A 72,089-nucleotide genomic window follows, 5' to 3' on the forward strand; every position below is an offset into this window, starting at 1 on the left:
TGTCTGCCACTCTCTTTCTCACCCTGAGAGAATACAGAGCAAGTTTATTATCCTACCAATTCATTGGCATCATCATCTTTTATTGCTCTAGAGTACAGCAATAAAAGAAGTTGAGGTTGATCAACTGATAAGATCATTTACTTACTTTGTATTCTCTCTGTGAGAAAGAGACAGAGAAAGAGAGACACACAGAGAGAGAAGCACTTACATCGACACTCACATGGTTTTATTATTCATATTTTATTCAGTTCTATAGTTTTCTTATTATAAAGATTTTAATTTTTGAATAACACCCTCCCCAAAAAATCTCTAAGTATATGTTGATCTAAATTTGTCTTCATTTAACAAACTTTTAAGCTATGACAAAATTTTCTAAAACAAAACAAATGTCCGTTTGGTATTTGCAAAGATAAATTACTTTAAAAGCTATTGTTTAGTATTATTTTCCTATGTCAAGCAAAAAAATGGTTTTCACTGAAAAGCTTTTGTTAGGGAGTTATATAAACCAGTCTCTTTTTAAATCAAAACTCAAACCCAATGAATCATGATTAATGAACAAGATCTCGACCAGATTTTGGTGAACTGCCTGAGAAAAAAGGATAAATCAAATGTTTTTCTGGAAAATAATGGGCAGGGCTGAGAAGATAAAGAGAGAACATCTATTTATTGCTGAAGAGTTGAATTTCTTTTTTGTTTTGCAACCTATATAGGTTGTTCTTGACTTACAGCCACAACTAAATCCAAAATATCTGTTGCTAAGTGAGATATGTGTTAAGTGAGTTTTGACCCATTTTACAACTTTTTTGTTACAGTTGTTATGTGAATCATTGTGGTAACATAGTAGTTAAGTGAATCTGGCTTCTCCATTGACTTTGCTTGTCGGAAGTTTACAAAAGGTGATCACTTGACCCCAGGTCATGTAACTTTCATAAATATGACACAATTGCCAAGGACCTCAATTTTGATCACACGATCATGGAGATGCTGCAATGGTCATAAATGTAAAAAACGGTCATGAATTACTTTTTTTCAGTGCTGTCGTAATTTTGAATGGTCACTAAATGAGCTAAATCGAAGGCTATCCATAGTCTGCCACGCGTAATAATAATAATAACAGAGTTGGAAGGGACCTTGGAGGTCTTCTAGTCCAACCCTCTGTTTAGGCAGGAAGCCCTACACTTCTTCAGACAAATGGTTGTCCAACATCTTCTTGTAAACTTCGAGTGTTGAACAATTCACAACTTCTGGAGGCAAGCTGTCCCACTATTTAATTGCTCTAACTGTCAGGAATTTTCTCCTTAGTTCTAAGTTACTTCTCTTCTTGTTTAGTTTCCACCCATTGCTTCTTGTTCTACCCTCAGGTGCTTTATTTATTTATTTATTTATTTATTTTATTATTTAGATTTGTATGCCGCCTCTCTCCAGGGACTCGGGGCGGCTCACAACAAGGCATAACAAATCGTAACAAATCCAAATAAATTTAAATATTTAAAAAAGTTTAAAAAGAACCCCAATATACTAACAAGCACACATACAAACATACCATACATAAATTGTGCATGCCCGGTGGAGGTGTTTCAGTTCCCCCATGCCTGACGGCAAAGGTGGGTTTTAAGGAGTTTATGGAAGGCAGGGAGAGTAGGGGCAGTTCTAATCTCTGAGGGGAGTTGGTTCCAGAGATTCGGGGCCTCCACAGAGAAGGCTCTTCCCCTGGGGCCCGCCAATCGACATTGTTTAGTTGACGGGACCCGGAGAAGGCCCACTCTGTGGGACCTAATCGGTCGCTGGGATTCGTGCGGCAGGAGGCGGTCTCGGAGATATTCTGGTCCAATGCCATGAAGGGCTTTGAAGAATAGGTTGACTCCTTCTTCTTTGTGGCAACCCCTGAGATATGGTGACATTTGTTATAAACATACAATACAGAATACACTGAGTTTTTTACCCCACGTATTCATTACTATTCCTCCCAAGAAAGGGAAGTTGTGTCTCTCCAAATAGGAGAGACCCTTCTGTTACTGAGCCATAGCATAGATAACTTGGAGGAAATGACAGAATTCCCAGGAGGGCTAAACTGCTGAACCTTGCTGTATTTTTTGTTTCTCACAATAGATCAATCATACAGACCTAGTCTCTAGATAGTGTTTAGCGGATCTACTTCAAAATTATTCTGGGAAATATAAGAAAATAGTTGTTCCAGCTTTCTGGTGTGTTTCATGTTATTGATTCTGCAATATGGTAGGAAAATATCAGAATGGTGAACATTACCTCTTGATACTGCTTACAAATTTGTTAGGGGCACTGGGGAAAATAAGGACTAAGTCTCTGAATCTTGTCTTAAAACATCCTTAAAGGAATACAGAACACAGGTGGGTTCCTACCGGTTCTAACTGGTTCAATAGAATCATTAATAAGCCTGTGATGATGTTATGGAGCCGGTTGTGTCGGTGCAGGTCCATAGCCGCCACCATCTTGTTTTTCATCACTGCGCATGCATGTGTATTCACGCAAAGCATGACATACTTGTGTGGTGGGAAGCCATGCAGCACGGGAAGAAGCAAACCGGGGTGAGGGAAGTTAGAACCCACTCCTGGTACAAAGGTGGTGGTCAATGATGAATTGTCCCAGTAGTTTGAAATGGGAAAATGTCATTTGCTGACACCAACTCTGTGCATGTTGTACAGTATTTGTCTAGGCCTCTGTTTTAATGTTATGTATCAGGGTTGTGATACATACTTTGAGTTCTTGAAAAGTCTAGTGAATTTATAAATCAAGCCAAAAATGTACAGCTAGTATTCTATGATCATGATTTGCAGCATTTCTTTTGGGGAAAAAAAAAGTTAATTTCTGGTTTCCAGCAAAAAATACCCCAACCCATAGTAAAAAATGGGTTTGCTTAATGACTATGGTGTTTGCTTAATAAATATTGCATTCACTTTTAAAACCTGCCAAAAAAAAAAGGTTTTAAAATCACATGTGACAGTTATGACAGTCTTTCAAAATTGCCATCTCAGTTACAGTCATAAATCAAGAACTACCTATAAGGCGAAAAGGTAAAATTAAATAGTTTGGGATTTGCCACATGAACCTGTCCTACTATGAAGGGCCTAGAAAAGCATCTATCTATTGTATATCTTCCTATCCATCTGTCTCTTGACTAGAACAGATGTTCTCTCAAAGAAAAGTGACACTTAAAAGTGCTACACAAAAGACTGCTCATAAGATCATTAGAATTACCTATAATTCCCTGGGTTATTTACACATGTTGCTCCATTCTGGCAACCTAAGGATGTTCCTTCATAAATCTGGCATTCATTAACATCAATAGAACAATCTGGTCCCTGAAAAGAGAAGCACTTTATTGTCCAAGTAAATCGGTGATTAAAACATGTGCATCAAGCCAATATATGATATAAAATTTCAAAAGGCACAAAGTAATGTTTTTCAATCTTGGCAAATTTGATGTGTGAATTTCATCTCAAAGAATTCTCCAGCCAGCAGAATTCTGGCAGTCAAAATCCACATATTTTAAAGCTGTCAAAGTGAAAAAAGACTGGTATAGAACAGTGTTTCCCAACCTTGGCAACTTGAAGATATTTGGACTTCAACTCCCAGAATTCCCCAGCCAGCGAATGCTGGCTGGGGAATTCTGGGAGCTGAAGTCCAGATATCTTCAAATTGCCAAGATTGGGAAACACTGGTATAGAGTATCTAACTTTCCCACTGTAATGCTTCCTTTATAAACAGTAAAACAAAACTTGGTTTTGTGGCTGCACCTTCCTTGTTCATTTAAGTATATTGCATTTTCATTTAATTCAATGCATAGGAACACTATAAAAAAACATAGAGCTCTTTTGAAAATCAGCCCAAATACAATTAGCCCCAAAAATTAATACCATATACACACACACACAAAATATACATTATACTGAAAAACATACTATATATAGGGAAATTTGTGTGTAATATTTGTAATATTAGATGACATATATATATTTGTTTTCATAGATTTTCACGGGTACAGGTATGAAGGTCTTAGCATATTCGGGTTTCTTCCTGTGTAAGTTTCAGAGATTCCTGGCGACATTTCGACGAGGTCCCACTTGTCATCTTCAGGCTGGTGCTTTTGTTATATATGTGCTTATATATATATAAGTTGCCCTGAAACTCAGGGAAAGGTGGCATAGAAATTGAACTAATAAATAAATAAATATACAGTGATACCTCTACTTACGAACTTAATTTGTTCCGTGATCAGATTCTTAAGTAGAAACGTTCCTAAGTAGAAGCAATTTTTCCCATAGGAATCAATGTAAAAGTGAGTAATGCGTGAAAACCCACTAGGAAAATCCCAAACTTTAAGGCTTAAAAAAAAAAGCGGCAAGCGGAGGAAGTGGCGGGTGAGAGGGGATTTTCATCCAGATCGGGGGACAAAAGTGAGCAGAGTAGAGGAAGCAGTGGATGAGAGGAGATTTTCATCTAAATCGGGGGACAAAAGAGAGTGGAGCAAAGGAGGCAGCGGACAAGAAGGGATTTTCAGCGAGATCGGAGCATCTGAGGAGCTCTCCGGAGCCACCCCATCTCGCTGCCACTTTGCCCGCTCGCCAGCTGCTTCCTCCACTCCGCTCGCTTTTGCCCCCTGATTTCGCTGAAAATCTCTTCTTGCCCGCTGCGAAGGTTCATAAGTAGAAAACGGTTCATGAGAAGAGGCAAAAAAATCTTGAACACCTGGTTCGTATCTCGAAAGGTTTGTCAGTAGAGGTGTTCGTACATAGAGGTACTATGTACCTCTTTTTTAAAGGTTTGTCTGCATGAATTAAACTGTAATTTTGTAGCTGGGGAGATTGATAATTTCTGCTCCCTCCTCCCATTTCCCATGTCTAAACCACCCTCTTTTATATATTTTTCAACTAAGCATCATTCTTGAGCTGGCTAGCATATGCATTTTCAATACCTACGAATTCCATTACTAAGTAGTTCCCTTCTGACATCCTTTGGTATACAGCACTTTTCAAAATAATCAGATTTTCTGCTGACAGGTATTAAATGCAAGGAAAGGTTATGGAATGCAATAGCAGAATACAAATTTGCATGCCAAAAATTCCACTTCAACTCCTGGCATCTCCAAGAGAAAGACCTCAAATGCAGGTGACTAGAAAGACGTCAGCTTAAAAATCTGGAGAAAGAATTATGGAGTCTAACTTACAGTATATGGTGATTGGTCAGGACCAAGACAAATTATGCCTGAGATCAAGGGCAGAATGCACAAGCTGGCTACAAGAACAACGGAATTTCACAACCTGGATAATAGAAGTGCTGCCTCCACTGACTCTTGTATAGTGCAAAGTGCTGTTGTAAAGTGCATTTTAAAAATTGCAATACTAAGAATCTTACCTGCCAATTGTTGGGACAAATGCAAAAGAAAGCATCGAGTAGATTTATGCAGGTTCCAGAATTCTGGCATGGGTTGTTATTACAGGAGTTTTTAAAGAATGTCTGGAACAAAATATAAAGCAAAAATGAAGTCATTCTTTCAGCATTATTACTTCTGGCAATTAATTAACTCTAAAGTACATAAGATGTGTACATCATGTTACTCACAGTTTCAAGACTACGAAGTCGGTCTTCAATATTCACAATCTACAGCAGAAAAAGAATGGCATAAATATATTTGTTGTCACTATCGTATCTTACTCTGTTCTGTCCAATTTCATAATTTTAATAAAACAGCTACAACATTCTATAGCACAAACCTTTTTTAAAAATAAAATGCAAATTTTCTATGTTACATTTATTGAATTTTATGAATGTTTGCAGATTTCAGGTGAATTTAATTCTAACTGATTTAGGATACTATTTCAGCAGAATCTACTTTGAGAATTTTAGTACAGTATTTAATATACCGAGTACAAGAGGCTGAAGAATTGGGTACATCTTATACTTTGAATATAACTTTTTAAAAGCTTTTTTCCCAGCCTTAACTTGGTGTTAACGATCTTCCTGGCTTCCTATTCCCCCTGAAGAAGGTTTTTTTCCAGCCCTAAGTCTTTGCAGGCATATTTTCATTCCTACTCCCTCTTTCAGCTCTAATGAGGTGCTAACGATCTTCCTTGCTGCATATTTTTTTTAATTCCTACTCCCTCCAAAGCAGTTTTTCCTGCCCTAAGTCTTTGCAGGCTTGCTTTCATTCTTACTCTCTCTGAAAAAGGCTTTTTCGTCCTAACCAGAGGATAAAATATTGTGCTGAAGCTGAACAGACTATGAATGCTAGCTGTTAGGTCGATTTTTTTTTCTTTTCCTCCCCCAAAACTAAGGTGCATCTTATACTCTGAAAAATGTAGTGTGTGTGTGTGTGTGTGTGTATGTGTGTGAGTGTGTGTGTTTGTGTATGTGTGTATGTTTGTGTATGAGCATGTATATGTGTGTGTATGTACACATCCACACACATACACATACACAAATATATATATACATTCAAGAAACATTTCTTTTACTGCATTAATTGTAGGTGTTGTTATTTCAAAATAAGCTTTTCTAGAAATCCAGGATAAGCTGTGCAATCTTTGTAACACTTCATTGCCCTTCAGATTCTACTCCTGCATCTACATTATGTGTCTGTATTCTTAAAGTGGTACTGATTCCATCCACTATCCAATTGTTCAATAGTTAAGACATCAACCCATTAAGTAATGCATTATTCCCTTTTCAAAATGTACAGTTAATTCAAACAATACATATTTGGTAGTAGTTAAAAATGGATTCTATTATTTATAAATCAACTATGGTGAATAATATATTCACCATATATATATGGTGTATATATTATTATTATTATTATATATATATATATATCACATGTTTTTTGCTGAATTTTTTAAAATTAAGGAAGACTAGGATAGCACTATTTCAGCCTTGTTCTGGCCTCATCAGCTAGCCATGCCCTTACTGCAGCTTCTGAATTAACCTCTAGGCCACAGGATCTGATCCCTTCAGCTTTGTACCAGGGAGGGGCAAAAACATACAAATGATATGCAAAGGATATTAAAAAATACCTGGGATTGAAGCTGGATGATCTCACTAGAAACATTTAGGTGTGTGCTGGAAAGTCTTTTTAGTTCTAGAATTTCATCTTTATTCCTTTGGATCTATATTTAGAAAGAGAGTGAATAAACAATTCTCAAATGCTTAAAAATTGCAGCAAACTATTATTTTCAGTGAATAAAAAGAACTTTGTCCAGGAAGAGACTCTGTTTCTTACAGACCCTGCTGTTTTTAGGAATTGCTTCTGCTGTCTTCTTTCAAATGATGAATTTGCAAACAATGCTCCAATACCATTAACTTCCAGGCCAGACACATATAGAGCCGGGGTGGCGCAGCAGGTAGAGTGCTGTACTGCAGGCCACTGAAGCTGACTGTAGATCTGTAGGTCAGCGGTTCAGATCTCACCACCGGCTCAAGGTTGACTCAGCCTTCCATCCTTCCGAGGTGGGTAAAATGAGGACCCAGATTGTGGGGGCAATATGCTGGCTCTGTTAAAAAGTGCTATTGCTAACATGTTGTAAGCCACCCTGAGTCTAAGGAGAAGGGCGGCATAAAAATTGAACGAATGGATGAATGAATGAATGAATGAATGAATGAATGAATGAATGAATAAATGAATAAATAAATAAATAAAGGCCCAAATGATGATGTGTTAAAAATGGATGAGACATCAAGCTGGCAGAAGGCCAGATCCTGAAGATGAAATTTGAATAGTTTGGCCACCAAATTAGAAGGAAGAGCTCACTGGAGAAGAGTCTAGTTCTGGAAAAGGTTGAGGGAAAAGAAGAATGGGATGACAAATAATGTCATGGCTGGATAGAGTCACTGAACCAGTCATCATGAACTTAAATGGACTCCAGAGGCTGGTAGAGAACAGGAAGGTCTGGAGGAACAGTGTCCATGGGGTCATGATGGGTCAGACACGATTTCGTAACTAACAACAACACACATATAAGTCTCACTGGCCAAATGCATGAAAGGTAGAATTCTTCCATTGATCAGTAATAGGAGGGCTAAAACTCTACCCCACTCCCTAAGGTGTTTGTTCAAATGAAAAGAATTCTGCAAAATCCCCCTATGTTACAATATTTGGGTATGACCAGGGGTGGGCTGCTGCATGGACCGAGGGGGATGGGAAACGCAGTGGGGTAGGGAAAATGGAGCTCCACCCCAGAGCACCCAATCTGCACTGAAAGATGTTGAAAGAAAATGCAGGGCGTCCTGCATAAGCCACGCCCACAGTCATAGTTCCCTCTAAGCTGAGCAGTGAGCAATCGCTCACTTAAAAATCATCATCAACTCAGAGTTTTCCAAACCTGCCCAGAAGCCGAGAGGGAAAGAGTGAGAGGGAAGGAGAGAGAGAGGAAGAGAGGAAGAGAGAGAAACAGATAGAAAAAAGAGAGGAAGGAAAAGAGAAAGAAAAAGAATGGGAGTAAGGAAGAGAGAAAGAAAATCAAAATCTAGTTTGAAACTAGCTCAACTATTTAAGTGGCATTTTGATATTGATAGAGTTGCCCTATTATGAGCTCACTGTTATAGACACACAGTACAGTATTTTATTTTGAAATTCTCTGAGGCAAAACAGGGTGGGTTTTTTGTTTGTTTATTTATTTATTTATTTATTATTTTTGTGCCGCCCAGTCCCGAAGGGACTGCCGCTCAGACACTATACTTTTCCGCCCACCCACCCCCCAAAAATTAGAGGGAACACTGCCCACAGTGTGGTAGTAAAAATTTTAGTAGCCCTTCACTGGGTATGACTCAGAGAGAGAGAGAGAGAGAGAGAGAGGGTTATAACACTAAAGCTGGCTAAGACAGAGATTATATACCCTGAGAAGCTCTTGGGTAACTTAACCTTCGGGGCAGAGTCCCTGAAGATTCTACAACTTCCTGGATTCTAACAAAAGACAGATTGGTGTAATGCTTAAATCAATTGGTCTAATGCTTAAATCACTTGGCTAGAATCCCGGAAACTGGATTTTTAATTACATCTTGGACACAAAGCCAGCTGGTTGACTCTCTTTTGAGCCTTGGAAGGAGGCATAGATAAACTACTTCTGAAAAAACTTGCCAAGGAAACTGCGGGGACTTATCCAAACAGTTGTGCGGGAAGAGGAGAAGGAGGAGGAGGGGGGAAGGGGGAAAGTTTGAATTTTCCTGTGCAGTTTTACTAGCTGTAGGGACTTTTCTAAAGTAGCTGACATCTTTTCTAAACTAGGATAAGTATTTATTATATTTCGATATAAATGCACTTCTGATTTGCCAAACAATTCAGGAATTTTTACAACATGCTTTTTAGTATTAAACACCATTAGTTAAAAAACAAAAAACTCCAGATAGTTGATCGAAAACCAAACATAATAAGGCTGTTTTGGATGATATAGCAGAGGCTTATAATTAAACTAACAGTGACTGTAAAAATAAACTATAGAATCTTATTTAATCTTTCTATGATTCTTTAATCCTTCAATTTTCAATCACAGGCTTGTGCTAAAAGAATTGTGAAAGAAGATCTCCTTTCCTCAAACTGTAGAGTTTTCATGAGCCTCGGATTGGTCTTGCAATCTATGCAAAATTATTGTAGCTGCTTGCCAAAATAATAACAATCAAGGCTAATAAATGCATAAAGGCTGCATTGCATGAGAGAGAGAGAGAGTATAGGTCCATAATGGCAAACCTATGGCATGTGTGCCTCCTGTGTAGCCATATCTGAGGGTACGTGAGTATAAGCAAAAGAGAAAAGTAATGGTGTAGTCAAAGCACAATAAAACTAATTTGAAGGATATCATTTGAAATAATTAGGACACTTGATGATAAAGCCTTGTGCAATCAATATATTGGTGTAAGCAATATATTTTACTGCCAATGGAAATGTTACTATTCCTACATGTTTGGTACCTATTATAGCTATTACCTTTAGTTATCAATAATATATATAGTGAAACTTTTGATATATAGCAGGTTATAACATGATGTCTGAAATAATTGTCCTGGTTATGCACTGGACTCCTTTTTTATATATGTGTTACAAAAATATAATATATAGAAATAACCTAGGAATTATAAGAATAAATAAAATCTATGGATTATCCTATGTTTGGACCGGATTATTTAATCTGGGACCGGATTAAACATTTCTTTAAAAATACTTTATATTGTAGTTGTGTCATTTCTTCAGGGTTGTCACATGAAAACCAAATAAAAATGGGAAGGAGGGAAGGACATAAAATAGTGCATGGCTGAAAAATAGGGGAAGGGCAGCTTTCTGGGACTGAAAAATTGAGAGGACCCAAGCAAGAGTAGGTTATAATTTATATTGCTGCTGGTTTGCTTCCTCAAGATGATGACCTCATGCACAGTGCCGCAAACTTGGCTTCTGCAAATGCTCAGAAGAAAAATAAAATAAAAATTTAAATTTAAAAAATTAAATTTAAAAATATTTTTAAAAGAAAGCTGAAAACAAGATGGCGACCACATGCACAGTGCCAGAAACCCAGCTTCTGCACATGTTCAGAAGAAAAAATAAATAAAAAAGATGCGGTGCCCATTGACTGGCGCCAACCGATCCAGTTCAGTAATGTCATTGTGATGTCACTAGTGGGTCACCACTGGTTTGGGCAAAGTGGTGTGAACCGGAAGGAACCAATGCCTGATCAGAATGTATATGAATCAGCACATATGTCAACATATTTAAATCTGAGTTTCTGAATTCCCTTTGAGCATTATTGAAGAATTGCATTTAGATAGTAAACAACAAATCCAAAGTTAAGGGGCGTGCATAAGTGCACCATTGTGCCTTCCGTCCCCTGTCCAATTGTCTCTCCTTATCTCATTTATCTTTTCTTCCTTTCAAATATGTTCACCTATACTTTTATATCTTTTCTTCTATTCTTTTCTTTACTTATATTATTACATATCTTTCTCTCCAATGTGTATTATGTATTGGACAAAATAAATAAATAAATAAAATAAATAAATCATTACCTGACTGAAAACATCAGCAAGGTCTTCTTCATTAAGTTTTATTCTGCCCTGGGATCCAGTCCTGAACTCAATATTCTTGGCAGAGCCAGTGTGGAAGACTAAATTGCCCTCTTCAGACGACATACGAGGCCTGTTATGTCAAAGGGAAGAACACATTGCAAAGAACTTTAATGAAGCTACATAATTTCTTTTATTCCTGTGACAACTTTTTTCTTTTTTCTTGAAAAAAGTTTTATTAAATATTTACATTAAAATTACACAACAAAAGACAACATATTGACGATATGTACACATAAAACAAATATGAAAAAAGGAGAGAAAAAAAAGGGGAAGAGGAAAAGAAGATGAGAAAAAGAAAAGAAATAAAGCATTCTGCTTTATATATAACATATTTGGTATCATTATTTACAATTGACACTACTCGAAGAGTAGTGTGATTTATGTGCAGCTTACGTCTAACTTACAAAGGAAAATCTTCCTTTTTACAATTGTTATACATTTAATACATAAGTACAATCTTATAATCTCCTTATCATTATATCAATCATATATCCTTTTTTCTTCAATGGTATAATGGTGCTATAATTTGTTAGTATTTGTTGATGATATTTAAATTTATTGCCTCTAAATTTGGATTTGGGGTTCCTAATTTCTTTTCATTTCATTTTATTTTATTTTATTTTTTGCAACTCAGATATACCATCTATCCCAGCTTTTGTGAAAGTCCTCCATGTCCTTATCTTGTAGTTCGTAAGTCAATTTAGTCATTTCAACTACCTGGTATATTTTAGTTATCACATTATATATCTTTGGTGTGAGTTCCTCTTTCCAGCATTGAGCATATATAATTCTGGCCACTGTTGTAATATGCAGTATTACGTGTCTGTCGTTCTTTGAAAAATGTTGCCTAAATATTCCAAGTAAGAACAATTCTGGTCTTATAAGTACAGTGATCCCCCGATCGTTGCGAGGGTTCCGTTCCAGGACCCCCCGCAACGAGCGGGTTTTCGCGAAGTAGCGCTGCGGAAGTAAAAACACCATCTGCGCATGCGCAGATGGTGTTTTTACTTCCCAGCAGCGAGGAGCCGAAGATTGGGGTTTCCCCGCCGCCCACGCAAACTCCTCGCTGCTGCCGCGCCCGCCGCTCACCCGCCCTGAAAGGGAAAGCCCCCCCAGGCCGGCTCCGATCCCCCAGGCCGGCTCCGATCGTTTTAAAACAGGCGCGCCGTTCTCCGCTGACTCCTGGCGAACTTCCCCGCTTTAGGAGTCAGCGGAGAACGCCGCGCCTGTTTTAAAACGATCGGAGCCGGCCGGCTCCGATCGTTTTAAAACAGGCGCGCCGTTCTCCGCTGACTCCTGGCGAACTTCCCCGCTTTAGGAGTCAGCGGAGAACGGCGCGCCTGTTTTAAAATGATCGGAGCCGGCCGGCTCCGATCGTTTTAAAACAGGCGCGCCGTTCTCCGCTGACTCCTGGCGAACTTCCCGGGCGAAGGGCGGGTGAGTGGGTGCTGGGGGGGCTTTGCCCTCCCGCCAGCAAGAGGGGGAAGACCCAGGGAAGCCGCCCAGCAGCTGATCTGCCCGGCGCCATCTACGCATGCGTACCCATAGAAAAAAAGGGCACACATGCGCAGATGGTGTTTTGACTTCCGGGTTCAAAAATCGCAAATTACCCTGTTCGCAATGGTCGGGGACGCAATAAACGGGGGATCACTGTATTTCCTTTCCTATGATTCCTTCTATCATATTTCTAATTTCCCCCCAGAATTGTTTGGGTGATGGACACGTCCACCACATGTGATAATAGGTGCCCGGTTTTTTCCGGCACTTCCGGCAAGTGGGGGAAAGTTTAGGGTACATTTTAGACAGACGAGCTGGGGGAAGATGCCACCTGTAGAACATCTTGTAAATATTCTCTCTGTATGGGATTGAGAGCATTATTTTGTAGTTAACTGTCCATATTTTTTCCCATTCTGATAAATTTATTGTGTGTCCAAAATTTTGCCCCCAGGCTATGACAACTGTGACAACTTTTTTCTGTATCTATATGAATTCAAGAAAGTTGTAATTAAAATGTCAAGAATGGTACTCACTGTGCCTGATTAATGTTCCTTCTGGGTCTATTTTTTCCATCAGAATCTGATCCATAGTTTCCCCCAAAAAATATCAATAATGTCACTAGGATCCAAGGAAGAAAGCTTAAGCACTCCATCACTCACTTCCAGCTTTCCTGGACTTGTGCAGTCAGTTGAAGTGAAATCTGTATTATATTCAAGGATTAATCCTATGTCAGATGTACTTTGCTCTTGAAAATGTCTTTGTGTATTCATAAAGATGCTTATTCAGCACTTTATTTCCTCTTTCTTAGTTAGGAATGCTAGAGGTGATTTATTTGCTATAAAGGGATTTGCTATAAAGTACAATCTATAGATCATATTTGCAATTAATATTTAAAAGTAAATCAACAGTTTTCCAAGACTTCTCTTGCGCAGATACTGAAATATTGGTTCTTATTTTCTAATGGTGTAATGCATATACACATATTTTCTCTTGAGAATACAGCTTAGATTTATCTAATTTGTACCTGCCTCATGTTTATGATATTCAGTGGAAAGTCACTTAGGTTCATCAGCATCATTCCTGATTAAAAAGAGGAGGTTTTATATATGAATATAATGGGGTATTAATCATAATAAGAAACTAAATGATAGACAGAATACTTAAAATTTATTAATCATTTTCAATCAATATCTATGAATGATTGTCTTTGGCAAACACAGCTCAGGAGGCAGGAATTTGAATAAAACTGAGCTATTATTAGAATTCATATTAATCCTTTGAGCTGGTTTAGACAAGCACATCCAGGTACTCACTCTACGTTTATTGACAGGTTACATTAATAGAATTTTACAAGATTGAAAGTATTTCTCCCTTTCTTTTGCTCTGTGAAAAATCAGGAAAGAAAATGTTTCTCACCCCCCCCCCTCTTTTTCTAAGGGATGGTAGATCTTTTTCACTATTTTCTTCATGTCCCTCAAATGTCTCTCATGTCTCTCAAATACATTTTTAGCATTATAATTCAGTGGATAGTTCCGTGGATTTCAAGCTGGCTGAAGCGTAGACATCAGAGAGTTATTGTTAATGGCGAGTATTCTGAGCACAGACAGGTTACAAGCGGTGTGCCACAAGGGTCTGTTCTGGGTCCTATTCTTTTTAATATGTTTGTGAGTGACATAGGGGAAGGTTTGGTAGGGAAGGTTTGCCTATTTGCCGATGACTCTAAAGTGTGTAATAGGGTTGATATTCCTGGAGGGGTCTGTAATATGGTAAATGATTTAGCGTTACTAGATAAATGGTCAAAGCAATGGAAACTGCAGTTTAATGTTTCCAAATGTAAAATAATGCACTTGGGGAAAAGGAATCCTCAATCGGAGTATTGTATTGGCAGTTCTGTGTTAGCAAAAACTTCAGAAGAGAAGGATTTAGGGGTAGTGATTTCTGACAGTCTCAAAATGGGTGAGCAGTGTGGTCGGGCGGTAGGAAAAGCAAGTGGGATGCTTGGCTGCATAGCTAGAGGTATAATAAGCAGGAAGAGGGAGATTGTGATCCCCTTATAAAGAGCGCTGATGAGACCACATTTGGAATACTATGTTCAGTTCTGGAGACCTCACCTACAAAAAGATATTGACAAAATTGAACGGGTCCAAAGACGGGCTACAAGAATGGTGGAAGGTCTTAAGCATAAAACGTATCAGGAAAGACTTAATGAACTCAATCTGTAGTCTGGAGGACAGAAGGAAAAGGGGGGACATGATCGAAACATTTAAATATGTTAAAGGGTTAAATAAGGTCCAGGAGGGAAGTGTTTTTAATAGGAAAGTGAACACAAGAACAAGGAGACACAATCTGAAATTAGTTGGGGGAAAGATCAAAAGCAATGTGACAAAATATTATTTTACTGAAAGAGTAGTAGATCCTTGGAACAAACTTCCAGCAGACGTGTTTGGTAAATCCACAGTAACTGAATTTAAACATGCCTGATATAAACATATATCCATTGTAAGATAAAATACAGGAAATAGTATAAGGGCAGACTAGATGGACCATGAGGTCTTTTTCTGCCATCAGTCTTCTATGTTTCTATGTTTCTATCATTCAACTATAAAAATATTGTAAGATACAGCAAAAGTGTTTCCTGATCACCACTTAAATTGATGACAGGAAGAATTTACCCTTATTCTGATTTAGCTTTATAACATTGATCTCTAATCAGATCCAGTGGTTATAAGGTGTAATGAAGTCATAATATCCAATATGTATTTCCAAACAAGATCATATAGCATGAAACAAAATCCAAAGGGCTTAAATGGAAAAATAAATTATATCATTGAAACAGGGTAGAAGGACTTCAAGTGGCTTTGGAAAAGCACAAATATGAGTTGAAACAGATGGAGGCGTCCCCTCTTACTTGTGCCAAAATATTTGGTTTGCAAACACTGGTACAACTCTAAATTTGCAGGGAGAAATACCCAAGGACAAAGGAGGGAGGGAAGCCTAATTATATGATAGACAATGAGATGTTAGTGGGAAGAAAATTGAAAAAGAAAGGGATCTTTGGAGTGAAAAACCTTGTGCCGATATGCATGTGGATCAAACACATCTAAAAATGATTTCCAAGTTTTGTTTTGTTTTAAAAACCGTCTACTGTACAACTATTCAGGTTTTAATCATTCTAATTCCTTTTAATCTTTGCAGAAGCAAAGATTAAAAGGATCCTATTCTGGGCCCTATTCTTTTTAATATGTTTGTGAGTGACATAGGGGAAGGTCTGGTAGGGAAGGCTTGCCTATTTGCCGATGACTCTAAAGTGTGCAATAGGGTTGATATTCCTGGAGGGGTCTGTAATATGGTAAATGATTTTGCTTTACTAGATAAATGGTCAAAGCAATGGAAACTGCAGTTCAATGTTTCCAAATGTAAAATAATGCACTTGGGGAAAAGGAATCCTAAATCTGAGTATTGCATTGGCAGTTCTGGGTTAGCAAAAACTTCAGAAGAGAAGGATTTAGGGGTAGTGATTTCTGACAGTCTCAAAATGGGTGAGCAGTGTGGTTGGGCGGTAGGAAAACATGCCTGGGATAAACATATATCCATTGTAAGATAAAATACAGGAAATCGTATAAGGGAAGACTAGATGGATCATGAGGTCTTTTTCTGCCGTCACTCTTCTATGTTTCTATTATGCCAATGAATAAACATGATTCAACAATAAATTATGCTGCACTAAACTTTAGCCTTTTTTCACAATTCCAGAAACAATTTCTGACATCTGTAAAAGCTGGCTGAGTTGAAGTGCACAAGTCCTAAAGTTGCCAAATTTGGGGATCCCTAATCTACACTAATGTTTCTCAATCTTGACGATTTGAAAATGGATGGATTGCTAACTTAGGAATTCCTGCAGAGGAACTCCACATACAGTATCTTCATGTTGCCACAGTTGAGAAATACCCTTAATCAATAACATTGCAACTAAAAATATGGAATCGAATAAAATATTAACATATCCACATTGCACATATTGCCATTAAATAATGGTTTTGTGGTATCATAAAACAGGAACGTATGTTCTTAAGGTCAGGTCATTGATCATCTGGTTTTGTACAATGAAACTGTCAGCAATTTTCCAGACTTCACTTATACCAGAGATTTCTTCAATCTTATCTAAACATACCCAAGATAAAGCATGATATATTCTGTGTGGAAATCAGATGTTATATCTAGATACTGCCCCTCCACTAATCTCACAAGTTTGTAGTTTATATAAACAAGATTTTTTTTTAACGGTACTTGTATAATACATTAACGGCGAAATTCAAATTTCCTCTAAAAAATTAAATTGACGGCACTTCCAAATAAAAGGTACATGTAACAAATTATGCAGGGTTATTACTAGTCAGGAAATACTGATCTTTTAAAAAAATCTGATATATTTATAAATTGGACAAATAGTCTGATGAAACAGGACAGTGAAATGTTCATATTATGAACATGATTTTTGGGAAAGATGGGAAATGTAACACAACAGATATAGAGATTGGAGAAAACTGAAGAAGGCTATTAGATAAGGTTAAGTTTGATTTCAAATCTGCTCTTTGGAATGCAGGTTTTAGGTAAACATTTATTTATTTATTTATTTATTTATTATTTATTTATTCTTTCTTTCTTTCTTTCTTTCTTTCTTTCTTTCTTTCTTATTTATTTATTTATTTATTTATTTATTTATTTATTTATTTATTTATTGGATTTGTATGCTGCCCCTCTCCGTAGACTTGGGGTAGCTAACAACAATGATAAAAACAGCATGTAACAATCCAATTAATAAAACCACTAAAAACCCTTATTATAAAACCAAACATACACACAAACATACCATGCATAACTTGTAATGGCCTAGGGGGAAGGAATATCTTAACTCCCCCATGCCTGACGGCATAAGTGAGTCTTGAGTAGTTTGCGAAAGACAGGGAGGGTGGGGGCAGTTCTAATCTCCGGGGGGAGTTGGTTCCAGAGGGCCAGGGCCGTCACAGAGAAGGCTCTTCCCCTGGGGCCCGCCAAACGACATTGTTTAGTCGACGGGATCCGGAGAAGGCCAACTCTGTGGGACCTTATCGGTCGCTGGGATTCGTGCGGTAGCAGGCGGTTCCGGAGGTGATGTGGTCCAATGCCATGTAGGGCTTTAAAGGTCATGACCAACACAATTGTAGTGTTCATATGTAAGGAAATAAGAAGAAATAGATAGAATATTTAAGTAAGAAGGGAGTTAGATTATTTAATAGGGTGAGGATGTTTTGCAGAGGTTAATTTCTGCTAATTTGGACTAGTTCCATAGAACAGTAGTGGGAATTCCTTCCGCTCACCAAACCGGCAGCAACGGTTGGCTAAACATGCTCGTGAACTGGGTCTCTTGGCAGTGCCATAGGTGACGCCATCTTGATTTTTGATTTTGCATACACACAACTGTTTTGGGGGTTTTTAGCACTCCACGTGTGTTTGTTGGGTCAGGAAACAACTGTCAGCAAGGTAAAGCAGAACCTATCTGATGCTTTGAATCCAATATTGATAGCTTGTTTGTTTTAATCTGGTTTCTGTAGCTTTTATAAATATAAATAAATAAATATAAATAAATAGTTCAGCTAAACTTTAAAAAAAGTTTAGCTGACTGTAAGGAAATAATCCGGGACTGTATTAACTCATTTTCTGTCTGGATTTTAAACTCATCTTTCTCCCCCCTCCCTTTCCCCCCACTAACAAAACAAATCAGTTTTTGTATATACTCCTACAAGATTTGTAACTTTTATCCATAACGATATTTTAGAAAGTTGAGCAACTGAGTCAAAATAAAAAGGAACATATTATTTGATTTTCTTGAAAATATCTTGAATCTCAATATTCTGAGATGCATAGACAAAAAAATGCTAAGCCTGTAAAATTAAAAGAAGGCAGATGTAGAAGCAATAAAACTTCATCGGCACCATTTTCTTTTGTATTCTACCTCATTCCAGGTTCTAAAAATAGTTTTTGAAAATATTTCAAAATGTTCATATTGGAGATATATTAAATGCTATCAAACTGAAGAGCAATAAACATTATCATGACTTATCAGCTATTTTGATTTTCTATTGAGTATTATGTCTAAAAAAGAGTTTAAAAATCCAGACAGAAAATGAGTTAATACAGTCTGAATTCATGGATCTGGATTTTTCTCTGAGACTTCACCACAGGAATTCTCTGAATTCCTTACAGCTTCTGGAGGCAATTCAGCCACAATACTGTAATTTATTAAGTGACTTATGTATGAGTATGACTAAGACAAATTAATTTCCAGCTTACTCAATAAATTCTTAGTATTTTTAAGCTAGCATTAATTTAGTCTGAATTAAATCCAATTTAAAGCATAATTAAAGGAATCTTTTTGTATGCAAATGGAATTTTATGACAAATCTCAAGCAAATTTACTTAATACCTGTGAATTGTACTTACCTTCAGCAGTAATATGTCCAATATAGATAGTTATATTTGAGTTTATTAGAGAACATGGGCTAAAAATGCTAACCTGGGACCCTTTTGTGTCTTTGAATTACAAATAAAATCCATTCTCAAATCTTCTCAGTCTTCTCCTCAGATGGGGAAACATCTTCCTTTTTTTTTCTTCACCAGAGTCATTCCTAAGACAGACATTGAGGGTGTATATGTACAGTATGTACAGTATGTATGGCTGCATAGCTAGAGGTATAACAAGCAGGAAGAGGGAAATTGTGATCCCGCTATATAGAGCGCTGGTGAGACCACATTTGGAATACTGTGTTCTGTTCTGGAGACCTCACCTACAAAAGGATATTGACAAAATTGAACGGGTCCAAAGACGGGCCACAAGAATGGTGGAAGGTCTTAAGCATAAAATGTATCAGGAAAGACTTAATGAACTCAATCTGTATAGTCTGGAGGACAGAAGGAAAAGGGGGGACATGATCGAAACATTTAAATATGTCAAAGGGTTAAATAAGGTTCAGGAGGGAAGTGTTTTTAATAGGAAAGTGAACACAAGAACAAGGGGAAACAATCTGAAGTTAGTTGGGGGAAAGATTAAAAGCAACATGAGAAAATATTATTTTACTGAAAGAGTAGTAGATCCTTGGAACAAACTTCTAGCAGATGTGATTGGTAAATCCACAGTAACTGAATTTAAACATGCCTGGGATAAACATATATCCATCCTAAGAAAAAAAATACAGGAAATAGTATAAGGGCAGACTAGATGAATCATGAGGTCTTTTTCTGCAGTCAGTCTTTTATGTTTCTATGTCACAGAAGTGAGTACACCCTCTCACATTTTATAAATATTTAAATATACTTTTTCATATGACAACACGGAATTGGCTACAATGTAAAGTATTAAGTATACAACTTGTATAATAGTGTAAATGTGTGTCACCTCAAAATAACAGAACACACAACCATTAATATCTAAAATGCTGGCAACAAAACTGAGTACACCCCTAAGTGATAATGTCCAAATGGGGCCCAAGTACCTGTTTCCCTCCTTGGTGTCATGTGAGTCATTAGTGGTACACAGTCTCAGGCGTAAAGGGGGAGCAGGTGTTATCATTCTCACTCTCTCATACTGGTCACTGGAAGTTCAACATGGCATTTCATGAACTCTCTGAGGATCTGAAAAAAAGAATTGTTGCTAAGCTATAAGATTGCCAAGACCCTGAAACTGAGTTGTAGCACAGTGGCCAAGACCATACAGGAGTTTAATAGGACAGGTTCCAATCAGAACAGGCCTTGCCATGGCCGACCAAAGAAGTCGAGTGCCCAGCATCATATCCAGAGGTTGGCTTTGGAAAATAGATATATGAATGCTGCCAACACTGAAGCAGAAGTTGAAGGGTTGGTGGTGGGGGGTCAGTCGGTCAATGCTCAGATCATACGCCGCACGATGCATCAAATTGGTCTGCACAGCTGTCATCCCAGAAAGAAGCCTCTTCTAAAGATGATGCACAAGAAAGCCCACAAACAGTTTGTTGCAGACAAGCAGACTAAGGACACGGATTTCTGGAACCGTGTCCTGTAGTCTAATGAGACCAAGATAAATTTATTCAGTTCAGAGGATGTCAAATGTGTGTGGCAGCAACCAGGTGAGGAGTACAAAGACAAGTGTGTCTTGTCTATAGTCAGACATGGTGGTGGAAATGTCATAGTCTGGGGTTGCATGAGTGCTGCCAGCACTGGAGAGCTACAGTTCCCTAGAGGAACCATGAATGCCAACAAGTACTGTGACATAGTGAAGCAGAGCATGATCCCTTCCCTTCGGAGACTGAACTGATAACGATTCCAAACACACCTACAAAACAAGCACTCCCTTGATAAAGAAGCTGAGGGTAAAGGTGATGGACTGCCCAATCATGTCACCAGATCTAAACCCTATTGAGCATCTATGGGACATCCTGAAATGGAAGGTGAAGGTGTGCAAGATTCTCTAACAGACACTGGTCATGGAGGAGTGGAAGAGGACTCCAGTGGCAATCTGTGAAGCTTTGGTGAACTCTATGCCCAAAAGGATTAAGGACGTACTGGAAAATAATGGTGACCACACAAAATATTGAGCACTTTAGGTCCCTTTTGGACATTGTCACTTAAGGGTGTACACATTTTTGTTGCCAGCAGTTTAGACATTAATGACTGTGTGTTGTGTTATTTTGAGGGGACGGCACATTTACACTGTTGTACAAGCTATAAACTCAATATTTTATTGTAGCCATGTCATTTTTTCAGGGTTGTCACATGAAAATATACTTAAATATTTATAAAATGGGAAAGGCTGTACTCACTTCTGTGACATACCGTATATGCAGATCTTCAGAGGGATGGTGAATTATCACTTCTCAAGGACAGCAGCTATCACATTGACAAGAGTTTAATTAAATACACTTCTATAACTTTCTAGCAAATGTTTTGAAGAATAAGTATGTCTTCAAGCTTGCATACTCTATGCCAGTGTTTTTCAGCCAGTGTGCCGCGAAGAAGGAAGCTCAGCTGAGGGCGCGAAGAGCAAAGTTTCAAGATCGGAAGCTAAGCTTCCTTCTTCACGCCTTCCTTCTTTGCGGTGAGTTTTGGAGCCCGGCGGGAGAGCTGCAGCTGTGAGCGGGAGCTCCAGGGTGGAGGCACCAGCAGCTGCAGCGTCCCGCCTGGCGGTGGCAGGTGAACTTTGGGGTCTGGCGGGAGGGTGCCGGAAGCGGGAGCGCGCTGGCAGCAGTGGCACCAGGCACTAACCACGGCGCAGCGGCTGTGAGTGGGAATGCCAGGGTGGAGGCACCAATGGCTAGACATGTTGCTGGATGCTATACATGCTGGTGCTGCGCAGGGCATGGGCACGGGGCTGGCACTGGCCCACTGACTGGGCCGTGACGGAGGTGCCAGCCCTGTGCCCATGCCCAGTGCAGCGCCAAAATGTACAGCATCCAGCAACACATCCAGCCACCACCCTGCACCCCCCCTGGAGCTTCCGCTCACAGCTGACCGCCCTGCCGCTGCCCCGCAACAACTGCTCAATGCCGCGGTTGCCAGCGTGGTGTACGAGAGAGAAAGAGAGAGATAGCAAGAGAGAGAGAGACAGAGAGAGAGCGAGAGAGAGAGAGAGAGAAAGGGGAAGAGAAAGAGAAAACAAGAGAGAGAGAAAAAGAGAGGAGAAAGAGAGAGAGAAAGAGAGAGAAAGCAAGCAAGAGAGAAAGAGAGAAAGCAAGCAAGAGAGAAAGAGAGAAAGCAAGCAAGAGAGAAAGAAAGAGAGAAAGCAAGCAAGACAGTGTGTGTGTGTGAGAGAGAAAGAAAGCAAGAGAGAGAGAAAGAGAAAAAGAAATCAAGAGAGAGAAAGAGAAAGAAAGCAAGAGAGAGAGAGAAAAGGAGAGGAAGGGAGAGAGAGAGAGAGAGAGAGAGAAATGAGAACAAAAAGGGGAGAAAATGATTGAGGCAGAGAATGAGAGGAAAGAGAAAGAAACAAAAGAGAGAGAAGTGACTCTTGATTTAAAGCATATGATAAAAAGCACCCAAAAAATAAGAAAGAAACCCCCCCAGCCCTCACCTGTTTTTGGAAATGGTTCAAGAGTGTGTACAGACATACACACACACATACACACAAGGGGGGAAGGAGACAGGGATGGAAAAAGAGAGGAGAGTGTTTTAGAGTGTCATTTTGTGTCATTTTGATTGGTGGTGTGCCCCAGGATTTTGTAAATGTAAAAAATGTGCTGCAGCTCAAAAAATGTTGAAAATCACTGCTCTATGCTGACAGCCCTATCAACTGAATTCCAGGTGCTATATTATAGCATAGTCCTCTATGAACCTTAAAATTTCTCTATTGTGTGAAAAGCGATTACATTATAACTATTCAGAAACCAGACCTCTTGAATATTCATATAGTACCAAATAAGAGTTATAAAAATCTAGAAAGCCAGATTCAATTTCTTTGATAAGTTTGCACCTGAGCAAATTGTTGTTTCCTAATATCTTCACATAGGCCCATTAGCCTGATTGACAATGCAGCAAAAATATAGCTAGGTACCTTTTCAACAGAATTGATATCTGGGTAGGGGAAAACAGTATCTTCACAGAAGAACAAACAGGTTTTAGACAAAGCCAATCTACTACAGTGGAACCTCGACATACGAGCAGCTCTACTTACGAGCTACTCGAGAACTTCCGCGTTCGGCTTCAGGAGACAGCTCCTTGGCGCTCGTATCCCGCGTGTTTTAAAAGGTTGCAGCCGGCCTGGGGGGCTCGGGGGGGTGCAGGCAAGCCCCCCAGGCCGGCTGCAACCTTTTAAAATACGCGCGCCGCTTCGCAGCTGTCTCCTGAAGCCGAACGCTAACTTCCGCGTTCGGCTTCAGGAGACAGCTGCGAAGCGGCGCGCGTGTTTGAAAACGTCGCAGCCGGCCTGGGGGGCTCGGGGGCTTCCCCCCGAGCCCCCCAGGCCGGCTGCGACGTTTTAAAACACGCGCGCCGCTTCGCAGCTTTCTCCTGAAGCCGAACGCTAACTTCCGCATTCGGCGGCAGCGGTTTTTTTTTGTTGTTGCACGGATTAATTGACTTTACATTGTTTCCTATGGGAAACAATGTTTCGTCATACGAGCGTTCCGACTTACGAGCCTCCTTCCGGAACCAATTAGTCTCGTAAGTCGGGGTTCTACTGTACTGATATTATATACTGCTATTGTCTTGAATTGCCAAATATGCATATAAGAGGAAACTTCTGTTTTCTGCTTTAATAGAGCTTAAAGCAGCATTTGATATGGTAAACAGAGAAGTACTATGGAGTAAAGTAACATCTCTTAAAATAGAACCTACCCTCCTGGCTTTTGTGTAAAGTTGTGTAAAGCCCTTTACACAACTACCTGTGTGACAGTGTGGTATGGGGTTAATGGGACTCCGATTAACAGGATTCGCACAAATAAAGGGTTAAGGCAAGGATATATCCTGGTCCCATTATTATTTAGTTTATATATCAATGACCTGCCAGAGTTAATGTAGGATCCCATAGTACACGTGATGATGATCCTAAATACTTACTGTAACAGCTTGCTTTATGGTGGTAATATGATATTATTATCATATTCACAAGTAGGATTGTGTAGGAAGGTTTTGCCAGGATAGCTCCCTAATCATTAGTAAATCTGAATAAAAAATAATGGTGTTTGGAAAACACCATCAGAAATATAGATGGCAATTAGCTGGTGAACCAATTGAACAGGGTAACACCTTTGTATACTTAGGCATAATTTTTTCCAAGACTGGATCTTGGGCTTGCCATCATCAATGGTATATATTTAGAGCAAAAGCCTGTTCAAATTTACTGTTTAAACTAAAGAACCATAGTTATCCAGGATCCCTAGCCCCATTAATTTAAGTTTATAAAGCTAAGGTTACCCCATGCTCTTTTATGGAGCAGAAGTTCGGGGTCTATAGTCAACTGCAGTCCCAGAACAAACATAGTTCCAGCATTTGAGATGTATTTTGGGTGTGCAGATAAAAGAATAGCTGCTAAAGCAGTTAGAGATGAACTGGAAATTATACAATTCATGCATTATCCAAAATTAGAGCATATGACTATTGGTGCAAAGTCAATGAAATGGAGACTGATAAGTCTATCAGTCTCCATTTCATTGACTTTGTACCCCAACTTATTTAATTTCATTTTAGACTGTATTTTATTCCAACTTCATTTTAAATCATATTTTACTCCAATTTATCAAATGCAATAGAGCTGTTTTCAGAAAGAAGTAATTTAATATTTTTTTTAATTTTTTTAATTTAAAAACATTTATATTCCACCACTGAGCTGGGTTTAAGATTTAAAATTACTTATATAAATCCCTATTTTTTCATAAATTCAGGATCCAGTATTTATAAATTAAAATAGTAACACAGGACTTCAGTAAGACCCTCAATTTTCACAAATGGTGAAACAGATACACATCTGACAATTATTTATTTTATAAACAAAGATGAGCATCCACACAAATATACCATAGCAATCAGATTCAATCCTCTTCCATGAAAGAAATCCATATTCTGATGTAGTATAATGGCCCCAGAAAGTTCACTTGAACAATTCATCACTTATTGATAGGCTCAACGAGACAGGAAATTAATTTAGCAACCACAAACACGCTGAGGCTGTTTCCAAGTAGACGGTAACATTGTTTTAGGGAAATGTTTTCAGGAAAATCTAAAACAAAAAAATGTAACGTGAGAAAATATTATTTTACTGAAAGAGTAGTAGATGCTTGGAACAAACTTCCAGCAGACGTGGTTGGTAAATCCACAGTAACTGAATTTAAACATGCCTGGGATAAATATACAGTGGTACCTCTACTTAAGAACTTAATTTGTTCCGTGACCAGGTTCTTAAGTAGAAGCAATTTTTCCCATAGGAATCAATGTAAAAGCAAATAATGTGCGCAAACCCATTAGGAAAGAAATAAAAGCTTGGAATTGGGTGGGAGGAAGAGGAGGAAGAAGAGGAGGAGGACAGTTGCTGCCGAAGGAAAAAGATGAGGTGAGAGGAATAAAAAAATCCAAAACTTTAAGGCTTAAAAAAGAAAAGAGGGACTCTGAGGTAGCGAGGAGGAGCAAGCGCCTCCAATACACCTGGCACGAGGTTGCCTCCCATACACTGGCTGCTGCTGCTGCTATCTTTTCTTTCCCATGCTGAAGGGCTCCCCTCTCCTCTCGCTTGCTCACTTTGTAGTTGGTGCCTTTCCTTCGCTCTGGTGACTCCTTGGCTGCCCAGAGCGAAGGGAGCGTTTCTTTTCTCTGGGCGCTGGAAGAGGTTTATTCCCTGTCCAAGCACTCAGAGAAAGGAAAATGCTTTGTTTGCTCTGTACTGCCAGAGCCTCCTTAAGCGCCACCAAAAGGCTCCTCTGACAGCCCAAATGGCCAGGATTAAAGGGGGAATGACAAGAAACTGGCCGGGCCTTCGTGCTGCTCTCAAATTTCCTGGGAATTTTTTTCGGGCTCAGGTTCTTAAGTAGAAAATGGTTCTTAAGTAGAGGCAAAAAGATCTTGAACACCTGATTCTTATCTAGATTCTTATCCATCCTAAGATAAAATACAGAATAGTATGGCCCCATGAGGTCTTTTTCTGCCGTCAATCTTCTATGTTTCTATTTTTTTTAAAAAGAGAAAACATTTTTCAGCAATATGAAATATCTTAATTCCAAAGGCAATTAATGGTTATTGCTATTATTTTGACACTGAGATCCTACAAATTATTAGCCATAAATAGACAGTTAACTTCAACTACTTATATTCTAAGACACGACAGTACGGAACTAAGTCCTCTTTGACTTGAGAGTAAGATCACTGAACTCAACATAAATAATGAGTGGACATGTCGTCTCAGAAGAAAACAGCAAAACCTTGGTCTGGAAATTAAGAATAACTAGCCTGTTTAGTGTTTTGATGGGAGATCACCAGGATTATAGACTAGATTGGGAAACCAACCAACCAACCAACCAACCAACTAATACAAATACAGTGATACCTTGTCTTACAAACTTAATTGGTTCCGGGACGAGGTTCTTAAGGTGAAAAGTTTGTAAGACGAAACAATGTTTCCCATAGGAATCAATGGAAATGCGATTAATGCGTGCAAGCCCAAAATTCACCCCTTTTGCCAGCCGAAGCGCGTTTTTGTGCTGCTGGGATTCCCCTGAGGCTCCCCTCCATGAGAAACCCAACCTCCGGACCTCTGTGTTTTTGCAATGCTGCGATTTCACTGAAGCTCCCCTCGCTGGGAAACCCCACCTCCGGACTTCCGTTGCCAGCGAAGTGCCTGTTTTTGCGCTGCTGGGATTCCCCTGCAGCATCACAAAAATACGGAAGTCCAGAGGTGGGGTTTCCCATAGAGGGGAGCTTCAGGGGATTCCCAGCAGCACAAAAACGGGCACTTAGCTGGCAACGGAAGTTCGGAGGTGGGGCATCCCAGCGGCGGCGGTGGGTTTGTAAGGTGAAAATAGTTTGTAAGACGAGGCAAAAAAAATCTTAAACCCCGGGTTTGTATCTCGAAAAGTTTGTATGACGAGGCGTTTGTAAGACGAGGTATCACTGTATATATAACAGAAGAAAGCAAAGACAAACTCAAACTGTTGCCAAGAAAACTATATTGTTGTTTTAATATAGGCATTGAACTTCAGTTGGCAATATCTTGAGCTTTTCAGATAGAGCTGCATTGCAAACAATCTATTTTCTTAGTATTTTCTATAACTTATAATATTATCAGAAATGTGAAAGAATCCTTCAAGAACCCTGAAAGAACTGCCTGGGTTTTGGTGGTTTTATCCAAACCATGAAATATGGATTACTCCAATCAAATATGATTATTTCATGATATTTAATCTACTAAACATTCAGCATTATTCTTTGGCGCGGTAAAGAGTGGTTCTTTCAAGAACTTTGCTATTTTAGAGAACATCTTGTCTTTCTTGCCTTTTCACTACCATTTACCGATGATTTTTTTCTCCCTCATTTAAAGTGTTTTTCCTCCTGGTTACATTCGTGTCCACTGAACTGTGGAGAAATTGGATTCCAGCATGACCTCAGTACTAAATGGTATGCTCTACAAAATCCGTCACTTGGAAAAGAGAAAAATCTGTCTCAAGCTTGTATGTCAACATCTCTCTTCATTTCTATTCTGACCCACCCATTATCCAATTTAATGCCTTCCTGATGTATCTGACCATTATCTATATAACGCTCTGCTTGCATGCAACCATGCATATTTTAAGTGCACCAGGTTGAAGAAGGCTAAGCTAGCCTTGGGGAAAAAACATTAGCAGTAGAAGCATTTCCTAAATAATCTGATGTCATCTTTTTGAAAGCTAGCCACAGATGCATGGACATTGTAATTGAGCATAACAATGTTATTTCAGCAGCCTTAGGAGGCAGATTTTATTAATGAAAATAAAACATTAGAAGGGTATATGACTGCCTTTTCTATGTGCTTCTTTCACATATAAAACAATCAAATCACAGAGAACATTTGCATGTTACTACAAAGGCAGAATTTAAAATCTGTGGTCACATTAGGAAAATGTATTATATTCAAAGTTCATAAGGAGAAACAACTTAGAATAAGTTCAAGAGGTTTTGCCTACTGAAGAATTTATAGCCTACCATATACCAGGAATGAAATTCAGCAGGTTCCAACAGGTTTTGGAGAACCAATAGCAAAAAGTTTGAATACAGTGTTCCCTCGCTTTCCGCGTTCCGAGACCGCCCGCGAAAGTTGAATTTCCGCGAAGTAGAGATGCAGAAGTAAATACACTATTTTTGGCTATGAACAGTATCCCAAGCCTTCCCTTAACACTTTAAACCCCTAAATTGCAATTTTCCATTCCCTTAGCAACCATTCAGATTATTACTCACCATGTTTATTTATTAAAGTTTATTAAAAAAAATATTTATTAAAGGCAGACTAAAGTTTGGCGATGACATATGATGTTATCGGGTGGGAAAAACCGTGGTATAGGGGAAAAACCCGCAAAGTATTTTTTAATTAATATTTTTGAAAAACCGTGGTATAGACTTTCCTCGAAGTTCGAACCTGCAAAAATTGAGGGAACACTGTAGTTCGGAGAACTGGTAGCGGAAATTTTGAGTAGTTTAGGGAACCGGGAAATACCATCTCTGGGGAGGAAGGGGGAAGAATGGGGTAGGAATGAAGATTTTGCAATATCCTTTCCCCAGGAGTGGGGAGGGAATGAAGATTTTGCAATATCCTTTCCCCAGGAGTGAGATGGGAATGATGATTTTGCCATGCCCACCAAGCCATGCCTACCAAGCCACACCACATCCACCAAGCCATGCCCACAGAACCCGTAGTAAAAAAAATGTGAATTTCACCATTGCGATATATAATATACTTGCCATTAAGCCAAGAATTTTTGATTACAAAATATCTCCATACTTGGGTTCAGCTTTCCACTGAATAGAACTTGGATTTATTTTTTTAAAATTCTCTAGTTTTAAATGATGACACAAAACTTTTTCTCACTTTTTCTGTACACATTTTCTCACTTTTTCTGTACACATTTCCAGTAGGAAGGAAATTGCAATGCCTAGAAATTGCCAATAATTGTCATATATTGCAATTTTCAAGCTAAAAATTGTTAGTAGCATGGAAAAAACAAACAATTCTGATACTGCAAGAAAAAATGTGAGGTATATGAAAAACAAGTTTGTGAATGGAAGCAAAGGAAAATTATTATCTCTTTCATTGCAATTTTGCAGGTCTGGTTATTTATAGTAGCTCATTTTTTCGTGGAATTCTGGTCACAATTTTACCTATATGCAGATTAACTTATACATGAGCATATATGCTAAGCATCTTCACTGAGATTATGGGGTGTACACATTTCTAAAAATTACTTATAGTCATTTTTAAGAAATACCAAACACATACCAAATTCAAGGGGAAATCCATGCAGATTTGCTATTTCTCTCGGAGTAAAATACCGCAGTTGGAGCATTGATAAATTCTTAAGCTTTTCCTCTTCAGATAAATCATCGAAGGATTTAAATACAGATTCAAGCTGTAGAAAAGGGTTTGGCAAATAGTTCATAATATATGACTAAAATATAACATTCTTATTTTCATCCATTATTTCATCATCCATCATCATGATTTGCAAGATTCCACAATCCTAGCAGAGCTGAGATGGAACACTCTGTCTAGATCAGGGATATCTGCGGGACCTGATGCTTTTGACAGATGGAAATAGCTTCAAACCACAAACATTGCCCATAAGTGTGGAAGTGATGTGCCGGTGCCTGGAGGCTGTTGGGGCCTGGATGGGTGTCAACAAACTCAAACTCAATCCAGACAAGACGGAGTGGCTGTGGGTCTTGTCTCCCAAGGACAATTCTATCTGTCCATCCATTACCTTGGGGGGGGAATTATTGACCCCCTCAGAGAGGGTCCGCAACTTGGGCGTCCTCCTCGATCCACAGCTCACATTAGAGAAACATCTTTCAGCTGTGGCGAGGGGGGCGTTTGCCCAGGTTCGCCTGGTGCGCCAGTTGCGGCCCTATTTGGACCGGGAGTCATTGCTCACAGTCACTCATGCCCTCATCACCTCGAGGCTCGACTACTGTAACTCTCTCTACATGGGGCTACCTTTGAAAAGTGTTCGGAAACTTCAGATCGTGCAGAATGCAGCTGCGAGAGCAATTATGGGCTTCTCTAAGTATGCCCATATCACTCCAACACTCCGCAGTCTGCATTGGTTGCCGATCAGTTTCCGGTCACAATTCAAAGTGTTGGTTATGACCTATAAAGCCCTTCATGGCACCGGACCAGAATACCTTCGGGACCGCCTTCTGCCGCACGAATCCCAGCGACCGGTTAGGTCCCACAGAGTTGGCCTTCTCCGGGTCCCGTCTGGCGGGCCCCAGGGGAAGAGCCTTCTCTATGGCGGCTCCGACCCTCTGGAACCATCTCCCCCCTGAGATTAGGATTGTCCCCACCCTCCTTGCCTTTCGCAAACTCCTTAAAACTCACCTCTGCCGTCAGGCATGGGGGAACTGAAACATCTCCCCCTTGCCCATGTTGTTTTGGTGTTAGATTGATTGTGTGCTTGTTTTTTAATATTCTGGGGTTGGTTTTTTATGAATTTTTTAGCTTAAAATTGTAATTGGATTGGTGGGTATTGGATTTGTTATTATGTATTGTTTTTACCATTGTTGTGAGCCGCCCCGAGTTTGCGGAGAGGGGCGGCATATAAATCCAATAAATCTAATCTGATCATAAGGTCGAGATGCATGCACACAAGAGACATAGCTTGAGGAAATGTGGCCTGGGGATATTTCACTTCCCTGTGATCTCCTCTGATCTTGTTCCCTTTATGTTTGGGGCAGAGGTGGATTCCTCCCAGTTCACACCAGTTCTATGGAACCAGTAGTAAACCAGAGGTGACATCACGGAGCCAGTTCTGTCGGTACCAGTCCATAGAAGGCATCTTATTTTCAGTTTTCTGGGGGCTATGTTTTGCTTGTTTCTGATTCTGTGCATGTGAAGAAGCTGAGTGTTCGATACTGCGCTTGCGTCCGTGTGCCTGGGCCACAAGGCATTGCGTGCGCAGCCACAAGGTGCAGGAGGAAGCTTGTACTTGCATATTAATGTGCATGAATCACTAAAATAAATAAAATCCAACAATTCATTTAAGGAATAAAATTACATTTATTAATAGAATCAAATAGAGGCATAAGTTGAACAGATTGCATTGAAAACCAAATTCGCAATGAACTGCAAATCATTTGGAGAAGAGAAGGTTCCCCTCTCCAAATGTTATTTGATTACATTTCCCAGTATCATTTATCAGTAACTTAGCATTAGAAGAAAGGTGATTTTTTTTGCTTTATTCTACCTATGTTAAAAAATATGCAAATATTGAGCTGGCTCTCAAGACTTTTGTCTTTGCTTTTGTCATACCCCAAAGCAGAGGTGGGTTCTAACTTTGTTATCTCTACAAGACACACAGACATTTCCACCAATTTTTTGGGGGGAGGGGAAAATGAATCTTATAGTCCAAAAAAAACCAGTAATTAAATATATTAATAAAAGAACAAACAACATACCTAATCTTGAGTCCTGGTCATCAGGCAACCTGCATGATTTTCTTGCTGATAGTGTTACTTTTATCTTTTTTTTCATAAACTAAAGCCAAGCCATTAACTAAACTAAAGCTTGCTGGTAACGCTACCAGCAAGAAAATCATGCACCATAAATTTAAGCCATGAATATATAAAGGGTTCAACTGTACCTGAATGTCCTCTGCCATCTGTAATACGGAACCAGTTCCTTCTACATAATGTCCATACCTTCAAATCAATTAAGAGTCATACATTACAATCCTTGTGAGATTTGTACTATTGATGAGCAGAGAGATTCTATTTGCAAATGGCTTATAAAAGCATCTAATTGAACACCAATTTAATAAAAGTAGTCTGGGAATGCAAGTTCAACCAGTTTGGTCATAAATAAAATCAAATGCTCTATACATATGGCTATCTCAGAGGGCTCTAATGCCTTGTCAATATTTTTTTTCTGCATCAACATGGTGAACTGCAAATGAGATATGTGTGCATTATATGCATAGTATGCTGGCTCTGTTAAAAAGTGCTATTGCTAGCATGGTGTAAGCCACCTTGAGTCTAAGGAGAAGGGTGGCATAAAAAAATTGAATAGATAGATAGATAGATAGATAGATAGATAGATAGATAGATAGATAGATAGATAGATAGATAGATGATTCACTGTTTGAATTGCATCCATATAAATTACTCAGCATATAAATCTTCCCATAGCTTTTCTAATTATACCTCCCATGGTTATGCCTGCTTTGAAATTAATGTGGGAGAAGTGATTTGAACTTTTCAGGACCACAAATGTATTGAACATTAAAACAGTCATGCTTTCTTTGAAGGAGTGACTCAAAGGTTATTGTGACTCTTCAAAAAATAGTGCATTTTTGTAAGCTGTTGAAGCATGAAAACAATAAAGACTGCTTTAATGAACAACAGAATCATGATGTGGTCTTGCAAAGGCAAAACACTTCTTGCAAATCATTTTCCAGATGTACACAGCACAAATATATACAATGCTCGGCTCACTGATATTTGAGCAGAAGCACATACATACACACACATACAAAAGAAAGCTGTCATGGGAGAGGGAGGGAGGGAGGGAGGAAGAGGGGGGGGGGAGAGAGAGAGAGAAAGAGAGGGGGGGTTGAACCATAACTAGAGGCAAACAGATTCCAGTAAAGGAGACAAAGAAAGCTGGGCAAGTTTAAATTACTGTTCTATCTAGTCCCAGAGTGAACAGAAGAGAGAGACAAAAGGAGTTGGACCTCTAAATAATAGAGGCTACATCTTTCCACTGCATTGCACACTTTCTGAGGACAGAAACTGCATGTAAAATGCACTATATATTACAAGATTGAATTGTATACAGAAGTAATACTATTTAAAAAGAAAGAAAGAAAAAGGAACCAGCGTCATTCTATGTATTTGGCATAGTAGTGAAAAGTTGCTTGATGGTAAACACTGTAATGAAGCATGTCTCTTTTGCTCAATTGTTTATTAGTCGCAATTCCTTGCAAACAATTTCATAAAATTCATTGGTAAATCTCCAAGGCTGATTAGCCTTTAAACTACATACAACAGTTCAGACTACTACAAGATAGCTCCCTCCTGCTCCTTGTGGAGAAATGGATTCTCCACAAGGAGAAATGGATTCTCCTTGTGGAGAAATGGATTCTAGAGAGTAGCAAAGAGTTGTCTTGCAGAAAGAGATTCCTCTACCATAATGCTATCTAGTCTTCTGGACAAAGCCATTGGAGCTGTGAGTTCCACCACCTGAGTTCCACCCCTCCTGGCTGGTTTCGGCCAGCAGGGAGGTGACACGGAGCTGGATCCAGGAGATTGTCAACGCTTCTTTGGGGAGGGGGTCCTTTCCGGTTCCCTACAAGGAGGCACTTGTGTGCACCCTCCTCAAGAAGCCTTCCCTGGACCCAGCCATTCTCAACAACTATCGTCCAGTCTCCAACCTTCCCTTTATGAGGAAGGTTGTTGAGAAGGTGGTGGCGCTCTAGCTCCAGCGGTCCTTGGAAGAACCCTTTCCTGATTCGGTTCTCCACTCTTACTTAATTGTCCTGGAACATTATAATGACATGAAACAACAGATATCTTTGCCAATAGCTACTAACAGGGCTATGCTTTTGTGAGATATAGATGATTATTTGGAAAGATCGTTAAATATGTCAATCTCCTCTGCGAATCTTCTCAGCAAGTCTTTTAAATGACTGAGATAAATGAATTTAGCTTTGGCTTATTGATTAAGTTTTTTAAAAAGACGATGGAAAGAAAACATTTTTATTATGAAAACTACACCCAATCAATTAACAGGCTCCTTCAGAGGATCTTACCCTTTTGTGAAACATGTAGATCTTCTGCAAGTGGGTCTGACAATATCTAAAAGGAGAACATAACGTAGCATGGGCTCCAATGGTAACAAGTACTGACTCAGCTCTTCTCTATCATCTTGGAGAAAACTTTTGAGCATCTGTAAAGATGGATTGTTGTCCCACTGCTGCTTTTTCTCCAGTTCTGACTCCGTTTCAAGTTTATAAAGAAACTCCCCCTTCTCTAGGCATTGCTTTCCATTAGCATCATGACAAGAACTGGGGTCTTCCATAAGTCCTTGAGAACCACCTTCTGCCACAGTTGCAGTGACCTTACACGCCTTTGAATTCTCTGTTTCCTGGCTTGGGAAATCAGTTAAAATCTGTTTGAAGAAAGATGTGCAGAAAATTATGTACTGTATTATGTTCACAAACATTCAAAGGAAATTTCAAACTGTATTTTAGCAAGGATGACCAAAGCAGATCAGCTTCGTGCACTGCACTAAACTATCATGTGATTTGTTTGGTTTGGTTTACTGCATTTTACTAAGCACTGTGGTGGCAAGTAATAACAGACTGCTGCAATGTGTGAACTTAGTAACTGTATTTTATTAAAAAAGGCAAATGAAATGCATTTCAGTGCCATATATGTTACACCAACACTCCGCAGTCTGCATTGGTTGCCGATCAATTTCCGGTCACAATTCAAAGTGTTGGTTATGACCTGTAAAGCCCTTCATGGCATCAGACCAGAATATCTCTGGGTCCGCCTTCTGCCGCACGAATCCCAGCAACCGGTTAGGTCCCACAGAGTTGGCCTTCTCCGGGTCCCGTCGACTAAACAATGTCATTTGGCGGGACCCAGGAGAAGAGCCTTCTCTGTGGCGGCCCCGACCCTCTGGAACCAGCTCCCCCCAGATATCAGAGTTGCCCCCACCCTCCTTGCCTTTCGCAAGCTCCTTAAAACCCACCTCTGTCGTCAGGCATGGGGAAATTGAAATTTTTTCCCTCCCCCCCTAGGCTTATAGAATTTATACATGGTATGCTTGTTTGTATGATTGGTCTCTTAAATTGGGGTTTTTTAGATTACTTTTTAATATTAGATTTGTTACATTGTTTTCTTTATTGTTGTTAGCCGCCCAGAGTCTTCGGAGAGGGGCGGCATACAAATCTAATAAATAAAATAAATAAATAAATATATTAAATCAGTCACCATGTATAGGGTTATTGAATAAGATCCTTTTCTAAGATTATCAACTATCAAATATTCTCGAGATAATTAAATTTTATTTTATAAATCAACTTTTCTCATCCGGTGCCTTCCAGGTATATTAGCAAACCCCTTTCGGGCAGACAAAATTGAATCTAACAGTAAAGCTGATTATCAGGTAAAGCAAGGGTGTCAAACTCTATTTCATTGAGGGCTGCATCAGGGTTGTATTTGACCTCTGGGCCTGGGGTGGGCGTGGCCAGCTCAACATCATTCATGTCGGGGTGCTTGTGGTGGCCCAAGCGCTCTACCAGCAAAAATGGGCTCTCAAACTCATTTGTAATTATAGAAACTCTTTGTTCTCAAGTACTCATTTCTCAAAATACTGAATGGATATTCTTCCAGCTAGTCATTCATGTGGTAAAGATTCCAAAACTGGGTTTGTGGATCACTTTGCATAATGTTTCAATATGCCCTTAACAACTAAGTTGTTAACTGCTCCATTAGAGCAGTGTTTTTCAACCAGTGTGCCGCGAGACACAGTCAGGTGTGCCGCGAAGAAGGAAGCTCAGGTTCCGGTCTCGCAACTTTTTGCTGAGAGAGAGAGTGAGAGAGAGAGAGAGAGAGAGAAAGAAAGAGAGAGAGAAAGAGAGAGAGAAAGAGAAAGAAAGAAAGAAAGAGAGAGAGAAAGAGAGTGTGAGAGAGAGGGAAAGCAAGAGAAAGAAAAGAGAAAGAGAGAAATCAAGAGTGAGAGAGAAAGAAAGCAAGAGAGAGAGAGAAAAGGAGAGGAAGGGAGAGAGAGAGAGAAATGAACAAAAAGGGGAGGAAAAAAGAGAAATGAGAAAATGATTGAGACAGAGAATGAGAAGAAAGAGAGAGAAACAAAAGAGAGAGAGAGAAGTGACTCTTGATTTAAAGCATATGATAAAAAGCACCCAAAGATTAAGAGAGAGAAAAAACCCAGCCCTCACCTGTTTTTGGAAATGGTTCAAGAGTGTTTATACACACACACACACACACACAAGGGTGGGGAGGAGACAGGGATGGAAAAATAGAGGAGAGTGTCTTGGGGTGTCATTTTGTGTCATTTTGGTTGGTGGTGTGCCCCAGGATTTTGTAAATGTAAAAAATGTGCCGCGGCACAAAAAAGGTTGAAAATAACTGCATTAGAGCAATTTCAAGTTCTTTTCTGAAAAAAAAAATATCCTTCCAAATGCCTTCTAACAGGAGATTCCTAAAGAAAGAACAATCCATGCACTCATATCAAATTAAATAGCAATTTAATACAACACAAATGAACAGGAAAAAAAACATTGTGAACCTCAAACTTGCATGCTGTTCTCTGTAATCATTTCCTCTAGCAGAGACTTCGGGAAACTGCAGTTTCAACATAACTGAAAAGCACCATGCTTGACTATAATCCTTTTTTTATAGGTACTATATTAAAGTAGGCTGCATGATATTATTTACTTTCAAGAATCAATGTTTTCTCATTTTTTTAAACAGCTTAGCACATTTCAATAAAATATATCTGGAACATTTTAAAATTTTCACTCACAGATTTTGAAATTACTGTAACCAATAGCTTTTGAAAATATAACCTCACCTTCCCAGGTGTTAGAAAAGAAAAGGGCTCTGAATGGAGTCTTGCAATCAGGAAGTACCTCAATCTTGAGTTTGGAATCCCAATCTATAAATAAATAACAATCTCATTGGTTTAGATCAGGAGTGTCCGGACATATCGTGGTCCGGATATGTCATGAGCTGGCCACGCCCACCCCAGTTTTAGCAAAGAGGGGAAAGTCTTGGTACATCACATGATGACAATCAGTTGCGGGTTTCTTCTGGTTCGGCCCGGTTCAGTGAAATAATAGTGCCGGAAGGCTCTACCCACCCATCCGGATGCTTCTGTGTATGCATACAAGCATGCACGTGAACTGCTAGAGATGAGATTTAGGACCCACTACTGATGACAATGTGATATCGCGTCTTTGACGCCTCTGGACTTTTCAAAACAAAGGTTGAGCTATCAAAATTTCAAGCCTTATAGTAAAATGGTAAAACTGGCATAATATGTGGGAGTCACTAAGTCCACAGTTGTGAAATATATTCCAGATTAAATTTAAAAGAAAATTAGCACAGGCAATCCTCTTCAATGCCCTCTTTTCTGCTTGAAAATCCCTGGTTCATTTCTCCCCTTGACTGTTACCAGTGGAAAAAAACAGGAACAAGGTGGTTGGAAGGGAAGAAGTAAACTCTTCCCTCTCTTTCCAGGGACTCTGAAGAAGACTGCATTTTCACCAATCACAACAGAACAGCAGTAATTTGCATCACAATGAGGAAGGAGAAAGTAAAATTTTCCCACTTTGCTTGAGAATATGTGTTGAATAAGTGGTTGCATCTGAAAGGACAGGTTCATGTATATGCATGAAGTTCAAATCTCTTTACAAGACTGCTATTTTCAAGGGTTTTTTTATTTTCCTTAACTCAATCATTCCTTTCTTTTCTCACCACAAATTGGCTAAATCCTTTTTGCCTGATCCATCCTGCCTCCCCTCCCCTCCTCCCTCCTATTTCTCTTTCTCTCATACACAAATCTTCCTCTCAAAATTGCAAAGTAGTCTGAGATGCAAGTGCCATTTTATTATATAAACACAACTGGATTATGTCATCTTAATCTGTTGACGACAAACTGCCTCTCTAATTGAAAGAGGGACAATATCAAATCCTTCCATCATTATATTTCCTGACTCCCAACATCCTCATTTCAAATATGACAACCATGTATGTATAATTTGGTAATGTTGTGTTTTAGATTTCAACTCTTAACCAGCATGGCCAATGAGAAATAATTCAAACATTTATCTCTGTTGCTCTTCTACTCCAAGAAATGTTTTTGCATTAGCATTTCTGTGAGAAAAGAGGCAGAATTGAATTTTGATGGAATAACAATAAAGTTAACCCAGGAACAAACTGGTAGGCATATTTTTGGTCTGAGAAACAGTATGTAACAATTAGCACCTCTCAAAAGTAAGTGAATCTACAGGAAAATTTTGAACTGAACTACGGTAATTTTAACAAATAACTCACACAAGTTGGAGACAACAGAAATTCTTGGTATGTAAATCCGCATTTTTTTAGCGTTCGTATAAGTTCATCCCTGGTAGTATGAAAACAAAACAAAACTATCAATTCCATTGTTATAAATGAATATCCAAAGTTGTCCAAATAAAAATTTTCACTATCATCATAATGATTGGATTCAGATACTATAATTAATACTTTTACAATAACATACAGTTATCTTAGTCTATAAAACAGTTATAAACTACTATGTCTGAGATCCTAACAATACTAAGCTAAAGAAAAACATGCAATATGAATTAAGCTTAGTTATTTGGGCTGGGAAATGTGCTATAAAAATTAGTTGCCGATGTTATTTATCCTGAAATAAAGTATCAAAATCAATATTTTGATAATAAGGAAGTATCTTCTACAATAGTTGTAGAAAAAGTGAGCAAGGAACAGATGGAATCCCTGTAGTTTTTCCTCACTCTACTAAGAAGAAGTTAATGTTTTAGTTTAAACACAAGATCTCTTGCCTTCATAAGCAACTAGTCTTAAAATAAAAAGCTAGAATGCCGTCAAATTTTCCAACAGAAATATTAATTCTAAATATATAATATATAAATATAGCCTTGCTATCACTATGTCTGAACTAAAAACAGTTTAATCTTTCAACTTCAGTTATACAAATTAGGAATTTTTATTATTTTTTAAATACAATAAGGTATTATGTGTTATCTCCATGTTCCAAGGCAATGTTACATTTTTTCCAATCTGAAAATACCCATTGTATAAATTTTATGAGTTCCTTACTATTTTGCCAACAAAATAAAAATTGGCATTAATGTTTAATTCCAATATACCTGGCAGAAGATGTTTCGAAACCTTTGACATTTTCTAAAAGTAAATATTTTGGCAGCCTTGTAAGCCTGAAAAACAATTTGTTTAAAATTTAGTTGTAAGTATGAACAATTGGATCAAAATAAAGCTTAGTTAACTTTCACCCTACCCCCAGATTACATCTCATTCTCATTATTTCAGTTAAAAAACAGAAATTACTGGCAGCAGGTTAAATAAATAAATCAGAAATGTATTAACTTTTATCTCAGTAGAAGACAAGAACTGGGTAAGACCAAGTCTCAGAATTTAGCAGGTTAAAACTGAAACTGCTGTTTCATTGAGACATATGGCCAAGAAAGATTAAATGCATTTTTTAAAATGCCAGATAACGCAATGCATTCAAGCTAGACTGCTCCGAGCATAGAAAAACAAAAACAAAAATGTTTTTTGTCACTTCCTTAATCATACATTTGAGTTTGTGAAAAAAGAACATACAGTAGTCCCTCACCTATCGCTGGTGTTACGTTCCAGACCCGGCCGCGATAGGTGAAATCCGCGATGGGGAATTTATTGACTGATAGTACTTATTTAAGTATTTATATTGTAATTGTTTGGTAAGTTTTCATTGTTTTAAGTGTTTAAAAACCCTTCCCACACAGTATTTATTTTAGATACAGTACATGTATTTAAATACAGTACAGTGATCCCTCGGTTAGCGCGGGGGTTACGTTCCAAGACCTCCCGCGCTAACCGATTTCCGCGTTATACTGGATGCGGAAGTAAAAACACCATCTACGCATGCGCGCCATTTTTTTTCATGGCCGCACATGCGCAGATGGTGGAGTTTGCGTGTGGGCGGCGGGGAAGACCAAGGGAAGGTTCCTTCAGCCGCCCAACAGCTGATCTGCTCCGCAGCGCGGAAGCAGCGAGGAGCCGAAGATGGGGTAAAGGCAAAGGGGAAACCCCATCTTCGGCTCCTCGCTGCTGCCGCGCTGCGGAGCGGATCAGGTGTTGGGCGGCTGAAGGAATCTTCCCTTGGTCTTCCCGCCGCCCAGGCAAAGGGGAAACCCCAAGATCGCTTGCCGCTTGCCGCTTTGCAGCTTGGAGCCTTGCTTCCCTTCGCTGCAATAGGCAAGCGGCAAGCGATCTTGAGAAAGAGAGAGAAAGGAGGGCAACTTGCCAGTCCACGCCCCCCTGGATGAACAGCCTCGCATGGCCCCAGCGCCGGGCTCCGCTGTTGCCTCCGCCCCCATTCGGCTCTGCAGCTGAGAGGCCTTCCCGGCAGAGCCCTCCCCAACAGCTCCCGCCGCCAGCGCAAAAAAGAAAAGAAAAAAAAATCCCCAAAAGAGGCAGGCACAAAGCGGGGGCACAAGGGGAGCTGCCCGGCAGAGGTTGCTTTTTTTCTTCTCGTGGGCAAGTGGAGGGGGGGAGAGAGAAGGGAGGAAGAGAGTGTGAGAGAGGAAGAAAGAGAGAGAGAAATGATAGAAAAAAGGGGAGAAAAAAGAGAAATGAGAAAATGATTGAAGCATAGTGACAGGAAAGAAAGAGAAAGAGACAGAGAAGTGACTCTTGGTGATGACGTATGACGTCATCGGGTGGGAAAAACCGTGGTATAGCAAAAAAACCGTGGAGTATTTTTTAATTAATATTTTGTGAAAAACCGCGTTGCAGCGTTTCGCACTAATCGAGACCGTGCTAATCGAGGGATCACTGTATTTGCAATTTTAGATTTTTTTTTTTTGAAAAATCTGCCGATCGAGTTCGGCGGGCTGTTTAAATCTACCGATCGACTTCCGCAGAAACCCGCGAACCAGCGAAGATCCGCGAATGATTTTTCTCATTAATATTTCTTGAAAACCCGCGATGAAGTGAAGCCGCAGTAGGTGAAGCGCGGTATAGCGAGGGACTACTGTATAACTAAATAGTCAGTATGTGAAGTGTTTTAACATAGACATTTCACATGTAGAATAGAGATATGAACATGTTAGAGAGTTTAAAAATTAAAATAAAACACTTTCAATTAAGTGATTTTCTTGAAGGCATGGAAATATAGATGGGATTAATAAAACACTCTGAGATATAGGTTAGAGTGGGCAAAAGCAACTGACTATAAATCACCCATGAGTCTTGGGTGATTCTCAGGGATGGCAAAGTTTTTTAGGATCAGTATATCAAAAATTCAGAAAAAGATTAACTTGACTCAGCTAGTGTGACATACACATGAAGAGAGGGTGGAGAAGAAATAATTTATAACAAAGTCCCTTCTACTAATGAAATGGCTGACACATTAATTAAACAAACAAATGAATAAATGTAAACATTTTTCTATTTATCTTTGTCTCTCAGGGGGAAAAAACCCCTATCTTATCAATTTTGGGTTGCACAAGGCCTAAAAACTTTGAAAAATGCTCTTGCATATCTTTGCAACCTCCAAGCATGGAAAAGCGTGACCTGTACTTGTGTACATTTTAAAGGCTCTTACCTAGAGGACGTGTGAGGGCAGAACCCTCTCACATGACTTCCAGAGAATTCAGAAAGTCTGGAGTCTCCAAAAATCACACAAGAATCTCTGGAGTCCCCCAATTACACAAGACTTTCTCCCATTTTTTGGAGGCTGCTGAAGCCATATGAGAATGGACCTTCTGGAAATTGTGCTAGAGTGTCATGCTCTCACACAGCCTTTGAAGGCTGCAAGAATGTTCTTTTATAATTTTCAGAGGCTCCTTAGGCCACACAGGAACAAGATCATCTCGTACATCATCTCGTTGTGCAGGAATACATCACATTCTAGTCCAGCTTCTAGGCATATCACAATTACGTGGCATTACACACGTATGCGTCTTGAATTTTCCATCACTGGATAGAACCTAGGATAATCCAACATTATATATATATATATATATATCATGCTGGCTATCAAGCATATTATATATGAGATATTATAAAGATATAGCAACCAATATGCTATATTTGATAATTTACTGTAACAATATATTGAATGTGTATAATAGAAGTACGGTAATTATGATAGAAAAAATCTGTTTCCAATCTGTACCAATCTTGCTCATAGGTACTAAAAAAGACCAGATAAATGGAATCAAATGCGGTATTGGCTAATCAACTCAAATTCATACGCCATATCCTATTTTCAAAGAAGAAGGGAGGAAGAGACAATGGCTAGACCTAAACAGGGTCAGCATAAAACTGTAGTTCCTAAAATATGATGATTTTATGTGACCATTTTTCATGTTCAATATTTCATAAAAATATACAAATTTTATATTCCTTTTAATACGTTTTCTTTGGCAACTCTAACAATAAAAATCTATGATGCATAAAATTATACAAAACTACCACCAATGGAAAGTAATATAGACTTTAAAATCTAGACATAATGGCGTGAGGAATCTTAACGGTAATATTAGAGGACAGCAGTTACTCAGAATACTTACTTTGGAAGAATATCTAAAATATAGAGAAAACTTTTGCTCCTAGGGTCAAAAATATCACCTTGTCGACCAATTCTGTGGGGAAGAAGTAAAGATGTAAAATTTTAAAAGCCAGTATGTTTAACTTATGTGCACAAAATTGGAAGAACTCATACTTCTGCCTCTAAAAATAGCATTTTCTTAAAATCAACTATTTATTTATTTATTTATTTATTTATTTTATTTATTTATTTTGTCCAATACACAATGAGGGTTTTAGTGGGTATATATCTATATACACATAGTAAAACACATGATGAAGGCTATAGAGGAGATACTCATAGTAAAATATATCTAAGAAATAATAGAAAAGAAGATAAAGTACTAGAACACATCAATGAAAGAATAGAAGAAGAGACATAGGAATAGAAGAAAGGTATAGGAGATATAGGAGAGAAATAGGACAAGGGATGGAAGGCACTCTAGTGCACTTGTACTCGCCCCTTACTGACCTCTTAGGAATCTGGATAGGTCAACCGTAGATAATCTAAGGGTAAAGTGCTGGGGGTTTGTGGATGACACTATGGAGTCCGGTAATGAGTTCCACACTTCGACAACTCGGTTACTGAAGTCATATTTTTTACAGTCAAGTTTGGAGCGGTTAATATTAAGTTTAAATCTGTTGTGAGCTGAATCAAAATTTGGATGTGCAATTGCACATATGCTGAGAATCTTTAGCTTGAACTGATGATTATTATGAGAATTGGTTCAGTAGCCTTAGAGCTGAAACACTAATGCTCTTTCACAGATCCACACAAAAGACTTTAGTAAGTGGAAATGAAGATCCATGTAGCATGAAAATAGCAATAACACTTAGATTTATATACTGCTTTAAGGTACTTTACAGCCCTTTCTAAGTGGTTCAGAGTCAGTATATTGTCCCCAACAATCTGGAGCCTGAACCAACCTTGAGCCTGGTAAAATTTGAACTAGCAAATTGCAGGGAGCTGGCAGCAGAAGTATTCTGCAGTACTGCACTCTAGCCACTGTACCACCACAGCTCACATGAACTGAAGGATACCATGATGTTCCATTAAATGCAAATATGCTACCTAAAAACAATTGTAATGTAAAATATTCATTTGGCTTTGGTCTTTTGGCTGTCGGAATATTTTCATTAACCAGAATACCAATATATGAGTTTAACATAACTAGAATAAATGACCCAAATTTAGAAGAGTGGTTAGGGTCCACACTAGGAGAAGAGAGACTAGAGCAGTGATTTTCAACCTTTTTTGAGCCGCGGCACATTTTTTACATTTACAAAACCCTGGGGCACATTTAGCGGGGGGAGGGTGGGGGTTAAAAAAGTTTGGACAAAAAAATTACCTCTCTCTCTTCCTCCCTTTCGCTCTATATCTCTCTCCCTCCCTCTTTCTCTCCCTTCCTTCTTTCTCTCTCCATCCCTCTTTGTTTCTCTTCCTTCCTTCCTCTCTTTTTTGCTCACTTTCTCTCTCCCTCCCTCCCTACCTCCCTCTATGTCTTTCTCTCTCCTTCCCTCCCTCTCTTTCTCTCTCTCTCTTGCTTTTTCTCTCTCTTTCTCTCTCTCTTGCTTTCTTTCTCTTGTTCTCTTTCTCTCTCTCTCTTGCTTTCTCTCTCTCTCGTTCTCTTTCTCTCTCTTGCTTTCTTTCTCTCTCTCTCTCTCTTGCTTTCTTTCTCTCTTGCTTTCTTTCTCTCTCTGAGCTTCGCGGCACACTGGTTGAAAAATACTGGACTAGAGGACAGACACTGAAACCAGATTTAGGCCTACATTTGACCTAGAACTCAGCCTCAGTTTATATTGAGGCTACATTTTCTCAACAAAAGTTGAGAAACATTCCAAAAGAAAATGATGCCAAATACCTCGTAAAGGGCTGACAAGGAGGGCTCATCAAAATCATATCAAAAGATAAGCTGTTGAGTTCTTTCAGTGTTATTCCCTAAACAAATAAGAGATTAATGAAACATTTCTCATCATATGTAAGATACTCTTAGACTTGCAGAGAGAGAAGAAAGTGGGACTATTTCACGTTTTCTTTACTTGCTGCTTATAACAAGCTTCAAGGAAAACTTTAAGAACTTATACTATCTTTCCCCTTGTTCCTTGACCTTTTGTACTTACGCAAAGTGCTTTAGGGACTTTTCTTACTCATTGTTCCTATTTTACCTACCATGCTGCCTATTGTTTTATTATATTTTAAGGTGTTATATTTTCAGTATACTGGTATAAAAACATGAACGATTGATTAATCATTCAAAAGAAGAGCAAAGGCAAAGAGTGGAGAAAAAAAACATATGAACCTGAACCTTGTTTCAATAGCAAGACTTGATTCTGAATCACTATAATTGGCAAAATGCATTGACATGGTCCTTTTCCAATAACACCTTAGTTGTAATTTTAAAATGTCTTAACAGTTTGCCTAAATGAATCATTCCTGCCTGGGGAGTGATCTTTTAGGGATGCTGCATTGTCAATCCCTACAATATGCTTTGAGTTACTTAATCAGGCATTCTGGAGTGAATCCAAACTTGCTGGGGTGATGGGATGTGCTAGGCTATAATTCATAATTAATTTTATTCAGTACATTGAACAAGACTTGGAGGTTCCCCTAAATAATAACTGAATTTGTCCCTATGAATAAAACAAAAGATAGATTACTTATTTTTAGTTACAACTCTTTAAACTGCAGGCATTCTCAAATAGTTGTAGTTTCAAAATTGCAAAATTGGGAGCAAACACATTGCCTCTGGAAATCTGATCAGGTTTAAAGAAAAACTGTGACCCTCCCATCCCTACTTAATTGCTTCTGATGCCCAGGGGGCTTGCAACCCAGAGTTCAGAAACCTGTGTTAAGTAATCAACAATCAAATCACATTTTAGGGCAGCTTGCTGTTTGAAACCAGCAATTTGCTTTAATTGAGACCACAGTGTGAATCTTCTTCTCCCTCATTTACAAAGCAAAAGAAATAAAGTACGAAAGTGGGGTGGGGGGAACCAAATTAGTTTCTTATTTAGCATAGTACCAGACTATGGCTTCACCAACATGTAAACAGATAAATGTATAAGGATTTCAAATGATTATTTCACTTACCTCAATTGTTTTTGACCACAGTGGTGTGGTAGGAAAATTGTGTGCATAAACTTCATTGGCCACCGTATTCACATCAATGGCTGCCACAACTTCTGCAGGTATTCCACTTGCTAAAATTCCAGGGGAGGACAAATAGAATAAGAGGCATCAGTAATGGAGCAGTGATTTAAACACACATATGGGTCATTCTTTGCCAAGTGGACCAGGTAAAATTGAAGCCTTATTTGAAAAGAAACCATCACAAAAACAACATATATGATAGAAAAAAACTTGCTTTTCTAATGATGATTGAAGGTGATGAAACAGAGCTCTCTGTTTCCTCACCTTCAATCAGCTTCATTTTTATTTCATTAGAAAGAACATGTTTTTTTCCTATCAAATATGTTGTTTTTTGTGATGGTTTCTTTTCAAATAAGGCTGCAAAAATCAGTCAAGTGGGCACCTGGTCCACTTGACAAAGAATGACCCTTATGTTTGTTTCTCTATATTCAACTGAGTAAGTTATATCTCAGTAAAACTATTCTAGAAAACTATTCTTATTTATTTTTCAACTACTGAAAATGTTAACCAATGTTTTCTCATACTCTTCAATCAACCATCCAAGCACTTGAGCTTCAACGTTTTCAAGATTATGGAAGCAACTTCAGATTGAAGCCCTTATTCTTTGTAAGGCAGTAGCACTGGCAGAGGGTTGCAGAAGGCCATTGCAGCTGAAAAGGAGCTCAGGAGCCCATTTTTGCTGGCAGAGTGCTCAGGCCACCAAGGCATCATGCTGACCATGCCTCCTTCCCCACCCCTCAAGGTGAAACACAACCCTGATGTGGCCCTCAAATGAAATCAATTTTGATACCCCTGATATAGGATGTATTTATTTTATTTATTTATTAGATTTGTATGCCGCCCCTCTTCCTTGGACTCGGGGCGGCACATTGTAAGTCTACCAATCCTTCAACATGATGGATGATACTTTATTTCAGTCTGTCTTCTTCCTGGTGGTGCTACCTGCATCATCTTCATCAGTTACCATCAAGAAGAAGAAGCATAGCAAGCAGGACCCCCAAAGTAAACATCAATGCTCCTTTAGATATGTGATCCTCCAAAGCAGGATCAGACCCAGGTGCCCAAATAAACTAATATTTTTTATTTGGAAATAAGTAATGGTTATTTGGCCTGTGCTTATAGAGTCATTAAGATCTATTCATAATTTTAGATTTAAAAATTGGAGGAACAACATTAAACATATGAAATTATGCGTATTCAAGAAATTTTGTATAGTTTCCTTTTATGGTATATACTTTACCAGAAATAAAACAGTTTTAAGATAAGCACATTTTGCTTTGTAGACAGATGACAGTAATCATACTTCTTACTTGGTAGGAAGGTAAAATTTATTTTGTGCCAAACTTGACTTTTGATGACTTTACCAACATATTCATTAAGTTTCTGTGCAAATTATGTACAGGATTTGGCACCTTTTCCAGGATATCTTTATAGTTTTCTAATTCCCAGCTTTGAGCTCTCCTGATTGGTCTCCCATCCAATTCCTTGTAACATTGTTTAAATGGAAGATTATCCAAGTTCAACTAAATATTCTTTGACTGCAGACTGCTTTGTTTAAGGTGTAACTAATGCCACAGTGTGCCAACCAATTAACACTGACACCTAGTGTGGGTAGCAATGCAGCTTCAGATGATCAAACAAATTAAGCCTACAACAAAGCATGATTCAAGCATCATGCTCAGTCATTTGGTTAACTATGATTTATTAAATAAGCCATAATTTACTGGATTGATATCACATAAATTATTGTTTACACACCACAACGATTAAATTCACTCAACAAAACGCATTATGACTTACTTAACTCATACAGTACACTAAAATGTATGCACTAAGATCTTCTGGTTAGTATAGATTACAATTCCTATAGACTACTATGGTCTGAAAATATCTAGAGTACATCAAGTTGACTGTTCTTGACTAAATGACAATGTAAAGTCTTTCTTTAGTTTATTGGTCCATCCAGATAGTTAAATGCAATGTGCCATGAATTTGCCAATAGTCTCTCAATATGTATATGTGAATATATTATGGCCAATTTTTGGTATATGTATTTTGAAGGTTAAGAGAAAAAAGCAACAATTGTCAGTTAATAGCACTATGAAAACAGAGCAGAAAAGAGGATGGACGGAGAGGATAAAAATGTGATATTAAAAAAGTTGATTTACAGATTTTATAATCCAGTTAATTATTTTATGACATAGTGTCCTAGTTTTTACAACTTATAAACTTTTGGTGAATTGAGCTAAAATCCAATGTGTCACACATTGAAACAAACCTATGAAAGTAACTGTTCTTACACAGGACTGGAATTTCTAATTGCTGTTCTTGTTACTTCCATGGGATAAGGAAGAGAACTATTTTTCTTCTATGACAGTGATGCGAACTTATGGCACGGATGCCACAGATGGCATGCGGAGCCATATCTGTTGGCATGCGAGCCGTTGTCCTAGGTCAGCTTAAACGAGCATGTGTCAGTTAATTTTTGGCTTGTACAGAGACTCTGGGAGGGCGTTTTTGGCTTCCAGAGAGCATCAGGGGCGATGGGGGAGAACATTTCTACCCTTCCCTGGCTCCAGAGAAGCCTTTAGAGGGCGAAACACGAGCCTACTGAGCCCACCAGAAGTTGGGAAATAGGCCATTTCCGACCTCCAGAGGGCATCCAGGGGTGGGGTAGGCGGGGTGGGGAAAGCTGTTTTTGCCGTCCCCAGGCATTGAATTATGGGTGTGGGCACTCCCACATGCGCAATAGCACATGTGCATGCTCTTTTGGGACCCAAGGAAGAAAAGGTTCACCATCACTGTTCTACGATGTCTCAACAATTCCTAGGCAGATGCCTCATGGCCTCCCAGCATAAAGATCTTTAGCCTACCTTCATTCTTGTTGTTCCCTCCACCCTCCCTGCAAACATAGGTCCTTTACCATTTCTCAAGAGGTGGGTCCCTGCCTTTATTTCCAAACTTTCTAAAAATAATTTGGTTCCAGGTCAGCTGGGAATGGCAGCAGGCTGTCATAGAGCTAAAACAGAGATCGCACCCAAAGGTGATGAGGTGATCATTCTTCACATTTCTTTTTGAAGCCTAAAATAAAATTTTAGCTGTCAAGTAACTCTCTCTAGGAGTAAAAGCAAGGGATGGCCAGGCAGACCCATAATTTTTTTTTTTGCTTAGTCTCTGCAATCTTAAAAGGAGTGGATTTCAACCTCCAGAATTCCCCAGAGTGCATGCTGAACCAGATGAACGGAGTGGCCACTTTGGACGTCCTTCGGGATGCTGAGCTGCGTGAAGCTGTTCCTCCATGTGAATCAGAGGACAATGGCAATCCACTTCTAAATTCTATCAAGAAAACTGCAAGAACCTATCCCAGGCAGTTGCCAGAAATCCACACTTGATTTGAAAAGACTGGAACTCAAAAAGTCAGAAATTTGCAGACAAACCAACAGCTGGCATTACCTTTTCAGAGATTAAAATCAATTAGAAGTAAACGGCTTATTCATTTAAACAGTCATGTCCCTCTGCATTAAACATAAGATTTATTTTTTGCAATGCACTGGTTCCTATAGTTTAAATTGCAACTGCAGGTGGCTTCCCCACCAGGAAGCCAAGCCATGAAATGCATTCCTAGGAGGCGGGACCCGAATACATGTGCGGATCGGAGGATAAACCTACCCTTCAACGCATAGTGCATCCCTCCGACCCCGCTGTATAATTCCAACACTCGCAGCTGCGGCTCCATAATCTTCGCTTTCAGCAGAGGCAACCCCGAACTGCATCCGGTCGGCGGCGCGTGGCAAACTACCTTTTGTTCCGCTGCTTTTTCGTTCCTATTCGGTCTCTCCGAGAGACCTTGATCTCAACGGGCACGAAGGACGTTGGCGATTTGAAAGTTCCCGCAGGCGGTTGAAAAGTTGGTCGATGCTTCCGTTTGAATTCTTTAAGAATCGCTCCTTCCCAACTCTGTTCCTGCATTTGTATAATAAAACACAACCAGTCGGGAAAGCTCCTCTTTCTTTCTGAAGAACTAAGAAGTCTCTTTAGTTAAGATTTCCAGCAAATATAGCAGGATTGCTATTGCTAAGCAATATAATCACGTTATGTTATGCTGTATGACTGCATCATTTAGCAATGGAAATTCTGGTCCCCGTTTGTGGCCATAACTCAAGAACTCTCTGTGGAACAGATAATAACTTACAGGTATCAAATATGAGTTAAATTAAGAAAATGAAAGAAGGGAAAAATAGTGAATAGATATTGGGCTCATCTCTGTTATCTCAGTAAGTATCAGAACAGCAGGATGGAGTGGGACCATAGCTAATGTTGACATACTAACAAATGTAAATGTATGAATGACATCTCTTCATTAGTTAAAATTAAAGAACTTAAAGGAGTTCAAACATTGTTAAAGAAGGAAGATAGGCTGGAAATGTAATGTTCCTGTCATAATCTCTTTTTATCTTTTCTATCTCTACTTTATACTTATGTTAAACATATTACAATGCAATACTATATTTGTATGACAAATAAATAAATAAATATTAGATTAAATGTATCGATGAAGACAATAGCAAACCTCAATAAAATCATAAAGATTAAAATGTTTCAATAATAAAGATTAAAGCAGAAAGTCAAATGGTTTTCAAATATTGACCTATCATTATAAAAGCTAGAAAATGAGAATGAGCATGAGATACAATTGAAGTATTAATCTGGGCATTGGAGTATCCAGAAATCAAGCAAATAGTCAGGATCCAAATAAAGACAGTTGCTTTCTTCAGACAATAATTAGCAAGCAGAAACTCACATATTTTGAACATTTTTTATTTATTAGATTTGTATGCCACCCCTCTCCGAAGACTGTGATATAAGCATTTGATGGACTGGAAAATTGATTATGGTCAGCTTGATTGAAGCTAAAAAAGAAAGGAAAGACAAGGATAAGATGAATAGCAAGATTGTACTTGGCAGCTACACAATATTAGCAGACACTAATCAAGTTGGTAAGTATACATTCATACTGGGCTAAAGAGCTGAACCCAGCTTGATGGCTTGTAATTAATTTCAATTCTGCTCACACAGCACAGTCATGGTTCTGTCTGCTATTTCCTTATAGTTCACACAGCTTCTTTTGTTACGTAAACCCTGTATCTTTCTTCTGATACCATAACCTTTATCCAACCTCCACCTTCGTGTCACCTATTCCTTTTGCTCCTAACATAAATAAGTAGTATACAATATTAAATCCTTTGTTCATTTACTGAAACTAAACCCACTGCTTCAATCTCTGGTAACTTCTGGGAATCATTATTGAAACTTCCCACCACTTTTAGAGACATAAGAAATCAGTATAATTCATGTTGTGGAAGAGCCTCAACATAGTTGAAGGAATTCAAAAAAATCAGCTTGCTCCAGTTTGCATCACTTCTCCCACTCACAACAGCAGGGCCCCCAATGTCTCCTCCCACCCTGCCTTAACAGAATTTGACCTTCCATAGGCATAATGATGAATTGTCTTCTCTTGGGAGGGGGGTCTTTGATACTATGGCTGCCAAGATTAAAGCCAAACACACACACACACAGAGGGAGAGAGAGAGAGAGAGAGAGAGAGAGAGAGAGAGAGAGAGAGAGAGAGAGTAATAAGGCAGCATCAATCAATATGAGGGCCAGGGCTATGTGGACAGTGGAGAAAACCTCAATTGCTAGATCAGTGGTCCAATATAAAGGCTTCAAACATGAAAACTATGCAGCTAATTTACATGGGTTTACTCCCCAAAAATACAGTACTGCCAGGGACTGCAGTTAAAATCTCTCCTCTGCAATATTAGATGCTTTCCAAATCAATTACTCAGTTATTGAAAAAATAGTTCCTTATTGAATCTTTTTATAGCAGTGGCTTTGCTAAGCAAAACTGTTTTTTAAGGGGTTTTTTTTTTTTTTGCAAACCCTATAGGCGTAGCAAAGTGTAGAAGAGGAAGTTAGTGGTGAAACTGTTTCATTGCTTGTTATCTTTCTATGTACAAATATATATGTACTGGGGAAAAGAAGGGGAAATAGCTGGAAAGATGCACCACATTGTATAAACCAATATTATTGAAAGCCTTGATGAAATTGTTCAGTCAAGTGGTTTTTATGCTCTGTTTGTTCATAATTGCCACTTTGCTTATTATAAGTTATGCACAATGCTGCATGATATACCAAGTGTATTGTATAAGAAAATTCTGCACAATATGTTCTACGTAAAGTGCAATGCCTTACCTTTCCTCACCCAAATAAATTCCTTTATTAGCCGTGTCAATATATTGTTGAACACTTATTTGGAAAAGAAGTTTTAAATGTTTTTTCTGGTGCGTGAAATTTTAGTTTTGCACAGTTGGTTGATTTTAAATGGCCTAATATTTGCTGTCCAGTGACAGCTGCCTTTGAAGTCTTCTTCAGCGTCTGGTATCTATTAATCTGTAATATTTTTGTTATTCCAGCTGGCAGTTCTGTTTGCTCCTGCTCTTATTCACCTGTCACGCTCATGAGCACCGAATCTTGATAGTGTACAGTCTGTATTAATTTGGTAGATTGGACAGAAAAAGCATTTGGAAGTCTGATAGGATTACTAATATGTTTATAATGATCTTTCCGCTGATGCACCTTGTATTTAAATTATTATTTTTATTTATATGGGTCCAGACTGATAGAGAAGAACACCTATTTCCTTGAAATACCTCCTTAGCTGATCATTACAGAGGTGTATAAAATTATGGATAAAGCAAAATTCTTATATTTTTAAGAAAAACCTAACACATAAAAAAAAGTACAGTACAACAAAATTAACAAATGCTAATTTGGATATTATGAATATGGATTAATTATTCATAAATTAGCTTGCCTCAACTTAGAACTCTCCAAAACCAGTCATAATTTCCTACCAAATAAGTACACCCCTACGGAGAGGGGCGGCATACAAATCTAATAAATAAATAAATTATTGTGCCTTCAAAAGTATTGACTCCTAGCAACTACCCAAACAAGCCCTTGCAGTTTTCTTGAGAAGATTTCACAAGTGGGTTGCCATTGCTTCCTTCCTAAGTCTGAGAAAGAAGGACTGGCCCAACTCCAACCAGCTGACTTTGTACCTAAAGCAGGATTACAATTCACGGTGTCATGGTTTTTATCCTGTTGCTTTAATAACCAAAGTGACTCTCCCCAAAATTACATCCAATTAAATGTAATTTTAAAAAAGGCTTGGAGACAGTAAAAGAAACAGTTCTTCATGTTGAGGAAAGACAGCCCATTAATCTGACAATATAAATCGAGCTGCAAATTTATAGTTTACTAGAAATAATTAGGTACAATTCTCACTGTTAACCAGGCTGAAAATTGGTTAGGTTGGTAATCCAATAACATCAAGGTGAAAATGCATGCCTCACTCAAGGATTATAGCAGGTGCAGGCACCTATAATTGTGCGTTTTATAAAAATGAATAAAAAAATTAAAACTGAAATCTAATGAGATTATTTGATCTCAAGGTTTCCTATCTTAACATCATTTCCTTATCTCTTTTTTCAGGAGGGAACTGTACTTTCTATTTTTTCTTTGAAGATGTTTCACTTCTCATCCAAGAAGCTTCTTCAGCTCTTACTGGATAGGAAAGCTTGAAAAAAAAGCAGCCTTGAAACATAACCTGGATAACTGAGAATCTCCATAGATATCATTTCCTTATATTACATGAGATCAAGATTACAATATCTTTGTAATTTTATAAGATGTCAACACTGTTGGTGAAAATCTATAAGATTATGTATGAAGATTTGAAAGTATTGCAAAACATATGAGAACCTGCACGGATTGTGAGACTAGTCCCCAAGCTGGGAAATTGTCTAATACATTACTCCTTGCTAAACACTTGGGTCACTTGAATGTTGATTCAAAGGGGTTCCTACCGCAACAGATATTTGGGAAAAACCTGCCTGAAAAGTTTATTGTATGCAGTTGATACCAGAACTGAATATTTTATAGTGAAATTGTTTCTTGCCATAGGAAAACATAAATTGACTCATTTTTAAAAGTTTTGTTTTGAACAAAACTACTAGTATTCTATGTAGGAACTAATGATACAGGAAAGAACTTGAGAGCAATAATGTGGGACTACGACCAGCTGGGCAACATAGTCAAAGACTTAGGTGCAATTTTTTCATCCATTCTACCAACAAGAGGATGACACCTGGCAAAAGAACATAAAATCCCACAAATAAATCACTCGTTAAAAGGTTGGTGTTGTCAAAAAAAAACCCTTTGGTTTCCAAGATTATGGTCTACACTACCTCCAGATTGGGCTTTTAGCAAGGGACCGGATACATCTCACCAAGGCTGAATTTTCAGTGCATACAGCATTTACTTTTCATCGGACTTAGCCCAAGCATTCATGGAAAATAATATTTTAAAAAGGAATAATGTTTTGGATGTGGTTGTTATATGATTTATATAAATTATATGAAGAGCTGCTCATTTCCCTGAATTTTGTAAAATTGAATTTCTTATTTATATCTCATTTAAGATTGGTACTTGAACAAAATCTCTTAAGGAAAATGAAGGAAGGCCTTAGTGAATAAGTAGGAAGTTGTTTCTGGACATCTCATCCTCATATATTTATTGATGCCATATCAAGAAGTCACCACCTCCACCAAAAAAAAAAAAATCTCAGACACTATTATAAGAAATACTACTAAAAACTGGACAGTCAAAAGGTTTGAATAATCTGCACAAAGGATATAAACAGTTTTGGTTGGAATATATTTTTTATTGTGCTGAAAAAAATTGTTAAACAGATGGTCATAATGAATTTGATTGCCCATTGCTGTTTACATTTTTAACTGGTGAACACAGACTTATGCCAGTTGCCTATAAAAACAGAAAGATAAATTTTAATCACCTGTTTGATACCTCATGCCAGATACTTGCTTTGGTTTGGCTTAGCATGCTGTATAAGCTAAGCCATTGTAATTTACAAACCATGGTTTATGACAAACCTGGGCAGTTTATGGTCCCTGTCCAACCTATATGAGATCAACCGGAAATTAGAAATCAAAAGTAAATAAGGTGTGGAGGGGGGTTCAGAAGAAGCTGAATCATTTCCAGCTCTGTGCAGTCACCATGCACTCGTACATTTGGCTTGTGGTTGCAGGAGTACAAAGAGAGAAAGTGCTTTTCTGTGCCTGCACAATGCTTGTTCTTGACCTGGAGCAGCCTGAGGGTGAGGAGGTTGTTGTGTGAGGGAAATGGGCTCGGAGGCCACCCATCGCTACCTTGATCAAAGTGCAGCCTTGCAGGCAAACAGGTGGAATGCAGTCCATTGGTTTGGTCCTTCACGATAGTCCCAGATTCTTTTGTTGTTAAATAACCTTCTCTTTGAAAATCCTTCAACAAGCACGTCCCTCGGCTTGGCTGTATTTCTCAAGGCTTCCAACAAAGATATCAAGCTGTCATACCTACAGACTGGCCACAGGCCAGTTTCTTCGTGTCTGGTTATGAGCTTCCCCTTGCTCTCTGGGGAGATAACTGAGAATCTCCATAGATATCATTTCCTTATATTACATGAGATCAAGATTACAATATCTTTGTAATTTTATAAGATGTCAACACTGTTGGTGAAAATCTATAAGATTATGTATGAAGATTTGAAAGTGCAGTATTGCAAAACATGGGTGTACAAGGGGTTTCTCTTCAGATTGCAAAGTTCCACCAGGTTGCAATTGTCTTTCGGTGACCAAAAAGCTATGAAAATCAGAGACCAACCTTGGACAGATCTGCACACCGGTGCGAAGCAGCGTGATGTCAAACCAGAAGTCCTCTATAGTCCCAGTTTCTTATGTAGCCCCTTGAGAAGATGTTTACCCCACCCCTGGTTTATGGCTTAGTCGGCGCAAAGGCTTGTAAACAAGCAACTCTAAGAAAAATATAGGAAGAAGTTGTCTTGATTTCTGACTGCTCTTTCCTAAAACGTAGTTAAGAATCAAATAAATGTCCTCTGGTGAAGTGGGTGGGGGCTGGAGAGAAAAGCACAGCACTGACCTTAGGCAAGAACCAAAGATACAAAGCTTACTTTCCTACTTAAATGGCAGCAGCCATAAAATTATTGTTGCCATTGGAAGATGCACTGAGGGTCAACCTGCTCCTGAAATCTGTAGCTCAACTTCACCTGCCTTACTGCCTCACTAGTGAAAGCAAGATTATATGGGCATTGTAGGGAAAACATAATCAACAGTCAATGTTAAAGCTGAATGGATGTCATCCTTAGCTTGACAGGTCACAAGTAGTATATGTCTCAGGATGGTTCTGAATTACTTTGGGGGTAGCGGACCAGGAGGCCCAGACCTTCTATTCTTCTGTATTGGAGCAATGAATGGAGAGGCTCTTTTGAGAAAAGCCGGGCTAAATGCACATACCAGTAAGTATGTTTATCCTGCTTATAGAGGGATGAGATAAAAATTTGCTCAATGACTGCTCAGTTGGGAAACTTTTAAGGATAGAAAAACTATTTTACCCTTTTAATTAAAGAAGAGAAGACATAACTTGCTTTTATTCTATCTAATAAAATCATCTCTTATATCTTTCAGAACAGACTTTGAAATCCAAACAGATTATTTTTTTGGTTTGGGGTCAAATTGCTGATACTAATCAAAACTAAATACATAAGCATTGGTGATAGGGTTTTTTTTACAAAAACTATTCCCTAATTACAGCTCAATTGTTGAGTTTTCTTTAGGCAGCATTCCTTCAAGAGAAGACTCATCATAAACATAATTAACATTCAGCTAAGCAGAATTGATATCAATGGAGTGAAAAAATAGTATATAATATTTTAATTTCCTTACTTAATGTTTTAATTTGCCTGTTCTTAATAGCCAAGAAAAGAAATTATCTTGTTGAAGTTTGAAAAGAGTTGCTTAATGGAAGTTACTCACAATACTAAAGATAACCAGTGTGATTTAGAATTTGTAAGGAAAATTTATTGCAAAAATGGAAGCTAATAGTAAAGTAAAATAATTAAATTGAAGTTTTAACTATATCTTCTATAAAAGAAATCAAAGCCATTTTTGTTTTACTATAGTTTTTACTTTTCTGAACTTCTATCTTTTTTCCTATTCTCTCCCTTATCTATTTATTTATCAGTTTTATGTTTTATTTTAAAAAATATAATAAAGTGACATTAAGAGAACATGTTAAGGTTCCTGATTTTATTACTGCAATATAGCTTTGTAAAAATGTGCATTTAATTACTGATCATGATAAGCTTAATAGTTGAATTGTATATACAAGTCTTCTACAGTATATTCTTCCTATGTTTTCCTTTCTTCCAAAACATTGAGTTTATAATTTCAATTAATATTCTAATGTTGTAAAATGCTGTATGCAGTATGTTACTAGGCTGCTATTTTAATGTTTATTTTTTTTTATTTTTTTATTTTTTTGGATTGGCTATTCCAGAATTTCTCAATTTCTGCAACCTTGGGATGTGCAGACTTCAATTTTCAGAATTCCCTGGGGAAGTATGCTGGCCAGGGAATTCTGGGAACTGAAGTCCATGTTTCCTAAAACTGCTGAGGTTAAGAAATACTGGGCTGTTCAATACTTTACCAGGTGAGTTGTAAAAATGTAAAAAGGTTATGGTTATTATACTACAGGGTCTTTCTGAACATTAGTTTTTAATCAAATGAGTTATTATTATTATTGTTGTTGTTATTGTTGTTATTATTATTATTATTATTTATTAGATTTGTATGCCGCCCCCTCTGCGTAGACTCCATAGATTTATATCCCATATTTATTATTTTTACCGATAAGTCAAGATAAAGAACACATCCAATATACTTTCCTATTCCTATTTTCCCCACAACAACAATCCTGTGAGGTAAGTTGGGCTGAGAGAGTGTGATTGTCCCAAGGACCACATGGTATTCATGGCTAAGGTGGGGTTTGACCTCCCGTCTCTTGTTTTTCTGGCCTTGTGCCTTAAGTACTAGACCAATGATGGCGAACATTTTTTGCCTTAGGTGGAAAAAGGGTGCATGCATGCATGATAGCGTGGACATGTGTATGCCCACATCCATAATTCAATGCCCTCCCAAGGGGCAGTGTGGACATGTGTATGCCCACATCCATAATTCAATGCCCTCCCAAGGGGCAGTGTGGGGTTGTGCATGGGCACAACCCCACACTGCCCCTCCGCGCATGCACACAACACCCCTGCTGCCTACCCCTAGCCCTGTGAACCCACCTCACTGAATGCTCTGGATTTCTGATAAGCCCATTGGGCTGTTTTTCACTCTCCCCAGGGTTCAGGAAAGCTTGAAGCCTGGAGAGAGCAAAAAACAGCCAAACAGGCCAAACAGAAGTTCGGTCCATTTGACCATTTTTCGTGCTTCCCAGGTTTCAGGAGGCTTTCCTGAATCCTAAGGAGAGCGAAAATGGCTGAAAAAGGGGCAAAAATCAGCTGGCCAAAGAACACACATGTGCTGGAGCTGACATAGGGCAATACTTTATGTTCCCTTAGATACGGCTCTGCATGCCACTTGTGGCATATGTACCATAGGCTCACCATCACTATACCAGGCTAAACTGGCTTGAGTTTTCCAGTAAGTAATTTCAATTTTCTTCCCCTTGAAACTATGGAGTTTTTAAAATCCTATATTTGAAATTAATACATCCTACAAGTGTTCTGCTAATTTTGAACTGAGGAACCAAGTTCAAAACAATAATTATTTCAGCAGAAGCGGACTTTCTTGGAGAAGTGCCTTGAAAAGGAAAATGAAGGTGGATGGCAGTACCCCACAAAATGATTGGTTTCCTGTTCTGGCTACAGGAAACAAACCACACAATGTGGATAAGCCTGTAATGTCCTGGATGTGAATGCTAAGCAAGTAATTCTTTTAAAATTCTAGCCCATTGCATTTAGCTATATTCTCTGTTAGACCCAAGCCTCTTTGTTTTTTAAATAATTAGTGGCCTGCCAGTGTTCCGTCTAATTTTTTGGGGGGGTGGGCAGAAAAGTATAGTGTCTGAGCGGCAGTCCCTTCGGAACTGGGCGGCACAGAAATAATAAATAAATAAACAAACAAACAAACAAATAAAAAACCCACCCTGTTTTGCCTCAGAGAATTTCAAAATAAAATACTGTACTGTGTGTCTATAACAGTGAGCTCATAATAGGGCAACTCTATAAATATCAAAATGCCACTTAAATAGTTGAGCTACTTTCAAACTAGATTTTGATTTTCTTTCTCTCTTCCTTACTCCCATTCTTTTTCTTTCTATTTTCCTTCCTCTCTTTTTTCTATCTGTTTCTCTCTCTTCCTCTCTCTCTCACTCTTTCCCTCTCAGCTTCTGGGCAGGTTTGGAAAACTCTGAGTTGATGATGATTTTTAAGTGAGCGATTGCTCACTGCTCAGCTTAGAGGGAACTATGGGCCTCACCCAAACCGAAGATCCTTGTTTATTTCTTATTTATTCAATTTGTAAAGTAACCCGGCAGGGGAATGAAGTGATTACTTGAAATCAGTTTTTTGCCATCACTTTATTTGAAATTGTCATTAAAGAAATGTTTTATGTTGGTCTCGGGTTTTATATATATTTAGAAATAAAATAATTTTTAAAGCAGGGGTCTCCAATCCCCTCCAACACCCCCCCAGGTCATGGCTCACTATTAAGCTGTAGCCTATTCAGAATGGGGGCATATGAGCAGCTGACCTTGTGCAAGTAGTGGGCACCCATACATGTAAGCCCACCACTCATTCAAGAACAGAAAACAGAACAGAATAGAATAGAATTCTTTATTGGCCAAGTGTGATTGGACACACAAGGAATTTGTCTTTGGTGCATATTCTCTCATTGTACATAAACGAAAAAGCTACATTTGTCAAAAACCAGGGAATAGGGCTTCAATTGTTTAGAATTAATGCAATGTGTGAATCCAACTATTATGGATTATTTATTATTTATTTATTTATTTATTTTGCCCAATACATAATGAGGGTTTTAGTGGGTATATATCTATATACACATAGTAAAATACATGATGAAGGTTATAGAAGAGATACTCATAGTAAAATATATCTAAGAAATAATAGAAAAGAAGGTATAGTAATAGAACATATCAATGAAAGAATAGAAAAATAGATATAGGAATAGAAGAAAGGTATAGGAGATATAGGAAAGCAATAAGACAGGGGACGGAAGGCACTCTAGTGCACTTGTACTCGTATAAGTACAAGTATTGTACTTGTATAAGTGCAGTGCTGTGTGAACAACCAGCTACCGGTAAGTTAATTATGATTCAGTATGTGCTAATATAATTTTGTGACTTACTCAACAAGCCACAGCTAAAACCAACTCTGGTTTAGAATGTGTGAACCTATTTCCTGTTAGGTTCATATTGCACCCTAAGAACAAGTATGCATTACTCAAATCAAACTGTGACTTTCTAAAGCATACCAAACCTGATATGCTTCAAAAGCTTTCTCTAACTTCCTACAAAAACTGTGTTAGTACTTTGCCACAGCTGTTCTGGTGTGTGGATTTGGCAGTAATTAAGCTAAACAAACAAAACGTAACCATCTGTGTTTATTCATATTTACTTGAGATCTATCCCATTACTCCCCAGAAAGACTCTAATAAGAATCATTCCTTCTATAAAGTAACATGAAAGGATTATAAACTTCAAGTTACGTGTTTGAATTAAGCATCCTTTTCTGTCCGTCTCTCCCCAAATATCTATTTTAGAGATGATTTGTCAAAAAAAAAAGTTGTTTGCCTCAAAATTGCCAGATGCAGCCTGTGATTTGAGCAGAATTGTTTCCAAGGAGTGTAAAGTCTTTAAAAATAACAATGGAGGGAAATCCTCTGTGGAGTTACCATTTGAATGCTACCCTCTGCTTTGGCTGGTTGCCTAGGCTACTGAACAAAGGGGAAGGTTGGTCTCTATATGATCCACGTACATCAAGACCAACCCTCTCTAACCTGCTGCCCTTTGAATGTGCTACACTCCTGGCCATCTTGGTTATAGATGATGCTCCTCGTGCATAATGTAGTAGAAATCCAGACATATTTGATAGTAGCACCTTCAATCTAATAGACTATTTATGCCAACATGACAACTTATATTTTTTCATAACAAATGGAACCTGACCTGCTCTAAAATTAAAACTAAAATTCTTATTTACAAGAAGAAAGCCCTGAGTTTTACATGAGCCCCATAAGGTTTTAAAGAAAATTAAAATACATAATGGGCAGCTGCAATTCAGTGATTTTCAGTTCACTTTCCAGAAGCAAGATAAGAGTAGGAAATATCCTGAAGGAAAGGTCTAGATAAAATGGTAGGTTAAAAACCCTATGATAGCTTGGGGAAAAAACATACAACGTGAAATACATATAGCAGAATGGGAAAGAACCTGGAATACAATATCGAAAATTACACTATCAGCAGCATACAAAGAAAACTACTACAAGCTTCTCTATAGATGGTATATCCCACCGGCAAGGCTAGCGAAGATTTATCCAATATTACAAGATACATGCTGGAAATGCAAAAAGGGAAAAGGCACCTTTTTTCACATGTGGTGGTCCTGCCCTAAACTACAAAAAACATGGAAAACAATTAATAGATGATGTATAGAAATCACTAAAGAAGAAATTGAATACACCCCAGAAGATATGCTTCTAGGAATTTGGAAGAGACACTATTCTAAACAAACACTTCTTCTCATAACATACATAAATACAGCAACTAGAATAGCGATAGCGCAAATGTGGAAAAATGAACAGACTCCAACAGAAAATTTAATAATAGACAAAATATACACATGTGTAGAAATCGATGAAATCACAAACTCAATTAAGGGAAATAAAATTAATGAATCAAAACGAACGTGGTATAAATGGCATGAATGGATTCAAAAGAAAACATAAAAATAATACAATGCAAAGTATCAGTACAAACAGAAAAAATAACAGATACCTTGCAAATGTCTTTTTCTCTTATTCAGAAAATGTATTATATTAATGAAATAAATAAATAAATAAATGAATGTATACTATTAAATGTAAGATGTAAAAGAACTAAAGATATACACAAAAGGTAATGAAGATGGATTAAGATCTGTAAAACCGATCAAATCATGTGATAAATATTTTTGAAAACAAAGAAATTTTAAAAAGAAAAGAAAAAAAATGGTAGGTTAACATTTTAAAGATATATTATATGACAACTTTTGAGATCTCTGTGTGCTAAAATGTCTTGTGAGGATTGAGGTAGAACCAGGTTCCTCCCCATCCTGATCATCAACTCTAGTCTGGCCAGAGGAGGTGGAAAAGCACAATGCGGAAGTTATTCTTTGAAGAGATGGATTGATCATCACTGGGCTCCAGCATGAGCTTAGACAGTCTTCACAGATTGCTCTCCCTTTGAGGTTGTAGTGCTGGGGTGGGATAAAACAGCGCCCAGCTCCTGCTTGAAGTTAGGGAGGCAAGGATCTGATTGGGCACTCTGTTGATTGATTGATTGATTGATTGATTGATTGATTGATTGATTTATTTATTTATTTATTTATTTATTTATTTATTTATTTATTTATTTATTTATTTATTTATTTATTTATTTATTTATTTATTTATTTGTATGCCGCCTCTCTCCGCAGACTCGGGGCGGCTAACAACAGCAACAAAACAGTATAATCCAATACTAAAAACAGTTAAAACCCATTATATAAAAACCAATCATACATACAGACATACCATGCATAAAATTTTAAAGGCCTAGGGGGAAAATGTAACTCAGTTCCCCCATGCCTGGCGGCAGAGGTGGGTTTTAAGCAGCTTACGAAAGGCAAGGAGGGTGGGGGCAATTCTAATCTCTGGGGGGAGTTGGTTCCAGAGGGCCAGGGCCGCCACAGAAAAGGCTCTTCCCCTGGGTCCCGCCAAACGACATTGTTTGGTTGACGGGACCCGGAGAAGACCCACTCTGTGGGACCTAACTGGTCTCTGCAGCAGAAGGCGGTCCCTGAGGTAATCTGGTCCGGTGCCATGAAGGGCTTTATAGGTCATAATCAACACTTTGAATTGTGACCGGAAACTGATCGGCAACCAATGCAGACTGCGGAGTGTTGGTGTAACATGGGCATATTTGGGAAAGCCCATGATTGCTCCATGTCCAGTTCTTCCATGCTAATCTGGTTGCGCCTACCCAGTGCACCGACCCAGCCACACTCAGCCATCCATGCTGACCTGGCCACACCCTGTGGCCAGGTTGGCCCCTCCGCACCGACCCCTCCACTTTAACCTCACCATAGTGAGTTGTCCAAGACCCTCTGAGAGAGGTAAGATCTTCAGACACCACTTTGTACAAGTGCTCACAATAAGTTTAAAAAATACAGATTTGTTCACGGAACAATAGACTGTGGACTTTACTTTATTACACATGTTTTCACTTAATTGTATATTCTTCACCAAAAATGATAAAATTGTCTATAATAAACTGATTAGTTCTTGATATGTCAAATATTATTTTTTTCCTCAACATACTAAGCCATTTGAAAATTGTTTGTTATTGTGCCAATTTTGCACTTATTTAAAAGGATACACCTGTTTGCATTTCAATGACATTTTATCATTCATTTTATAGCTTTTTACTTAATTTGCTTTGTTTAGTATTTATTTTATTTAACAACCATCCGATTCCCAAATTATTGTAAATGGCTTCACTAAACACTAACATTAAAAACTTTCACAAAGGCCAGAAGAGTAAAATACAAAATTTAAACACATCGACATTAGACCAAAAATGCTTGCTTTTCAAGGCTCCATGTATAGATGAGTCCTAATGACTTTACATCTTTATATAGTTGATCTCTTTCTTCAGTTCCTCATTCATGGAATTACATCATTGCCTCATCCTGTTCCAGCTATTACACAATGAGGCAACTGGCCCATATTTGCTTTTCTTTAAAAATAGAACGGATAAAATCTGATACCTGACCCTTTGTATATCTAATGATAATTTAAAGACTTAAATTTATAGCAATATCAATGATTTTGTGCAAATTTCTTTTATTGTTTTTCTCTTTTGTTATGCTTATTTTAAAAATACCTGTGTTTTTTTTCCTCACAATAGAACCTGTTTTCTTTGTTTTCTGCTAGTGTTATAGTTAGATCTTTGAAAAGTTACTATTTTAAATTATCAAGCTTCCTTTTGGGGATATAATGCTGACTAGAAAACAGGAAGATTTTAGAAATGTATGTTTCCAAGCACTTTCCAAAGGTAGCCCCATGTAGAGAGCGTTACAGTAGTCGAGCCTTGAGGTGATGAGGGCATGAGTGACTGTGAGCAGTGACTCCCGGTCCACATAGGGCCGCAACTGGTGCACCAGGCGAATCTGGGCAAACGCCCCCCCTCGCCACAGCTGAAAGATGTTTCTCTAATGTGAGCTGTGGATCGAGGAGGATGCCCACGTTGTGGACTCTCTCTGAGGGGGTCAATGATTCCCCACCCCAGGGTGATGGATGGACAGATGGAATTGTCCTGGGAGGCAAAACCCACAGCCACTCTGTCTTATCAGGGTTGAGTTTGAGTCTGTTGACTCCTATCCAGACCCCAAAAGCCTCCAGGCACTGGCACATCACATCCACTGCTTCGTTGACTGGACATGGGGTGGAGATGTACAACTGGGTATCATCTGCATACTGATGATACCTCACCCCATGCCATTGGATGATCTCACCCAGCGGTTTCATGTAGATGTTAAATAGCAGGGGGGGGGGACCAACCCCTGAGACACCCAGCAAGGGAGAAAACTAGAGGTCGACCTTTGAAACCCCCCCCCCACTAACACCTACTGCGACCGACCAGAGAGGTAGGAGGAGAACCACTGAAGAATAGTGCCTCCCACTCCCAACCCCTCCAGCCGGCACAGAAGGATACCATGGTCGATGGTATCGAAAGCCGCTGAGAGGGTGAGATGCACCAGGACAGAGGATAACCCCTGTTCCGGGCCTGCCAGAGATCATCCATCAATGTGACCAAAGCAGTTTCCGTGCTGTAGCCGGCCCTGAATCCTGACTGCTGAGGGCCTAGATAATCGGCTTCTTCCAAGGACCACTGGAGCGCCACCACCTTCTCAACAACCTTCCCTTTATGGACGATAGTTATTAAGTACGGCTGGGTCCAGAGAAGGCTTCTTGAGGAGGGGGCGCACAAGCACCTCTTTATAGTGTGTTGGAAAAGATCCCCTCCCCAAGGAAGCATTGACAATCTCCTGGACCCAGCTCCATGTCACCTCCTTGCTGGCCGAAACCAGCCAGGAGGGACACGGATCCAGTAAGCAGGTGGCGGAACTCACAGCTCCAAAGGCCTTGTCCACTTCATCAGATGTCACCAGATCAAACTCTTCCCAGACAGATGGACAAGTACGGGCCCCAGTCACCTCGACTGACTTGTTGTGAGTCAACTCTGTTATCCAATTGGAGTTGAGGTCCGCCCGGATCCAAGTGATTTTATCAGTGAAAAAAGTGTTAAAATCCTCGGCACTACTCTGTAAGGGCTCCCCAACTCCCCCCTGGTTAAGCAGGGAGCGGGTCACCCTAAACAGAGTGGCTGGGCGGGATTCCGCTGATGCAATCAAGGCAGCATAATACGCGTATCTTGCCGCCTTGAGCGCCACTTTGTAAATCTTAATATGAGCTCTTACAAGTGTTCAATCAGATTCGGACTTACTCTTCCTCCATCACTTCTCTAGATGTCTCTTCTGGTGTTTCATCTCTCGGAGCTCCTTGTTGAACCATGGAGCTCTACGGGGCCTAGTGCCGTGGAGAGGTTGCAATGGCGCAATCCTGTCAAGAGCCTCCACTGCAGCCTTGTTTCAGGCTGCAGCAAGAGATTCTGCCAAACTGTGGACGAGTGCATCTGGAATAACCCCAAGCGCCCTCTGAAAGCCCTCTGGGTCCATCAGGCATCTGGGCGGAACCACCTAATCGGTTCCGCCTCCGTGTGGGGAAGGGTTGGAGCCAGGAGGTCAAGCCACAAGAGAAAATGGTCTGACCATGACAAAGGCAACACTTCTAAGCCTCAGTCTCTTAGTCTCAGACCATTGCTCAGTTGCTCAGAGAGGAATACCAATACGCCTCTGGTCTGTGTGTCATTACAAATGTGCAGGCAATTTCCTTTTGGGAAAGGTCATATTAACATGTGGCCAATTTGCTGTCCATTTGGTATGGGCAATTTAGCCTTAGTGCATATTGGCATTAGAGACCAGCTAAAAGATGAGAGGCTACCTTTTGAAAATAGCTTTGGGCATTTCACAAGAAGAAGCAGCAATTGCCAGATTAGTCAATTTCACTGCAGAGTTCAGAAATAGCACCATTTATCTCTAATACTCTCAGCAAAAATGTTCCAATATTATGCTCAACATAGGTGAGAAGAAATATAAGAAAGAAGAAATCTGGAAATCATCTGCTAGAAATTCAACGGGCCAACTCCCAAAAGTAACATTTTGTATTGCACCAATTAGTTGTGCAAAAAGTTCTCCTGAGGTCCATAATGCCATGAAAACAAAATTGCTAAGAAATAAATTCATCATTTATAATTCCAAGTCCTTTTAAGGGGACTTCAAATTTTTCTCCCCATCTAAATCATAATTATATGGGAGAGAACAAAAATAAATGCTACAGAAAATGTTTGGAGGTATTGAATAATTTCCATAATTGCAGAGAACATTATTATTATTATTATTGTTGTTGTTGTTGTTGTTGTTGTTATTATTATTATTATCATTATTATTATCATTATTATTTAGATTTGTATGCAGCCCCTCTCTGTAGACTCAGGGCGGGGAAGATGGAAGCTGAATTTATTTAGAGTACATGCACTGGGACAAGATTTCCTATAGAAAGCGCTCTAATTCTTTAAAACAAATTTATCCGAAAAAGAAAGCCATTTCTTGTAGCTCAACTCTCAAGAGATTCTTAGAGATGTTTAAGCAGCTATCAATTAATCCCTAAAGGAATAATTTTTGGATCTGCAGTCACAACTAAATCTCTGCAACTCACTTGCAGAGAAAAACAAAAGTTAAAATGTTGGTTTTGCTTCAGTTGGCTGTGGATTGTAACCATTTGGCAGACATTCAGATCCATGCTAGATATTACAATGTAGAAGCAGCCTCCCTTTGATATCTTAATTTAATTGAAGGCAGTCATTGAAAAGTGACAGTTTTCAGTTATGTTTCCTTGTCAGCAGCTGTTTTCTCTCCCAAGAGGCATATATTTCACTTGCAAAAAGATAGCTCAGACGCTTGCTTTTAGCAGGGAAAAGTGAGGAAAGAGAAGAAGATCCTCCTGTTTAGTTTTGTTTTGCCCTGATGATTCAAGCTTCCTGGGCTTATATTTCATGTCATAAGACTTCATTTAAACCCAACCACAACCTGATATTGTGCAAATGTTTCATGAATCTAGATCGGCCTTGAGTAACTCTCAGATACTGACAGTTACATTTTTACACCTCCTAAAGATAATAGTAATGTGCCACCAGCTATATTTTTCATAAGGAAACCTTCTACAACCCTGAAATAATTTATTACGAACCTCTATAGGATGATGCAAGTAATCTGGGTATTTTCACCATAGAAACCCAATTACTAGAACTTTGGCTTTTAAAACGGCTTGCCCTTACTGAGAGGCACAGTAGTAGTAGTAGTAATGTTCAGTCTTACTGAATTTATACAACTCACTTTCTTATTTTAACCACAACTTGTTGAGTAAACCATAGTCAGCTGGGTAAGTCATAAAGTATATTATTTAAATAGCAAAAGCTGAATTCATCTAAAATATTAAGCCTAAAACAAACTAACCTCCTTACAGATTGGCCTGAAGTGTAGTTCTTCTCATTGTCTTTTTTAAATGTATTCTCTTTATTCATCTTCTCTTCATCAAAGTGATTCTGGAGTAGCCAGTGTCAATAGCTTGGAAGGCAGGAACCTACCATCCTCCAGATATCTTTGAATCCAGCTGCCAAGAGTTCAGCTTCAACCACATCTCAGGAATTATATTTGTTATACTGAAAACATTTATTTAATTAACCTATTAAACTATCATTCATAGTTCTTTGAGGTAGATCATACTGAAAATATTCTGCTGTTCGGATAAAACATCCTAAGTTAACCTATAGCCCAGTATTTCATAACATTGATTCAGTGACTCTGGACAAATGTTCACACAAGTCCTCAATGAACTTGATGTGAAGGGGCATGGAGTGTATCAGCAAATGTTGCACTGCAGTCATTGGGAAATTAGCACATTGACAAATAGGTTATACATGTTAGTCCAGGTTATTCATCAAGCAGATGCTCCAAGATCAGACATGACACTAATTATGTTTTGGGAAATGCTGGACTGCCCCCCCCCCTGCTCTTATTATGAAAAATTGGTGACATGTTGGTGACAGCAAGAAACCCATGAAACCCATGAAAGTTGTAATGTAGGCTGGAAGCAATGAAAGCAACCTAATAGGAGCCAACAGTGTGCAATGGTGACCAAAAACGCCAATGCAATTCTAAATTTATTATTTATTCATTCATTCATTCATTCATTCATTCATTCATTCATTCATTCATTCATTTATTGGATTTGTATGCCGCCCCTCTCCGGAGACTCAGGGCGGCTAACAGCGACAATAAAACAGTGTACAATAGTAATTTGGTATTAGAAATGATTAAAAATCCACTAATATAAAAACCAAACATACATACATACCATGCATAGAATTGTAAAGGCCTAGGGGGAAAGAGGATCTCAATTCCCCCATGCCTGGCAGCAGAGGTGGGTTTTAAGTTGTTTACGAAAGGCAAGGATTAAATTGCATTAACAGAAGGATTCAATCAAGACCAAATGAAATACTAATGCCAGTATTAAGCCTAGAATATTGCATCCAGTTTTGGTTGTAAAATTGAGACTCTAGAAATAGTGCAGCGAGGAAAAACAAAGGCGATTATGGGACTGAAGGCTAAAACATATGAAGAATGGTTACAGGAACTGGGCATGGCTAGTGTAGTAAAGAGCAGGACCAAGAGAGACATGCTAGCAGTGTTCCAATATTAAGAAAATGTCACAGAGAGGAAGGGACCAACCTATTTTCCAAAATACATGAAGGCCAGACAAGGAATAATGGATGGAAACTGATCAAGGAAAGATTCAGCTTGGAAATACATGGCCTAGGATCAAGTTACTTAGGGGACCAGGTCCAGCCTCATTTATCCCAGTGAGGGCTCACAGAGTTGGCCTTCTCCAGGTCCTGCAAGTCAAGCAATGCTCTCTGGCAGGCTGTAGGTGAAGGGCATTTTCTGTGGCAGCTCGGACCACCTGGAACCAACTCCCCCCAAAGATTCGCACTGCCCCCACTCTCCTGGCCTTCCGGAAGGCTTTAAAAACTCACCTTTGCTGGTAGGTTAGGGGCCGTTGAGCTCTAATCATCTTGCTCTGGCCATCAGTATGATTGTGATATGATTGAATGAGGTTGTATGATTTTAAAACTTGGGTTTTTAGATTAATTTTATAATTGGGCTTAGAATTGTTTTGTACTATTTTTATATGTTGTGAGCCACCCTGAGCCTTCAGAGAAGGGCTGCAAATCAATCAATCAATCAATCAATCAATCAATCAATCAATCAAACAAACAAACAGACAGACAGATAGATAGAATTTTCTGATAGAACAATCAATCAATGGAACAGGCAGCCTTCAGAAATTATGGGAGCCTCATCACTGGAAGCTTTCAGAAGAGTGTGGACTGCCATCTATCAGAAATGGTGTAGGTCAGTGATAGCGAACCTATGGCACGAGTGATACAGGTGGCACATGGAGCCATATCTGCTGGCATGCGAGCTGTTGCCCTAGCTCAGCTCCAGTGCGCATGTGCACACGCTGACCAGTTGGTTTTTGGCTTGTGTGGAGGCGCTGAAGGGCAAAAAATGGGCTTATCTGGCGGACCAGAAGTCTGAAAATGGAGGAGCATAGAGGTCAGGGCAGCATGGGGTTATGTGTCATGCACACGTGTGCAGGTGGCAGGAGCACTGAATTATGGGTGTGGGCATTCATGCATACTCGTGCATGCTTTTGGCACCCAAGGGAAAAAAGGTTCACCATCACTGGTGTAGACTGTAGGCTCTCCTGCTTGGGTAGAGGGGGTTGGACTACATGAGCTCTTTCTTACACCTCCAACAAATATTTGTATACTTAACATCTCTTGTGATTCAGCCTGAGGCTCCTCAGGGACCGGCTGGATCTCTGCCGGATCCATGCCCAGAGGAGGAGGACAGTGAACAGGAGGGGGAGGATCAGGCAGACGGGGGAGAGGAACGTCAGGAAGAGGAGGAGGGAGAGCAGACTGAGACCCCCGGGGGGGGGGGCTCTCCCCAGCTAGTAGCCTGGATTCATTGGATGAAGACGCACAGGCTACAATAGACATGAGGCAGCACCGTGCAGCTCAAAGAAGGGACCAATTAGAAAGGTATTTACATCCCTGAATTGGCAACAGCTGGGTTTGGGTGTGGTTCTCCTCAGCAGGGTTGAAAAGGCAGGCCCGCCCTTACAGTCTTGTGGAGAGTTATCAACTGGGAGTCCTGTGACCTTGCTTCGATTCTTGGCGTCTCTGATCCTGGCTTGTGGCCTAGAAGTCTGGAAGACTTGGGGGAGGCGTGGGTTTTATTATCTCCAGCGTTGTTTTTGCCAGCAAGAATCCTGTTTTATTGCCTGGCCTTCATGAAACCTCTGTGAAGCTTCAGAGTGTTCCTGTCTGTAAGAACAGTTTTTGTTACCTGTGTTTGCTTGGACTTATATAAACTGCCTTTGATTTTTACCAGTGTGTCTGGCTTCTCTTTTTGGTTGGTGTCGGCTTCTGGGGGGACCCAGACAGAACAACATCTATTTGATTTAATTTATGTGGCGTTAGGTACCACCTCCATATCACTTTATATCCATTTTCCATCATTCTAACTGACAAATTCTTATATACTTCCAAATATTTTTCCAATCATTATCATTTCTTCTAAATCTGATTCCAAAATTAATTTTAAACCTTTTGTCTGCTCTTCTAATTTAGTTGATATTCTATATATTTTCCCAATTCTTCCTTTACCTATATATTCTTCATTCATCTCACATGCTTTAATAATCATTTCAAATTTTTTAACTGCCTTTCTCCTCAAATCTTTCTTCCATTTTATCCATTTTTCTAATTATATTAAATTCAACCAATTAAATTTAATATTTGAGAAGATGTTCTTAATTGTGTAATATTCTTTATCTTGTCCTGGCATTAACCAGCATCTCCTTTTATTTCATAGTTATATCAATTTTTTTTATTAAAAAGGGGGATTTTGAATCTTAGCAATTTTTTAAATGTCCTTTTAAATACAATTTGTTTCTATAGGATCACCTATTTCCCCTTAATTCTTTCAATCTATCCCCATAATATTAAATCTATAGTTAATGTTGTAATATCTGGGTCCACCTACCCAATAATTTCTAACATTTGGAAAAACCAACCTACCCTTCTTTTAATGGTTCATACCATAATGCTTTAATTATTCTTGCTCTCTTACCTCCATTACAATATACTTCCAGCAACCTCTGTATTTGCTTTAGTTCTTGATTGGAAAATTTATTTGGGATCATCCAAACAATTTTTTTGATAAAACTTTCATTTTTATCACTGCAATTCTTTCAAACCATGATAATTTTACTTTCTCATATTTCTCTATTTCAACTTTTATATCTTTCTTTAACTTTTCAGAATTTTTTAAACTATTGAATATTTTTTGGGATGTCAATACCTAAATATTTGATACTATCTATTATTTTTAATTTATATTTTCTTTTCAATATATCCACTTCTTTACTATGGTTATATTACATCGTTTCTGATTTTCCCCAGTTTATTTGTAATCCACTATATTTCCCAAATCCATTCCGATGTAAATGTATCCTCTGTATAATCACTACAGGATTAAAAATGTTAATAACATATCATCTTCAAATAGATTTATTTTATTTTTCTTCTGCACACCAATTCCTTCAATCAATGAATCTTCCCTAATAGCTTTTGCTAAAACCTCCATCAATAATGCAAATAAAACTGGGAACCCTGTCTCATTCCCCAGCTTAACGTTGTTGTCTCTAAAACAAAATCATTTTTAACTATTCTCCCTTTATTCTATGAATATAGTTGATTTATCACTCTTCTAATTTTTCCCCAAATCATAACTTCTCTATTAATATCTTCAATATAGGCCATTCCA

General features: G+C 38.7%; 2 protein-coding genes across 5 annotated transcripts in view; both read right to left on the bottom strand.

Annotated features, from left to right (window-relative positions):
* LOC139153226 (cubilin-like) overlaps positions 1 to 13,272 on the bottom strand; it is a 17,092-nt gene extending 3,820 nt beyond the window's left edge. For 2 of the 3 annotated variants that reach the window (XR_011556770.1, XM_070726887.1), the window contains exons 1-6: positions 13,113 to 13,272; positions 11,023 to 11,152; positions 7,050 to 7,142; positions 5,599 to 5,637; positions 5,392 to 5,493; positions 3,235 to 3,338 (exon numbers count right to left, since the gene is read on the bottom strand). Coding sequence is in view for 2 of the 3 variants with exons in the window: in XM_070726887.1 (XP_070582988.1) it covers positions 3,235 to 3,338; positions 5,392 to 5,493; positions 5,599 to 5,637; positions 7,050 to 7,142; positions 11,023 to 11,152; positions 13,113 to 13,231 (587 nt within the window). In the remaining variant the exon portion in view is untranslated. The remainder of the gene's footprint in view (positions 1 to 3,234; positions 3,339 to 5,391; positions 5,494 to 5,598; positions 5,638 to 7,049; positions 7,143 to 11,022; positions 11,153 to 13,112) is intronic. The other variant, XM_070726888.1, reaches the window with a different exon arrangement.
* An 11,771-nt stretch (positions 13,273 to 25,043) lies between these two features.
* Positions 25,044 to 49,584, bottom strand: TRDMT1 (tRNA aspartic acid methyltransferase 1). 2 transcript variants are annotated; one of them, XM_070726572.1, is made up of 11 exons: positions 49,442 to 49,584; positions 45,713 to 45,822; positions 44,484 to 44,560; positions 42,606 to 42,677; positions 39,177 to 39,242; positions 38,338 to 38,407; positions 36,854 to 36,937; positions 34,062 to 34,420; positions 31,896 to 31,953; positions 29,537 to 29,666; positions 25,044 to 25,300 (listed from the first exon to the last, which is right to left on the bottom strand). In XM_070726572.1, exons 1-11 carry the CDS (start codon positions 49,506 to 49,508, stop codon positions 25,188 to 25,190), a joined length of 1,206 nt encoding a protein of 401 aa, XP_070582673.1. In that variant the 5' UTR covers positions 49,509 to 49,584; the 3' UTR covers positions 25,044 to 25,187. The 2 variants fall into 2 exon arrangements, with proteins under 2 accessions (XP_070582673.1, XP_070582674.1); XM_070726573.1 differs by lacking the exon at positions 44,484 to 44,560 and having other exon boundaries at positions 49,442 to 49,529.
* Positions 49,585 to 72,089: the final 22,505 nt, after the last annotated feature.

The sequence above is a fragment of the Erythrolamprus reginae genome, chromosome Z (assembly GCF_031021105.1).
Source record: "Erythrolamprus reginae isolate rEryReg1 chromosome Z, rEryReg1.hap1, whole genome shotgun sequence".
Classification (NCBI taxonomy): Eukaryota; Metazoa; Chordata; class Lepidosauria; order Squamata; family Dipsadidae; genus Erythrolamprus; species Erythrolamprus reginae.

Bases quoted from the DNA above. Each gene is read 5' to 3' on its own strand.
- TRDMT1 (XM_070726572.1), bottom strand. From the start codon at position 49,508: ATGGAGCCGCAGCTGCGAGTGTTGGAATTATACAGCGGGGTCGGAGGG. The intron at 44,561-45,712 runs GTAAGTGAAATA...TTATTTGTTTAG, and splicing joins TGTGGTCAAAAACAATTGAG to GGAATAACACTGAAAGAACT. The intron at 38,408-39,176 runs GTATATTGGAAT...TCATACTACCAG, and splicing joins TTCGAAACATCTTCTGCCAG to GGATGAACTTATACGAACGC.